Source organism: Elaeis guineensis, chromosome 14 (assembly GCF_000442705.2).
Source record: "Elaeis guineensis isolate ETL-2024a chromosome 14, EG11, whole genome shotgun sequence".
Taxonomy (NCBI): domain Eukaryota; kingdom Viridiplantae; phylum Streptophyta; class Magnoliopsida; order Arecales; family Arecaceae; genus Elaeis; species Elaeis guineensis.
In genome coordinates this window covers 27,769,122-27,841,210 of record NC_026006.2, presented here as the reverse complement: position 1 = coordinate 27,841,210, position 72,089 = coordinate 27,769,122, and positions in this window count along the sequence as shown.

The following is a 72,089-nucleotide window of genomic DNA, read 5'->3' as shown; positions in this document are numbered from 1 at the left end:
TTTTCTTGTAATCGGGTTTGATCATACCAATCCCAATCTGAGTCGAACTGAATTTAATTCAATTAGACTTATTCCAAAGCTCTTTATCCAATCAAATTGAGTCAATTAGTAATCTAATTACTAATTAATTTTTTATAAATGATAGAGTCTCAGTCCCAATGGGACTCTCTCACAGAGTCCTAGTCCAAGTAGGTGTTAGATGTGTGCCCTAGATGCCAGATCGGCTGACACATTCCTGTACAAATCTAAGGGCAAAATTATAATTTTGATTATAAATAAATAAAAGGATTATTCTTCTATCATATAATGTACATTGTGTCTGTGATACATCCTTTGAGTTAGTGGGAATGTAAATTCATATTTTCAAGAGTTGAAAATTTAAGGCATGAATTTACATAACTAACTCATAAACTGCTCCTGACCATAGGATCATCACGAGGATAATGATTGAACCGGAAGGTTAATGTACGATTGCTTCCTTAAGGTAGATGAGCCTTGAGACTACGGTGTGGAGACATCGAAGCAAGAGTACAGGTATTCATTGAGAATGAGAGTATTGAGCGTGACCACCTCGAGCAGTCATAAGGAAGTCTACCTTCTCATCGATGACTAGCTCGATGCTGCAGTTGTGTGTCTAGTTCTTTGACCTGAGGTGCATCGATGGTTCACCTTGAGTGTGTTATAGTTTGACTACACCATAACTCGATCTTCTAGCCATTCGAAATCTTGAGGTGTATATTGGCTGTAGTATATCCATTGTAGGAATCAGATCGCACCAATATGGGATCTATCAACCTCGGTAGATGTGAGGAATAGTCCTATGATGATCGAAAGATCAAGTCCTTAAGCCCATGGCCATGGTAGAGTGAAATAATGAAAAAGAGTTTTTCATTGGGGTTTCACATTGGCCTCAGATCGATCGATTGATTCATATGACTGATGTTGGGTTTGACGAGTTCACCTTAACCCTAATTCAGTCGAGACTCATGATAGAGGAACTCAATCACACAGGTAGCTGCTCCAAAAGGTTCATCTTCAATTCTGTTGGGTTGCTACCATATACTGCTAGGTGTCACTGGTGGATTTTGAGAGCAATTAGAATGATTTTGATGATCGATCATTCTAATTGTCTGAATCAGAAGAGTTCTGGTCCATCGAAAGGAGTTTCGATGATATCGATGATGAGATCACGACATATCTCATTACCATACAGAATTGAACCTAACTAGGTCACACAAACAAGGGTTAGGGTCTGGATGTCATCAATTGGGCTACCCCAATTGATTTGGATAAGATCCAATTAGGTTCAAGAAAATCGTGCTAGCACTCGATTGAGCTTAACTTTCTCCTCGTGTAATTTTTTCTATCTTTACTGAGCCAAATGAGATCTGGCTCATCTAGAGAATCTTAGAAAAGTTTCTCTCAATCTAATTGAAGCTTGTCTAGCTCAGAAAAGGCTTGTCTTAATTCATGAGATGAATTTAAGACAGCACCTGCTAATTTCTAGCACCTGCCAATTTTATTTTAGGACATCTGTCAAAAATTGACATATAGGTCTTAAACTGAAGAGGACTTATTGAAGGATTTTTGTGGAGTGTCCATATGCCTAAACCTAATCAAATTGGGTGCCATAATTAGATTATGGCATGAGCCCAATTAGATTTAAGTGGGTGCCCCAAATGGATAAGAACCAAAGAGTCCTAATAAACTTGGACTCTTTGGCACCACTCTATTTGTGCTTATCCAATGTTGGCACCACCTTTTGGAGATAAGGTGGGGTTCTTATCTGATATGATCAGATGATATCACTCCACCAATCAAAATTTTTCCAGAATTTATAGGAATTTTTTGATTGGTCGAATGATGTGGCACTGCGCAGCATACAGAAATTATATAAACCCTGCTGCACCTAGGGTTTCAAGATAGAACTTGTTTTATGCAAAAAACCTATTAGTTGCAGCCCCCTCCTCTCTTCTCTACTTCCTCCCTATTCTCCTTTCTCCCCTCTTCAGGTCCAAGAAGTTGGACGTTCATCTGGCAAAGGTACAAGGTGTGGTGACGCCTGGAACAGAAGGCTGCAGGACATCTTCGACAAGCTGCTGCTCCAACTTCAGAAGGAGTTCTGAAGTACTTCCAAATCAGATATTGATCTGATTTTTGGAGTGTAGAATCATGAGGAGAAGATATTTTATATTCTACCTAAGTGGATACTGGTAGAGGCCAGGCACTTGCGTGGATACATCAGAACCTCAGGCAGTACTGCGATCATCTACAGGGTAATTAGATTACCCTTAAGGTATGTCTATATTTCTCATACTTTTAGATTTAATTTTAGATTTTAAATATCAGATAATAAAATTAAATCTAATAGATATTAGATCTGAAATAGCATAGGATAAAAATATAAAATTTATTCCACTCCAAATTTGGTGAAATTTGGAAGATCCTACACAGAAAAAAGGCGATTTTTTCCTTCAAGTGGTATCAGAGCTAGGTTGTTGGCTCTATTTCAGATCTATTTTAGATCTGATTTTAATTTTAATTTATTTGATATTAAATAATTTTAGATATCACATCAGATGTGATAAGATCTAAAATCAAAATATTTAAAATTAAATCTAAGAAGATCTAACATGCATGAGATGCATAACTAGACTAGGATTAATTGAATCTATGAATAGTCTTAAGTTTTATATTTTAATGAGATTAAAATATAAATTAAATATAATTTATTTTCTATTTTTTTGATATTATAATTATTATAATTAGATCAAAAAATAAAAAATAAAATTTTAATTATTTCATAAAATTGATCTGTTGCATGCCTAGACTAGTTGTAGAATTGTTCTAGTAACTTATCTAGAATAGTTTTTATTTTTAGTATTTTAATTTAAATTCTATTTTTTAGATATTACATGTGATGTATCAGATCTAAAAGCATGTTAATTAGATTGATTTTTGATACATGAGATGTATGCAATGCATGAATTAGTTAGATCTTAAATTATATATATGATATGTTAATTTAGATCTAACTAGTTTTGTAGTTAAATTTATATTTTTGATTAAGGTGTTCCTCATGGCCGTTCGGTCATAAGAACAAAGTAGAATTTTAAGACCCTCTCTTTTTATTCAATGGGGTGTTCATATGACGTGTAGGGGTGCCGCGTTCATCCTTAATCAGAAATCAAAACTTACTTTTCTGCAAAACCCTAGATCCTGAAACCCTAGGATTTATTTTACATACTTTGTTTATGAATCCAAACTTAATTAATGTATTGAGCTTATGAAATTAAGTTAGGTCTAAAATTAAGAATTTCAGATCTAAGACATTTTCATAAGATTGGATTCGGGCTTGGGTAGCTCAATTAGGTCTAGCGGTTGATCAAATCGAATCAAGAGTTGGTTAGGTTGGATCATGAAAGCTAATAATTGACCAGCCTAATAGGATTAAGTTTGGGTCAAGGTCGAATCATATTTAGATGTGACTCGATCAAGTTAAGACCTAATTTGGCTCAGTGGTTAGAGCCTGGATTGTAGACTAACTCAATTAGTTCTGGTTCGACAATTTGGTGTCTAAGGTAAGTTGGGCAGATGCGACTGACTGATTTTTAATTGGAAGCTACTCGACTCGAATGCATTCTTGTCGAGTTAATGGCATATCCCTCCCACCAGTCTCACTTATCTGGCTATATGTGTCGACCCAGTTCTGATTTGAGGTGGCTAACAATTCGAGCGGACCCATGCCACTAGGTTAGTCATAATTGTTATGACTATGTCAAGCCAAGTTTAAAGAGACCTAAATCAAATCTTCCTAAAAAAATATTAAGTCTAGGTCTTCCATCATTGTGGATGTGCGGGCCCTTCCCGGGGTTGATTGTTCTCGACTGGTTACAGTGGCTCAGTTGCATCGGGAAGATGCAACTATGTTCATTAGGCATTGGATGCTACGGATTAGAGGATGGGTTGGGCTCAATATTCTGGATACGGTGAGGGACCCAATCAGGAATCTAGTTCATGCAAATGGTGGGTTTGGCTTAACTAAGGATTAGAGTAATATCCCGGATACGATGAGCTTCATGAATTAGAGACCAAGTTTTGGGTGCACCATGATTAGAGAATCATTGGACAAGAGTTGTCCACTCATCGGTTGACTCATCACCAATAACTGTTAGGTGAGGTGATGAGCCAGTCGGTGAGACTGCACCACCCACTAGAAATCACTAATCATGGAGATTTTCACATCTCTACCAAGGGAGTGTAGGGATCTGAGAAAATAATGGGAGCCTAATTTGTTTAAAAATAAAAATCCTAAACAAATTGGTTGAGTCTGATTACAAAATCTAACTAGAAACTTTTGACTCTCTATAGGAAACATGTCTGCCTCAAACCCCCTGACCAAAATTCTAGACACTCATAGACTGACTGGACCAAATTTTAAGGACTGGTTGAGGAACTACAGAATTATTTTGGGTTTTAAAAAATTGACTCATGTCTTGAACCAGGACCCACCTGCCATGCCAGCATGTCCGACTGCTGAATAGAGAGCATCTCTGGAAAAGTGGATGGATGATGATAACAAAGCCAGGTACTACATGTTGGGTGCAATGTCTGATGATTTGCAGCACCAATATGAAAATATTTTGACTACCCGTCAAATGTTGGCTCACCTACAAGAGTTGTTTGGTGAACAGAGTCGCACGGCCAAGTATCAAGTCTGTCAAAGACTTTTTAAGGCCAAGATGCGTGATGGGCAGTCAGTCTAAGATCATTGTTTGACAATGATCAAGGATCTTGAGGAGCTTAAGAAGCTCGGTATCATCTTAGACAAGGATTTTCAGGTTGATGTGATCCTTCAGTCTTTGTCCAATGCATATGGTCAGTTCATCATGAACTTCCATATGCATAAGATGCAATGTACCTTGGCCGAGTTAATGAATATGCTGGTTACGATTGAGCTTTCAATGAAAGGTTCAAAAGGCTCAGTTCTTACTGTGGAGCAGACTTCTTCCAAGAAAAAATCTTTTGGAAAGAAAAAAAAATCCGTGAAGAAGCAGAAGGTGGATAGCAAGAACAAGAAGACAGGACCGAAGAAGAAGGCTTCTGAAAAGGGAAAGTGTTTCCACTGTCAGTCAGAAGGCCATTGGAAGCGGAACTGTCCTCAGTACCTGGCCACCCTGAAGAACAAGAAGGATGGTCCTTCTGGAGGTATGCTCATTATCGAATCTAATCTTATGGTTTCTTCTACATCCAGTTGGGTGATTGACTCTGGTTCTAGTGCTCATTTGTGCACTTCTATGCAGGGCCTTGAGGAGAGCAGGAGGCTGAGGGATGGGGAGATGATCCTACGTGTCGGAAATGGAGCAAGAGTTACTGCTATGGCCGTAGGAACCTACCCTCTGCGATTATCATTAGGATTAGATTTAGTTTTAAGAGACTGTTATTATGTGCCTGCAGCAAGCAGGAATTTGATTTCTGTTTCATGTTTAGCACAAGAAAGCTATGTGATTAGCTTTCATAAGGACCATTGTAACATATTTTATGAAAATAATAAAGTTGCAAATGGTTTTGTTATTAATGGTCTCTATCAGTTACATGTTGATGTATCTGTTTTTAATATTGAGCAAAATATGAATACCGTAAAAATTAAAAGGTCTAGAGATAGTCTAAATGATAAGTATCTGTGGTACCTAAGGCTAGGTCATATAGCAGAAGACAGGGTTAACAAATTGGAGAAATCTGGGCTACTGAGTCCATTAACTTTCGAGTCATATCCAATTTGTGAATCATGTCTTCAAGGCAAAATGACCAAGCTCCCTTTTGTGAGACATGGGGAAAGGGCCACAGACCTACTTGCCCTAGTACATACGGATGTGTGCGACCCATTTGATGTGCCGGCTAGAGGCAATTTTGTCTACTTCATTACCTTTACCGATGATATGTCTAGGTACGGGTATGTGTTTCTAATGAAACACAAGTCTGAAGCCTTTGAAAGGTTCAAAGAATTCAGACATGAGGTAGAAAAATAAATAGAAAAGCCCATTAAGGTTCTTCGATCAGATCGAGGAGGTGAATACCTTGGTTGAAAATTCCTAGACTATCTTAAGGACAATGGTATAGTCTCTCAATGGACTCCACCTGGAATGCCTCAACTCAACGGGGTTTCAGAACGGAGAAATCGGACCCTATTAGATATGGTCCATTCCATGATGAGCTTCACAGACCTCTCAGAATTTCTTTGGGGATATTGTCTCATGACAGCAATTTATGTATTGAATAGGGTTTCCTCTAAAATCGTTCCTACCACACCGTATGAGATATGGCATGGTAAGAAGCCAAGTCTGAATCATCTCAGAATTTGGGGTTGTCCGGCTCATGTCAAGAGACAGCAGATGGACAAGTTAGAGTTCAGGTCTTTTAGAGCTCGATTCATAGGATATCCTAAAGAGTCATTAAGATATTATTTTTATATTCTGAAAGATCACAATGTGATTGTAAGTCGAAATGCTATTTTTTTTGAAAAATAGTTTATTCAAGATGGTGGCATCGGAAGAATAATTAAGCTCAAGGAGAATATCTCCCAAGAGCAACGAGCTAAAGAACCTGAGGAACCTAATCAATCAGAACCAGTTCTAACACAACCTCTTCCACCTCGTAGATCGACTAGGGTTTTTCGTCCTCCTGAAAGGTACTTAGGTACCATACAAGAGGATGTAGAGGAAATGTTCCTCACAGGAAATGGGGTTCATGGTGATGATCCCAAGACCTATGATGAGGCGATATCAGATATCGACTCTGAGAAATGGTTAGAGGCAATGAGATCAGAAATTGACTCAATGCACTCAAACCAAGTCTGGACCTTGGTAGATCCACCTAATGGTATTGCACCTATTGGGTGTAAATGGATCTTCAAGAGAAAGATAGGTGCAGATGGGAATGTGGAGACATTCAAGGCTAGGCTCGTAGCGAAAGGTTATAGTCAGCACGAAGGTATTGACTATCAGGATATCTTCTCGCCCGTAGCCATGCTAAAATCTATCCGCACATTGCTTGTTATTGCAGCCTATTTCAATTATGAAATATGGCAGATGGATGTGAAAACAGCATTCTTAAATGGATATCTTGAGGAAGATATCTATATGGAACAGCCGCTTGGTTTCATATCCAGTGATAATGATCACAAGGTCTGCAAACTGCAAAGGTCCATTTATGGACTTAAGCAAGCACCTCGGAGTTGAAATACTCGTTTCAATGATGTGATCAAAATATTTGGTTTCATCAAGAACGAAGAGGAACCTTGTGTGTTCAAAAAGATCAGTGGGAGCGCAGTTGTCTTCCTCATATTGTACGTGGATGACATCCTCCTAATTGGGAATGACATTCTCATGTTGACCTCAGTCAAAGTATGGTTGTCTAAGGAGTTCTCTATGAAAGATCTAGGAGAGGCATCCTTTATACTGGGTATTAAGGTCTATAGAGATAGACCAAAAAGGATGCTAGGACTTTCATAGAAGATGTACATAGAGGAGGTGCTAAAGAGGTTTAGCATGAAAAACTCCAAAAGAGGTTTATTGCCTTTTAGACATGGCATTCATCTCTCCAAGAAGATGTGCCCTAGCACACCTGAGGAGATTGAATGCATGAGCAAGATCCCTTATGCTTCGACAATAGGGAGCCTCATGTATGCCATGCTATGTACACGACCTGATATAGCCCATGCTGTGAGTGTCACAAGTAGATATCAGTCGAATCCAGGTGAAGAGTACTGGACTTCTGTGAAATGTATCCTTAAGTACTTGAGAAGGATTAAAGATATGTTTCTAGTCTTTGGGAATGGAGAACTTCAGATTCAGGGATTTACAGACTCAGACTTTATGTCTGATATAGATGATCAAAAGTCGACATCTGGGAGTCTGTTCATTTACAATGGTGGTGCAGTCAGCTGGAAGAGTTCAAGTAGATGGTGATTGCAGATTCCACCATGGAGGCAGAGTATATTGCTGCATCGAAAGCTGCAAAGGAGGTATTCTGATACAAGAAGTTTGTCGTAGAGCTTGGAGTGATGTCATCATATGTCATACCTCTTTACTGTGACAATAATGATGCCATAGCCCTAGCTAAGGAGCCAAGGTCTCATCAGAAGTCCAAGCACATCGAGCGGCAATTCCATCTGATCCGTGATTACCTCGAAAAGGATTATGTCGAGGTCAAGAGAGTCAACTTCACAGATAATGTGGCAGACCCGCTGACTAAGCCATTGGACCAACAGAAGATCGAAGCCCACCTTGAGAAGATGGGACTTAGATATGTAGCCAATTGGCATTAGGTCAAGTGAGAGTTTGTTAGATGTGTGCCCTAGATGCCAGATCGGCTGACACATTCCTGTACAAATCTAAGGGCAAAATTATAATTTTGACTATAAATAAATAAAAGAGTTATTTTTCTATCACATAATATACATTGTGTCTGTGATACATCCTTTGAGTTAGTGGGAATGTAAATTCATATTTTCAAGAGTTGAAAATTTAAGGCATGAATTTACATAACTAACTCATAAACTGCTCCTGATCATAGGATCATCATGAGGATGGTGATTGATTCGGAAGGTTAGTATACGATCACTTCTTTAGAGTAGATGAGTCTTGAGTCTACGGTGTAGAGACACCAAAGCAAGAGTATAGGTATTTGTTGAGAATGAGAGTACTGAGCGTGACCACCTCGAGCAGTCATAAAGAAGTCTACCTTCTCGTCGATGACTAGCTCGATGCTGTAGTTGTGTGTCTAGTTCTTTGACTTGAGGTGCATCGATGGTTCACCTTGAGTGTGTTATAGTTTGACTGCACCATAACTCGATCTCCTAGCCATTCGAAACCCTGAGGTGTATGTTGGCTGTAGCATATCCATTGTAGGAACCAGATCGCATCAAGATGGGATCTATCAACCTCGGTAGATGTGAGGAGTAGTCCTATGATGATCGAAAGATCGAGTCCTTAAGTCCATGACCATGGCAGAGTGAAATAATGGAAAAGAGTTTTCCATTGGGGTTTCACATCGGACTCGAATCGATCGATTGATTCATATGACTGATGTTGGGTTTGACAAGCTCACCTTAACCCTAATTCAGTCGGGACTCATAATAGAGGAACTCAATCACACAGGTAGCTGTACCAAGAGGTTCATCTTCAATTCTGATGGGTTGCCACCATATACTGCTAGGTGTCACTGGTAGATTTTGGGAGCAATTAGAATGATTTTGATGATCGATCATTCTAATTGTCTGAATCAGAAGAGTTCTGATCCATCGAAAGGAGTTTCGATGATGTCGATGATGAGCTCACGACATATCTCATTACCATACAGAATTGAACCTAACTAGGTCACACAAACAAGGGTTAGGGTCTAGATGTCATCAATTGGGCTACCCTAATTGATTTGGATAAGATCCAATTAGGTTCACGAAAATCGTGCTAGCACTCGATTTAGCCTAACTTTCTCCTCGTGTAATTTTTTCTGTCTCTACTGAGCCAAATGAGATCTGGCTCATCTAGAGAACCTTAGAAAAGTTTTTCTCAATCTAATTGAAGCTTGTCCAGCTCAGAAAAAGCTTATCTTAATTCATGAGATGAATTTAAGACAACACCTAATTTCTAGCACCTGCCAATTTCATTTTAGGACATCTGTCAAAAGTTGACATATGGATCTTAAACTGAAGAGGACTTATTGAAGGATTTTTGTGGAGTGTCCACATGTCTAAACCTAATTAAATTGAGTGCCATAATTAGATTATGGCATGAGCCCAATTGGATTTAAGTGGGTGCCCCAAATGGATAAGAACCAAAGAGTCCTGATAAACTCAGACTCTTTGGCGCCACTCTATTTGTGCTTATCCAATATTGGTGCCACCTTTTGGAGATAAGGTGGGGTTCTTATCTGATATGATCAAATAACATTACTCCACCAATCAGAATTTTTTCAAAATTTATTGAAATTTTTTGATTGGTCGAATGATGTGGCACTGCGCAGCATACAGAAATTATATAAACCCTGCTGCACCTAGGGTTTCGAGATAGAACTTGTTTTATGCAAAAAACCTATTAGTTGCAGCCCCCTCCTCTCTTCTCCACATCCTCCCTATTCTCCTTTCTCCCCTCTTCACGTCCAAGAAGTTGGACGTTCATCTGGCAAAGGTACAAGGTGTGGTGATGCCTGGAACAGAAGGCTGCAGGACATCTTCGACAAGCTGTTGCTCCAACTTCAGAAGGAGTTCTGAAGTACTTTCAAATCAGATATTGATCTGATTTTTGGAGTGTAGAATCATGAGGAGAAGACATTTTATATCATACCTAAGTGGATACTGGTAGAGGCCAGGCACTTGCGTGGCTACATCAGAACCTCAGGCAGTACTGCGATCATCTACAGGGTAATTAGATTACCCTTAAGGTATGTCTATATTTCTCATACTTTTAGATTTAATTTTAGATTTTAAATATCAGATAATAAAATTAAATCTAATAGATATTAGATCTGAAATAGCATAGGATAAAAATATAAAATTTATTCTGCCCCAAATTTGGTGAAATCTGGAAGATCCTACACAGGAAAAAGGCAGTTTTTCCCTTCAGTAGGATACTTCACTAGAGTCACAATCCAATTGGACTCTTCAACCATCAGATCTGACCAAATCTTCTAATGTATGTGACCCCATAGATTCGAACCTAAGCCGGTAATATAGAAATAACTTTCTATACCAATCGATATAACCATCTAGCAATGATGACCCGATGATCGGATGGGTCGAAGTGTTGCAAAGCAATTTTCTAGAACCTACTGGCATACCATAAAAATATAATTCATCTCTTTGACCCAAATGCTCAAGGTGACTTAGGATTTAACTGTCAATCCTAATTAAGTTGACCATATTATATTTCAACTTTTCAAATCTATCTCATAGATTACTCTAGCTAAGATTTTACTAAATTGAAATACACTGATGCATATCTCCTACCAATTCAGAGAGGTCAATTTCATCTTGACTCACACACTGACTTGATAAGTACTTGACTGCACCTAGTATCCTTCTGTCACTAAGTTAAAAACTCAGATAGTCTGGTACTAAAGTATAGTAAGTTGCTTACAAGTCACCGTAGTGATCTCAGGTCGGAGGGACACTTATACCCATACCCTTCACAAGCTACTTTTGACAGTAGAGTGCTCGGCACATGGTTACGTTCGATGCGAATATACTCCTACATTCCATCTGCATGCCATAAAAGTATCTCTACACTCCTTAGTTAAGAGAATAATTAATTCATATGGCACACAATGACCTACACTTGATATTGCTATCATCCTAGTAATAGCATATCATTTGGTCACAAACAATTTTAAGAACTTAATGGCAAATCCTCCTTTATCGATTAATATATATTATCCTAAGGACTTCATTACAATACAGGAGTTCAAAGATAGTCAATTTATAATGAAAATATCAAATAACTTTTATTAATAAAAATTCATATACAGCTTACAAAATGAGCACAATTGTCTAACGATTAACTTTGGGACACATTTTTCAACAACTCCCACTTGGACTAAAGCCAATCGATACAGTATCGTATTTCTATCTTCGATTTGTAGTAATCAAACTCCTTGATTAGGAGAGCTTTAGTAAATGGGTCGGCCAGGTTCTCCCTTCTATCGATCTTCTGAAAGTCGATGTCCTTCGATCCACAATCTCCCAGATAAGGTGATAACAGTGTACAATATGTTTGGTGCGCTGATGGGTTCTCGGCTCCTTGACTTGAGCAATGGCTCCAGTATTGTCATAGTATAACAAGATAGGGCCATCAACAGAGGGTGCCACCTCGAGCTCGTCGATGAACTTCCACAACCATATATCTTTTTTCGCAGCATCATATGCCGCAATATATCTGCTTCGCAAACAGCGTTTGCCACAGTATTTTATTTAAAACTTTTTCAGTAGATTGCTCCACCATTTAGGATAAAAATATAACCTGACACACTCTTACTATTGTCATGGTCTAACTGAAAGTTAGAGTCGGTAAACCCCACATGTTTCAAGTCAGTTTCACCATACACAAGCCACTGGTCCTTAGTATTTCTTAAATACTTAAGAATGGTCTTGACAACCTTTCAGTGATTTTTTCTTAGATGATTGGTATCTACTCACTACCCCTAATAAGTATGTCACGTCTGATCTCGTGTATATCATTGCATACATAATTGTCACGCCCCCGACCCGAGATCGCGAGCAGAAGGTCGCGGCAACCACCGCATACTTATGAAGAATTCTCTCCATAAGCATGCAAGACATCTCATCACGATATCAATGCATCACAGCGGAATAAATTCAAATAATTATTATTCAACTTTAATTCAAGTTATTAAAATAAATATCTTACATCCAATAAAATTTTACTAAAAGTAAAACAATAGATCTAAGTTCAATGAAGTTGTCAATGCTAAATCTCGCCTCTAAAAGCTCTGTCCCAATATTTCTTCCCACGCTCGTAATTAATTATCTGAATCTGAAAAATAGAAAGAAAGGTAATGAGCTAGACAGCTCAGTAAGTAACAAATATCTCAACTAAATATTTCAGATATTTTATAATTTTCAAGAACAATGTTGCAAATAAACATAAAAATATATTTCATGCTGATTTTATACAAATTCAATCTTTTCAAATATTCACATGTAATATAATCATAAATTCGATTCGATTCAAAATACTCGTAACTCAACAGCCTCGACTATGACCAATGTTTAACCCCCATTGACGGGGTCCACTGAATACCAGCGCACAACCCCCACTGACAGGGTCCACAAACATCAGCGCACAACCCCCATTGGCAGGGTCCACTAAATACCAATGTATAATCCCCATTGGCGGGGCCCACTGAAACATAGTTAGACTGAGAGCATCAATCCGGTCTGTATCAAAATATTTTTGTATCTAATATATCATAATTTTTCACTGAACATGTGCATAATCGACGTACCATAATATTTTAAAAGTACTTTTTTTTTAAAACATAATTTCATAAATCATGCATAATTTCAGAGAATAATTATTTATTTTCAGAATAAATATGAAATATCCCGAAAAGATGATCATTACTTATCTTTCACAGAGCACTGGATGAATAGATCGACTAACTTCTAGGAGATTCTTCAGTATCTATTATCCAAAATTATATTTTTACATTAATTTTAATTCAAAATTAAATCTAAACAAATCTCAAATCAAAACCTCACTTAGAATTAGACTCTTCCCTAAACTCGATCAAAATCATCAAAATGAAGCCTTTCACTATGCTAATCTTAGAAGGATAACTTTGGAGAGAGAAATCCATCAAGAGAGAGAAACAATCTAGAGAGAAAAAATTCTAGAGAGAAAAAGTAGAGAGAGAAAGTCCAATTCTAGAGAGAGAAAGTAAGGATTCAGATTGAAAGAAGAGAGAGAAACTCTCTCTCATTTTTATTTTATTATTTATTTATTTATTTTTTCTTTTTTTTTCTTTTTTTCTCTTTTTCCCTTTTTTTCTTTTTCTTTTCTTTTTCCTTTTTCCTTTTCTTTTTCTCTTCTTCTTTTTTTTTTCTTCCTTCTTCTACTTCTTCCTGTGGCCTCCCTGGGTGAAAAAAAAACTAAAACAGGGGACCGCATGGTCCCCTCATATGATTGGCCGACCGGCAATCGACCGGCACAAAAATGGCCATTGGTCGGAGAAGAGCACACCGCCATCCCAAGGGTCCCAAATTGGTGGCCGGCGACGACCACCGACGTCCGAAAACCAAAAAAAATCGAAACCTCTCCCATGATAAAATCCGACGACTCCGATCACCGGTGAGCGTGCACACCGGCACAGGAAGGAAGGGAGAGAAAAGAGGAAGAGAACCACATGCTTACCTCGAGCTCCGGCGACCTCTCCGGTGAGGAATTGCGACGGGCACAGTGATGGTTTCTGCGAGCGATTTCCGGCGATCTACGCTGTTTCGCTCCAGGATTCTTTGGTAGGAAGAAGGGAGAAGGGTCTCCCCTTTAAATAGAACCGGAGGAGAGGAGTTTGACTCCTCTCCGATGAAGTTTTCGACTCTGATTAGGAGCCGGTCGGGAGAAGAAGACTCCCTGCAGGAGTCTTCTTCATTTTTTTTTTGGGTTGGGTTTAAGGCCCAACGGGCCGGATGTTACATTCTTTCTTCCTAAAAATAAATTTCGTCCTTGAAATTTTTCTTACCTATCACTATTGTATTGGAAGCCTATGCATTCTGTTGAGTAAGCACATAAACTCTTCCCTGGGTTTTAGAAATCTATCCACCGCCCTTATGTTGTCCTTCATAAGTTCTTTGGCCAACTTGATTTTCAGTATTTAGCGGACAGCTAGCAATTTTATGATCCATCTGACCACATTTGAAACAAGCACCTGTATTCCAATGGCAATCCTTGTCTGCATGATTTTGGCCACATCTGGAGCACTGCTTACCGTCAATCTGTTGAGTCTTATTATCTATTGCCTCCTTAGCTGAACTTTTGATGTTTTTATTATTCTGCCCTTGTGTATCATTTGATTTTACTCTCTTTCTTTGCTTTCTTTCCCTTTCCATGTGTTCTTCATTGACTTCTCTTTCAATTATCAGTGCTTTGTTTAATACATCTGCATAAGTTGTCAATTCATATGGAACCACTTATTTTCGAATCTCAGTTCTCAGTCCCATCTCAAACTTGTGAACACGTTCTTGCTCACCATCCACTAATCTCGGAGCAAATTTTGCTAACTCTATAAATTTTGCTTCATATTTAGTCACACTCATATCCTTTTGCTTCAAATAAATAAACTCTTGCTCTTTCTGGATCCTTATACTCCAAGGAAAATACTGATCGTAGAATGCAATCCGAAATCTTTCCCAGGTAAGTATTTCGCCGTCTTGTTCATACTTGCATTGTAGTCGCTGACACCAGTTGTATGCTTCTCTTTGTAGTAAATAAGCTGCATATCGAATCTTTTCTTCATCAAGATACTTTTGGACAGCGAAGGCCTTTTCCATCTCCATTATCCAGTTATCAGCCTCCAAAGGTTCAGTAGTCCCCTTGAAAGCTGGAGGAGCAAGCTTTTTAAATTCTAAAATATTATTCCATTGTACTGGTTGCTCTCCATGTTGTGGTGATGGATGTTGATGTTATTGTGTATCTCGTTGTATCTGCTATTGTTCAAGCATTTGCTGCTGTATTTGTTGTTGCGTTTGTACCATTCTGGTTAGGGTCTGCATTAATTGAGCCATATCTAGTTCCTGACATGCTCTCGAAGTACTCCCATTAGGATCTACGACTCCCTCCTCCTGAGGGACGCCACTGGTCAGATGGGGAGTGCTACCATCCCGTAGTTATGATGTCTCTCTTACAATTCCTTGAGTAGTTCTTGTCATTCTACGAGGAGGTATGATAACCTTGTAGTAGTAAAACTTTATTAGATTCATTTATCTATTTGTTAGGATGGGTTTATTATGATGCTCATACTTTAACGTCCCAATATTTCTAATATTTACCCACCTGCACTCATACTATGTCTAATTCTATGTGTCATAATTTATTCACTTATGCTCTGATACCATATTAATTGTCACGCCCCCGGCCCGAGATCGCGAGCAGGAGGTCGTGGCAACCACCACATACTTATGAAGAACTCTCTCCATAAGCATGCATGGCATCTCATCACGATATCAATGCATCATAGCGGAATAAATTTAAATAATTATTATTCAACTTTAATTTAAGTAATTAAAATAAATATCTTACATCCAATAAAATTTTATTAAAAATAAAATAATAGATCTAAGTTCAATGAAGTTGTCAATGCTAAATCTCGCCTCTAAAAGCTCTATCCCAATATTTCTTCCCACGCTCGTAATTAATTATCTGAATCTGAAAAATAGAAAGAAAGGTAATGAGCTAGACAGCCCAGTAAGTAACAAATATCTCAACTAAATATTTCAGATATTATATAATTTTCAAGAACAATACTGTAAATAAAAATAAAAATATATTTCATGCTGATTTTATACAAATCCAATCTTTTCAAATATTCATATATAATATAATCATAAATCTGATTCGATTCAAAATACTCGTAACTCAACAGCCTCGACTATGACCAACGTTTAACCCCCATTGGCGGGGTCCACTGAATACCAATGCACAACCTCCACTGGCAGGGTCCACAAACACCAGCGTACAACCCCCACTGGCAGGGTCCACTAAATACCAACGTATAATCCCCATTGGCGGGGCTCACTGAAACATAGTTACACTGAGAGCATAAATTCGGTCTGTATCAAAATACTTTTGTATCTAATATATCATAATTTTTCATTGAACATGTGCATAATCGATGTACCATAATATTTCAAAAAAACTTTTCTTTCAAAACATAATTTCATAAATCATGCATAATTTTAGAGAATAATTATTTATTTTCAGAATAAATATGAAATATCTCGAGAAAATGGTTCATTACTTATCTTTCACAGAGCACTGGATGAATAGATCGACTAACTTCTAGGAGATTCTTCAGTGTCTATTATCCAAAATTATATTTTTACATTAATTTTAATTCAAAATTAAATCTAAACAAATCTCAAATCAAAACCTCACTTAGAATCAGACTCTTCCCTAAACTCGATCAAAATCATCAAAATAAAGTCTTTCACTATGCTAATCTTAGAAGGATAACTTTGGAGAGAGAAATCCATCAAGTGAGAGAAATAATCTAGAGAGAGAAAGTAGAGAGAGAAAATTTAATTCTAAAGAGAGAAAGTAAGGGTTCAGATTGAAAGAAGAGAGAGAAACTCTCTCTCATTTTTATTTTATTATTTATTTATTTCTTTCTTTCTTTTCTTTTCTTTTTCTCTTTTTTCCCTTTTTTTTGTCTTTTTCTTTTCTTTTTCCTTTTTCCTTTTCTTTTTCTCTTCTTCTTCTTTTTTTTTCCTTCCTTCTTCTACTTCTTCCCGTGGCCTCCCTGGGTGAAAAAAAAACTGAAACAGGAGACCGCATGGTCCCCTCATACGATTGGCCGACCGGCGATCGGCGGGCACAAAAATGGCCGATGGCCGGAGAAGAGCGCACCGCCATCCCAAGGGTCCCAAATCGGTGGCCGGCGATGACCACTGGCGTCCGAAAATCAAAAAAAAATTGAAACCTCTCCCATGAGAAAATCCGATGACTCCGATCACCGACGAGCGTGCACACCGGCACAGGAAGAAAGGGAGAGAAAAGAGGAAGAGAACCACATGCTTACCTCGAGCTCTGGCGACCTCTCCGATGAGGAATTGCGGCGGGCACAGTGATGGTTTCTGCGAGCGATTTCTGACGATCTACGTCGTTTCACTCCAGGATTCTTTGGTAGGAAGAAGGGAGAAGGGTCTCCCCTTTAAATAGAACCAGAGGAGAGGAGTTTGACTCCTCTCTGATGAAGTTTCCGACTCTGATTAGGAGCCAGTCGGGAGAAGAAGACTCCCGCAGACTCCCTGCGGGAGTCTTCTTCATTTTTTTTTTTTTTGGGTTGGGTTTAAGGCCCAACGGGCCGGATGTTATAATAATAGAACTCACTGTCGAAGCATATAAAACTCTGCTCATATGCTCTCTCTTGAGTTGTCGGATAATCTCCTTTTGAAAGAGAAATTTCTTGGCCTATCAGAAGATAACCTTTCTTGAAATTATTCATGCTGAATCATTTTAGCATAGTATCTATGTATGTGGATTGGGAGAGTTCGAGCAGCCTCTTAGATCTATCCCTATAGATTTTCATCTTTATGATGTAGGCTGCTTCTTCCAAATCTTTCATGGAGAATTGTGATGACAGCCACACTTTTATTCTCTGTAATGCAGGGACATCATTTCCGATTAAGAGAATATCATCCACATACAATATAAGAAATATAATTATCGAACTATTTGCCCACTTATATATGCAGGGTTCCTCTCCATTCCTAACAAAGCCATACGTTCTGATCACCTTATCAAAACGTATTTTCCAACTCTGAGATGCTTCAATTCATAAATGGATCTCTAAAGCTTGCACATCTTGGACTCATCTATGGATATGAACCTTTCAGGTTGTATCATATACACCTCTTAATTCAGCTCTTTATTTAGGAAAACGGTCTTCACATCCATTTGCCAGACTTCATAGTCCAGATATGCTGCTATCGCAAGCATAATCCGAATAGATTTGAATATTGCTATAGGAGAAAATATCTCATCATAGTCAATACCATAATGCTGACGATAACCCTTGACAACCAAATGGGCTTTATAGGTCTCCACCTTTCCATCTTCTCCCCTCTTCCTCTTGAAGACCCACTTACACCCTATAGGCTTTACCCCTTCAGGTGGGTCAACTAATGTCCATACATCGTTGACCTTCATGGACTCCATTTCAGATCTCATGGCTTCAAGCCAGTTATCAGAGTCAGATCTCTGCATTGCATCCATGTAGGTGATTGGATCCTCATCATTTTCATCGAGTTCGACAGGATCCCTGTCTCGGATCAAGAAATCTAAGTATCTGTTCGGCTGACGTGGTACTCTACTGGATCATCTTAAGGATGTTTGTTCATTGGGCTCCAGGTTTGATCTCATCAAATTTGGTTCAGATTCAATCATTGGTGTCGGTTCTTCTACTTGACGAACTTCATCAAGCTTGATTTTAGAGGCACTTATTTCTTCACTAAGAAATTTTTTTTTCAAAAAATATGCCTTTCTGCTGACAAACACTTTTTGTTCAGCAGGCAGGAAAAAGTAATATCCCTTCATTTTCTTAGAGTACCCTATGAAATTACACTTATCGGACTTAGGACTGAGCTTGTTAATTTGTAATCGTTTAACATAAGCTGGACACCCCCAGATCCTAAAGTAAGAGAGGTTCAGCCTACATCGTAATCATATCTCATATGGTGTCTTACTAACTGACTTGCTCGAAACAATATTGAGCACAAGATAGGCTGTTTCAAGTGCATACCCCCAAAAGAAGATTGGCAAAGTTGCAAACTCCATCATGGACCGAACCATGTCCAACCATGTCCTATTCTCTCCTAGATATGTCAGAAATTCACTGGAAAGATATTCACCTCCTCGATCAGACTGAAGATTTTAATATTTTTTTCAATTTATTTCTCTACTTCATTACAGAATCGTTTGAACATTTCAAACGATTCAGACTTGTCTTTCATCAAGTAGATGTACCCATACCTAGATAGATCATCTGTGAATGTGATGAAGTAGCTATACCCTCTTCTGACATATGCGCTCATGAGTCCACATATATCGGTATGTATCAGACCCAGCATATCACTGGCTCGTTCATCTTTTTCTGTAAAAGATGACTTGATCATCTTTTCAAGCAAACAAGACTCACAGGTAGGTAATGATTCATAATCGTGTTTATCAAGAATTTCTTCTTGAGCCAACCTGTTTATCCTGTTCTTATTGATATGACCTAGCCTACAATGCTAAAGATAGGCATCTATGATATTATCTATTCTAGGGTATTTATTTGAAATATACATTACATTAGGCCTAGATACAATATAGATACTATTATTCAACTGTCCACGTAAAATTATAACACCATTCAAAATGATATCATAAAAGTTTTTTTTATTGATATTTTATAATTTGAATTGGCCAAAAGGCCTATAAAATAATATTTAAAATAAAATTAGGATAGTAATGACACTCATTAAGAATAATATACTAAAACTCGAATACAAGCTTGATGATTTCTAAAGCTAGAATTGGAACTGATCTTCCATCTCCAACATTCAGGAATCTCTCATCTTCTCCAAATCTCCTAGTGACCTGAAGATCCTATAACGAATTACAAATATAAATAGAATTTCCAGTATCTAATATCCAGGTCATTGTATCTATATGAGAGAAGTTATAAGGTGTTATCACATAAGTACCTGTCCAGCAACTGATTGCTTCTTCTTCTTTGGTCTGTTCGGGTCAAGGAAAGCGATATACTAAGGATAATTTCTCTTCCAGTGATCTTGCTTCTTGCAAAAGAAGTACTCTGCCTGACTTTGATCAGCCTTGAACTTAGGTTTCTGGGACTGACTCCCAGCACCAGGCACCTTCTTATTCTTCTTCTTTTTTTCTTTCTTAAAGGGACGATGACTATCTGAAGAAGATCCTCCCATTGATTCACTGTCTCCTTGTAGAGTTGGTGATCTTTCTCAAAAGTCTATAGCAACCCCAACAGACTGTGGTAGTTGACTACAGACTTTGTCATTCTGAAATGACTAAGGATGACAGGTAGGACATGAGAAGAGAGTTTAGGATCGCATCTTTCCTCAGCTGTTCACACAAAGGGAAGTCGAGTTTGCTCAATTTTTCAATCTGCTCGATCATGTACAATACATGATCGGTAACAGATACACCCTCCCTCATCCAAGCATTGAAAATGGCACAACTAGTCTTGTGCTACTCAATGTCGTCAAGAGTACCAAAGAAATCTCTCAACACTTGAAGCATTTTCTCTGGCTGAGCCTCTTCAAACTTTTGGCTGACTCATCGTTCATGGAGGCCCGCATGATACAACGAACTGTGGTGCAGTCATTGAACTACTTCAAATAAGTGTCTTGAACCACTCCTCAGGCATTAGGAGCAGGCTCCTCAGGTGTCAGATCTGTTATCACATAAAGGATCCGCTTGTACTCCAGGATAATCTTTAATTTTTGATACTAATTATCGAAATTTGATCGATAAGCTTCTCAATATCTAACAGTAATCAGAGTGATAAGTTTGAGGCCATATCTACACACATAAAGAAAGAACAAAGCCTAATTAGTATATGAATTTATTAATTCTAAAGACTTGGACTTTAGTCAAAAGATCCTCTCACTATTTTATACAAATTGGTAGCCTCTACCTTCAATTCAAAAAATTACCTTAATTTTTTAGTGGGTACTAGAATCCACACATACTACATATAAGCCCGAGGATGGCTCGGTCAACCCATATGTACCTATGGGTAGATTCTTAACCAATTATTTCTCTAAACAATTTTTAGTATTTAATTTAGTCCTAGATTTCATTTCAGTAGGCGATGAGCCTCCACTGAAAGTTCCAATTAGATCAAACCATTAACATGAACCCACTTAGTGATTCTACCTAATGAGTGATCCAATCCGAAGATGGCTCGATCAACCCAACCATCATTAGATAGTTCATCAGAGTCATCATATGATGAATGATAATTCCATCATTCAGAGAGAACATCAAATGGATGGAGCCTGCAATGTCAATGAGAAATAATGGATCCATTATCACTCACCTTAATTGGAAGCTATGATCTAGTTATCACTATAGGTAGCTCATTTTAAGAACCTAATAATTTAAAAGATTTAATCAATTTAGAGAAGAGAGAAGAGAAGAAAAGATCAATCAGTAGACCATAATCCTTCCACTGACTTCACCAAGTCACTGAATTGGGTTAGGTCATGCTGATTGAACTGGCACCTAGATCAGTCACACTGATCAATCTTAATGGCATGGCTAACTCGAATCACTTAGCGATCTAATCAAAATCTAGTTCACCAAATTGGCCAGATAAGTGAGATTGGTGGGAGGGTCTGCTAAGCTTGCCTTAGACACCATCAAAAAGGCCAGGTAAGCCACTTCCAATTAAAAACTACCGTTCAAAATGCCAAACTTACCTTAGACATTAATTGGTTAACTAGTTTCAATTTTACCAACTTAATGATTTGGGTTCAACCACAAAGCCACAATCAAGGTCCAGTTGGTCTAATCAAAGACATGGACTTGACCATCTACAACTATTGTACTAAAAAAATCTTGATTAATTTAATTCAATATTTGGTTAGACTTAATCAATTTCTCTATATGGTCAATCAATTCTTTGATTCTAACCTTAGGTCTAATCCAATTAAAGAGAAAGACATGATTTGAGCTAACCCATGCCTCATATTTTATGCAATGTCATTAGATCTAAATCACAATTCTAGATCCAATCAGCTTGATACTTAATTCTTAATTAAGTTTTGCATCGACATAGTTAAGGTTTCAAAAATAATTTTCTATGTAAACTTTTCACATCAAGTCATAAAATCTTTTATATCAAATCTAAATTTTTTATGATTTTAGATCAAAATAATTTTGATTAGACAAGATTAGATATAACTAACTATCTTCACAACTTGCATCACATACAATAACACCTAGGATTTCAAGATCTAGGATTTTGCATGAAAGTAAGTTTTCTCTTTTCATTTTTTTCTTCATGGGACCTCACAATGGCACCCCTACACGCCATGAAGAGCACCCCATTGAATGGGAGGAGAGGTTCATGAAACCCTACTTGCTCCTATGATCGGACGACCTGGTGATTACCCAATCTGAGTACTTTGCTACTCAGAACATCTAATTTAAATAAATAATAATCAGATCTAAAAATAAACTAATTTAGATCTAATCTAAATCATAAATAATCAGATCTAATAATAAAAAGTCAGATCTAAAGTTGTATTAATTCATATCAAAGCAACCTGGCTCTGATACCAGTTGAAGAAAAACTTGTGGTAGTGCAGTACATGCAATTAAAAATTTTATGCAGCAGAAATAATAGATTAAATAATTTAATCCTAATCATATGTATAAGATCTAATCTTATACAAATCATATTAGGATCTTTGATTTGAAAAATATGTACTTTAGATTTAAAAATTAAAAATTACATCGATCTTATCGATGCTGAAATTCTAGATCTAACTATTAAATCTACCATAGGAATCAAAATAAGTTAGAGATCATTATCAAACAAATTTTGATCTTGATTTTCTTTGATCCAATGGTTGGAGAGGGTGCTCCTCAGGTCACTCATAGCCACACAAAGTCATCTGGCCTCTATAGAAAAATCCACGTGAAGACTGGCATAGATCAGGGACTCAGAGATACTAGTCTATGAATAACTTCGCCAGCTGACCTCTTTCTTCTTCTACAAGCACTTTAGACACTCTAAAGTGATAAGAGATCTGGAGGAGGAAGATAGGAGGAGGAGAAAATACTCTAAAAATAAAAAATCTACAAGAGAATTGATCATGGGACGTCCAAGAGAGGGGTCCCTTTTTTATAGACTAAAAATTAGGACTTTCCAAGAAAGGATGCCATGAATCAATACCAAAACCCCTTTTTGGCATCCCCAAAAATTCTAAAAAAATTATTAAGATGTGAAGAAAAAATCTAGTCTCACATGTCAAAATATTTTTTAATAGAAATAAAAAAAAAATAATATGGCTCCAACAATATACCATATACAAAAAATCTCTTTCCTAGTCTACACTTATCTCTAATTCGGATTGCATTCGAATTAAGCAAGAGATAATATTATGACTCATCAGCTATAGCCAACCATCCTTTTTGGATCTTCTCTCATGATACTAAAAATTATAATCCAAATCTAATTAGGCATCAAGAATTGACATGGATCCAAACGTGGCGCAAAAGATAAGGATAGAGTCTTAGTCTGACTTGGACTCTTCATTTCTAATTCAATTCTAATCTAAATCAAACTTAGATTGAAACCACTGATAGAAATGAACCTAATCTAATTAGAAATCTAAATATCTTATCAAATTCTTAATCCAATTAAAAATTAGTCGAGTCCAAATCCTGATCGAATCAGGATCAGATTTCTCTTGTAATCGGGTTTGATCATAACAATCCCAATCTGAGTCGAACTGAATCTAATTCAATTAGACTTATTCCAAAACTCATTACTCAATCAAATTAAGTTAATTAGTAATTTAATTATTAATTAATTTTTTATAAATAGTAGAATCTCAGTCCCAGTGGGACTCTCCCACAGAGTCCTAGTCCAAGTAGGACTCTTCACCAGAGTCACAATCCAATTGGACTCTTTAGCCATCAGATCTGACCAAATCTTCTAATGCGTGTGACCCCATAGGTTCGAACCTAAGCTGATAGTATTGAAATAACTTTCTATATCAATCGATATAACCATCTAGCAATAATGACCAGACGATCGGATGGATCGAAGTGTTACAAAGTAACCTTCTAGAATCTACTGGCGTATGGTTATTGTATAATTTATCTCTTTGAACCAAATACTCAAGATGACTTAGTTTTAACTGTCAACCCTAATTAAGTCAATCATAATATATTTCAACCTTTGAAATCTATCTCATGGATTATCCTGATCAAAGTTTTGCTAAATTAAAATACACTAATGCATATCTCCTACCAATTCAGAGGGATCAATTCCATCTTGACTCACACACCGACTTGATAAGTACTTGACTGCACCTGGTATCCTTCCATAACTAAGTTAGAAACTCAGAGTCTAATACTAAAGTACAGTGAGTTGCTTATAAATCACCATGGTGATCTTAGGTCAGAGGGATACTTATACCCATACCCTTCACAAGCTACTCTTGACAGCAGAGTGCTTGGCACATAGTCATGTTCGATGTGAATATACTCCTACATTCCATCTGCATGCCATAACAGTATCTCCACACTCTTTGGTTAAGAGAACAACCAACTCATATGGCACACAATGACCTACATTCGATATTGCTATCGTCCTAGTAATAGCATATCATTTGGTCACGAATAATTTTAAGGACTTAACGATAAATTCTCCTTTGTCAATTAATATATATAGTCCTAATGACTTCATTACAACACAGGAGTTCAAAGATGATCAATTTATAATAAAAATATCAAATAATTTTTATTAATAAAAATTCATATACAATTTACAAGATGAAAACCATCGTCTAACGATTGGCTTTGGGACATATTTTCCAACAGGTGATCCCATCGAACTTGATGAGAATGATGAGGATCCGATCACTTATATGGAGGGCATGCAAGGCCTAACTCTGAAAAATGGCTTGAGGTCATAAAATCTGAGATAGAGTCCATGGAGATCAATGGTGTATGGACACTAGTTGATCCATCTGAAGGAATAAAATCCATAGGGTGTAAATGAATTTTTAAGAGGAAAAGAAGAGTGGATGGGAAGGTAGAGATCTATAAAGCTCATCTAATTACTAAAGGATGCTATCAACATTATGGTATTGACTATGATGACACATTTTCTCCTATGGCAATGCTTAAGTCCATCCAGATTATGCTTGCTATCGCTGCACACTTAGATTATGAGATCTGACAGATGGATGTCAAAACAACTTTTCTTAATGGAAAGCTAGAAGAAGAGGTGTATATGATATAACCTGAAGGGTTCACATCTATAGATGAGTCAAAAGTGTGCAAGCTAAAAAGATCTATTTATAGACTTAAGCAGGCATCTAGGAGTTGGAACATACATTTTGATAAGATGATCAAAATGTATGGTTTCATTAAGAATGGAGAAGAGCTTTTCATCTACAAGTGGACTTCTGATTCTGTAGTCATATTCCTTATACTGTATGTGGATAACATACTATTACTAGAAAATGACATCCCGATTTTGCAGAGTGTGAAGCTATGGTTATCATCACAGTTCTCCATGAAGGACTTGGGAGAAGTATCCTACATCGTTGGGATGAAGATCTATAGGGATAGATCTAAAAGGTTGCTTGGATTGTCTCAAACCACGTACATCGATACCTTGTTGGAGCAGTTCAACATGGATAATTCTAAGAAAGGCTATCTTTCGATAGACCATGAGATTACTCTTTTTAAGAAGAATTATTCGACAACTCCTGAGGAGAGAGAGTGCATAAGTAGAATACCATATGCCTCGATAGTAGGATCTATCATGTACGCTATGACATATACGAGATCGGATGTGGCCTATTCACTAGAGGTAGTGAGTAGGTACCAATCTGATCTGGATGAGAATCATTGAAAGATTGTGAAAGCAATTCTTAAGTATTTGAGAAATACTAAAGACCAATGGCTTATCTATGGAGACACTGATCTAAAATTTATGGGATATACTGATTTCAATTTTTAGTCAGATTGTGATGACAACAAAGTATGTCGGGCTACGTATTTACTCTGAATGAAAAAGCTATTTGTTGGAAGAGTTTCAAGTAATATACTGTGAACAATTCTGTATGCAAAATGAAATACATTGCTGCATCAGATGCTGCAAAGGAGACTGTGTGGTTGCAGAAGTTCATCAGTGAGTTGGGAGTTATACCTTCTATTGATGGTCCTATTCTGCTGTACTGTGATAGCTTCAATGCCAAAGCTCAGACAAAAGAATCCAAGTTGCACCATCGCACCAAGCATGTTCTGCACCGCTATCACCTGGTGTGAGAGATTGTGAACCAAAATGATGTCGAACTTCAAAAGATCAATGGAAAGGAGAACTTAGCCGACCCCTTCACTAAAACTCTCGAGATCAAAGAGTTTGATGACTTCAAATAGAAGATGGGTATAGATACTGCTCTGATTGGCTTTAGACTAAGTGGGAGTTATTGAGAATTGTATCCTAAAACAAATCATTTGATGATTGAGTTCATCTTAAAATATGAATTATTGATCATTGAATAAAAATTATTCGGACATTTTTCATCACAAAGTAACATCTTCTTTGAACTCTTGTGCTATGATGAAGTCCTTAGAACTATGCTAGTGAACGATAAAGAGAGGATTTATCATATAGTTCTTAAACATGTTCGCGATCAAATGATACATTATTATAGGATGATGATATTTATCGAGTAGAGGTCATTGTATACCATATAGATTGGTTGTCCTCTTAACCAAAGAGTATGGTGACACTGGTATGGCATACAGGTGAGATATAGAAGTACATCATTACTGAACAAGTGACTCACCTACTGAGCATTCTACTTTCAAGAGATACTCGCAAAACACATGGGTATAAGTGTCTTTCAAATCTGAGATCATCATAGTGATTTGCAAGCAATTCACTATGCTTTGGTATCGGACTATCTGAATTTCTAATGTAATGACGGAAGGCTACTGGGTACAGTCAAGTACTTGCGAAGTCTATGTGTAGATCAAGATAGGATTGACCCCTTCAGATTATTGAAGTTGATGTATCACTGTATTTTAATTTAGCAAAGCTTTGGTCAGGATAATCCATGAGATGAATTTGAAAGGTTGAAATATAATGCGGATGAAGCAATCTCAGTTGACAGTTAACTTGAGACTATCCTAGAGCATTTAGGGTCAAAAGGATAAATTATGCGGTAACCATGTGTATGGATTCTAAAATATTTATTTACGATAATTCGACCTATCTAAACATCGAAAACCATTGATAGATGGTATCTCGATTAGTGCAGGAATTGGTTCCTGTGCTACCGGCTTAGTGTTTGAACCTATGGAGTCATGCACATAAGTCAGACAAAGTAGGAAGGAATTGATCTATGTTTATATATCCAATTTGAAAATACTTGATTTGATTGAATATATAAGCTAATTTAATTGAGAATTAAGTTATGAGTCAAACAGGATTGAAGAGTTAACTATATCTAGCTAACACTACACATGAGGTCTGGTTTGATCCTAGGGATGAATAGTTTCTGATCTATGATCTATGGAGCATATGAAAGATTAGATTTAAGTGCTAATTAATTTTAGATTAGATTTGAATTAATTGGACTTAATTGGATCCAAAATTTAAGTTAAACTTGGTACAAAAATCTTAAAGAGTTTGGGATTGACAGCCTTTCGAAATTTCAAACTAGCTTCGAATTGGATTCGAATCGGATCTGTTTTGATGAGATATGAGAATTTCTACTTGTACTAGGATTCTCCTCTGATGTGGGCCGACCAACACCTGAAATGGTGCTAGTTTGGGGCACCCATGTGGGTGAAGGAGTGGGTGCAAATTGGTTGTCATATGTGATGGCAATTCGATCTCATGTAGGAATCCTTCTTTTATGGGTATTGGACTAATTCAAATCAAATTTGAGTTAGAACTCTTATACTTATTGGGTCATAAAAATTATCTATAAATAGAGAGGGTCTCTACCTATGGATGCATAGCAAACAAATCAGATTGAGAGAAGAGAGAAAGAGAGAGAGAGGCATGAGAAGAGAAAAAGGTCCCTTCTTCTCCTTGAATCTCTCCTCTTATAGCCACCCCTCTTCCCTTGGGCGTGGATCCATCTTAGGCATCCCTCCTACTGGTGTGAGGTGTCACACCATCACATCTCCTCTCTCATTTGATTGGATTGTGAAGGCAATTGGATTGGAGTTCATCCTGCTTTCCTACGGCATCTGACGTGCATGCAAAGTAGAGAGTCTGCACATCCAGGCCTCTACAAAAGTTTATATTAGATTATTTGAGATTTGATCTTTGGTTCCACTGCCAATCAGGTAAGGATTTAATCCTTAATCATGTAGATGAATAGAAAAATTTTCAGATGCAACTTGGGCCTTCTGAAGAGAAATAGTTTTTCTTTCCTTCAGACCTCCCCTAAAGTCCCTAGAGCATCCTGTTGGATTCTGATGACATAGTGGAATATAGATTTCAAAATTTTTTTAACATGCTTACAATAATGAAAATAAATTTTAACATTTAAACACAACCATCGGAACTCAAAAATCCTAGGAACCTCTTGACGATTACAATCAAATCATAAAATCAAGTATATGAGAAAAAGATCAAAAGTCATATACCATCATGAAGCCACAAACTGGTAATTTTGAGATCTTCATGAGACTCCAAAGCAGAAGCCCTCCAATGGTGATCCACACAGGATTGATCAGGGTCCTTCCTAACTCGTCATGGTGCAGCAGCCTTCTTCACAAGTGCGCTGCCGACCATCCTTCGCAAGAGCGGGTTGCACCATTGCTTGTATGCCTTCATGACCTTCAAAAGAACTACTCTAAGAATCCTTTTCCAAAATTTCACACCACACAAAAGCAAGTCAAATGTTTAACACTTGAACAACCTAATTTTTGGACAAGCATCACATGCTTTCCAATTTCCTTCTCCCTTTCTTACCATTTTCTCTCCCTCTTTTCTTACATTTTTTTCATACTTTTTTTGGTCTTTTTCTCTTTCATTCTCACACCAAAAAACCCAAAATATATTACATGGAATAAGGTGTAGCACCCCCTTTTTATAGGTTACAAAGGAGCCCCATCTAATTCCATGGGACGCCAACTTTTGGCATCCCAACTTCTCCACACGGTGAAATAAATCACCACCATCATAAGTGGCATGGAGAAGTCAAGGAGTAGAAGGACTCTTCCTTCTAATATCCCAAAAAAATTGGTGTGTAAGAATTATGAGGTAATTGGGGAGATGAAACAATATTTGGTGCAACAATATCCCAAGCGATGTCTCACTACTTCCCATAAAGATAAAATTCTTTATATAAAAGTTGTGGGTGTGGAAGAGCCTTTAAGCAAAAGGACTCCTCCATTTCTATGCCAACAATTTTTTAGAAGCCATCATATGGCCGGTGGAGGGAAGAAAATGCATGGAAATAAAGGAGAATTAAGAGTCCCAAGTGATGTGGACTCTTCCACTTCAATGCCCATAATAAAGGATGCATCCCAAAATTATTTGGCATGGAGTCCCTTCCAAGAGAAAGACTCCACCTCATCTCCCACATCCACATTATCCCAAGGCATCATCACATGCCGCACAAAATTAAGAGACAAGTGGAACATGTAATAAAATTAAGAGGAGTAGGTGAGAAGGACTCATCCTTCTCATCACAATTTATTTTGGGTGTGACACTTAAATTATGCATGGCTTTTGGTGTGGAGGAGGTAGGTTTCATGTGGAACTCTTCCACAAAACTAGATAAAATCAATTAATAAATTAATTGATTCAATCCTAATCAGATTAGGTCAAGGCAACAAGACTAGGTTAGCACAAACACCTTTGCACTAAACCCAATTGGGAACTTGGGTTAATTCATATGCTAGCAATTTAATTAACCCATTGAATTTATAATAAATTTAAATTGATTAGACTAAGACTAAATTCTTATTATGTGTGATCCATTGGATTTCAAATCTAGCCAGCAATGGACCCAAACTCTCGATAAAATCCTAATTCGATTGGATTAGGTCAACTCAAGAATCCCAATCAACTAGGACTCTTCCTAATTGATTTTAGAATTAAACTCTTTTAATTCTATCAAGTTCATAAGTCCAGATTGATATCTAGCAATGTGTCATGACTACCCAAAAGATTTAAAATTTGATAAAAATACCAAAATTATCCTTCCGTGTTGAGTTACCGTGCAATTCAATCCTTCGATCACACAACATCCCGAAAAGGCTATGCATATAAAAAAATATCAAATCCAAATACCTAACTATATGTATCTCGATCAGATGATGATGACTTGATTGATGAACCAGTAAAAACTATTTCTACTATTCATCTCTGCTCTAGTCAGAGACTTCTAGAGTCACTATCCCATGAGATCACATAGGATGTTCTCTCCTCTTACAAGGAGTGATCGATTCTTTGTTGACCACTCATAACCTCTATGCATACTTTGCCATATCCAGAATATCCCATGCACATGTCAAAGTGGTGTGCTAGGAAATAAACCAAAGTAAGGGTCCATGCATATAAGGTACAATGGTGATCTCAGGTCAAAGGATCACATGCACCACTCTCATTAAAGAACCATCTGTTGACAAGCTGTAAGGCTCCATTAGATGTTCTTTCTGTAGGTCTGTTCAGTGAACTCATTCTCTATTGAGTACCTACATCCTTGTATTAGTGTTACCACATAAGTGGTTGTGAGATCAACCCCCTCTCCATCGAGCATACATAGGATGTACCAGTCTTATCGGAGTCATCAATCTCCGACTCGATGATCCAATGATTGAAAATATTTTAGATTGGGGCTATCAAGATTTTAGATCTTACTAGCATGATCTCATCATGGCCCTAAAATCATTGCTCTAATCAATGGGGTTTATCATAATCATATTAAAATAATGCAGTAAATGATAAAACATAATATCTCATATAAATAAAATAACTCATATCATGCAATTGAGCAAGAAGATAAACCAAAGTGGTGTGCTAGGGAATAAACCAAAGTAAGGATCCGTGTACATAAGGTACCATGATGATCTCAGATCAAAGGATCATATGCACCACCCCCACTAAAGAACCATTTGTTGACAAGCTGTAAGGCTCCATCAGATGTTCTTTCTATGGATCTGTTCAGTGAACTCATTCTCTAATGAGCATCTACATCCTTGTATTAGTGTCACTATATAAGTGGTTATGAGATCAACCACCCTCTCCGTCGAGCATACATAGGATGTACCAATCTTATCGGAGTCATCGATCACCAACTTGATGATCCAACGATTGAAAATATTTTAGATTGAGGTTATCAAGATTTTAGGTCTCACTAGTATGATCTCATCATGATCCTAAAAATTATTGTCCTAGTCTATGGGGTTTATTATAATCATATAAAAATGATGCAGTAAATGATAAAACATAATACCTCATATAAATAAAATAACTCATGTCATGCAAATGAGCAAGAAGATAATAGAGAAAAGTCTCATTATATCTTCATGCGATTGACTTGTAGGATACTATTCTTTCAATCTCCCACTTGCACTAAAGCCAATCACACCAGTACCTGATGCCTATGCAATCAAGATGGTGATTACACTGCTGCTGTGTATGGCTTAGTGAGCTGGTCCTATTGTATTGTTCTTTAAAATTAGCTCATTTTATGATCATATCATGAATAAGGCAAAAGTGCCTAGGATATGCATGGATACTTGGTGAAACCAGACCCAACTTAATGATGAACCCTTCATCAGGCATCTTTCTTAAGCAATCTTTACTAATAACATTTAACTGAAACAAATACAGTATGCTATTTGAAACTTTTTTAATTCACTGCTCCTCTAATACTTCTCAAGTACTTTGAGTATGCTTTTCATAATTTTGATAAGATCCTATCATGGATCTACCTGAAATCAATGATTATGCACAAGGCATAATTCATATCAGGCTTGGTACATTGAATGTATGGATAAGTAAACACCTTTACACCCATTCATGTTGAACCCTTTCAACAATAAATTCTATATACCGAGACTGGGATAAGCCCTGCATCCACTTACACCTATCCCTATGGATGCCAAGTATATTGGATGCTTAACCCAAGTCTATTTCCATGAAAATTTTTGTGATAAGCAAATTATTGATCGAGTGTAATATTGGGACTACCTTCTCAATATGCTGTATGTCCCCATATACATAACCAAGAAGTTAGTAGAACTCCCACTTATCTTTCTGCACAAACACATGGTTCATCTATTTTTGATAAAATCAAATATTTTGACTGTCCCATCAAAAATAGAAGTACCCACTCCTCATAAACTACTTGAATTCATAAAAGCATTTGCCCTCCCACTGGAGACAACTTCTCTAGATGGTGTGTGGCAATACCAAGAATTCGAACAGATATTTCTGATAGCAACCTATTGGGTCATACTCATAGGTGCTTCAACCATTGTCCACACTTAGTTGATGTATAGGGAGTCCATTTTAGATGTCAAGATTTCAGGCCAACTGTTAGATTCTCTACTCATAACAATCTCCAAATGGGTCAAGTAAAACATCATTCACAATGATGTATGGTGTACTGCCATTCACAATGACAAATCTATATTTTGAGTGGTATATTACATACTCAAAATGACCTTTCGGTGAGGAGGTGTGTATCATGGTTGTGCCTTGTCAATGGGCACATCTGATTGAGGATTGACTTGTAGACACTCCATAGGTTAAGATAGGATAGTTTATAGGTCTTAAACTTCTTAAGTTCAATTATCCTGCCATTTTTCTCTTTTAGAAAAATTTTTTTTCCTAAAAGGTGGCATACCCATTGACAAAATATCTTTTGTCAAGTAGGGTGGTAGAAATAGTATCACATACTTTTCTTTTAGGATAATCTATAAACTAATAAAAATCTGTTCTAGCATAAACTTATGTACATCAACTCTTTTCACATAAGTTGGACAACCTGTCTTTTACCTTTTTCATATCTCATATGGAGTGCTTGTAACAGATTTTTGTAGTGTCTAATTTATACAACAATTTCTAAAATATTTCTCAGAAAGAGACAATAATATTTGTGAAGTATTTTAGAAAATACATCATATCACATATGAAGTGTCAATCTCTGGGTTGAAATATTATTAACCTTCGAATATCCATATGTTCAAGACTTAATATCTTGCTTGTCTTGAGATATGTGACCATCACATATCTGTTTCTTGCTCTCATCAACAAGAAGAACAACATTATTGAGTGATAGAAATATAAGACCATAACCATAGCTATAATGTTTACCAAATGCAGAGTAACTTTTACTCTTAACATTAATTTTAAAACTATGCTACAATAGCAAAAGATTTAAAATAATATTTTTGATAAATTTAAGCTCATTATCAATGGTCTATTAGTCTCTAAATCTTGCTAGAAAGTTATATAGATTCCTACAGCCTCAGCATGAATGGACTATCCATTAGTGCCAAAGGGCAAGTAGTCATCTCACTTCAGCTTTATAGGTCTAGCAACACTTTGCATGTGAGGGAACCTATATTAGGTATCACATATCTAAAATTCTAAAGTTAAAATACTCAATGATAATTATTAATTTGTATTACATACAATCCATTAGCAGATGCAACTTTTGTATCCTGCTATTGCTTCACACTTGTAAGATAGTTCTTGCAATTTATTGCTCATCAATCCTGTATCGATATTAGATATCTATAGTGAAGACATTCTTCACCTTCTATTCCTCAACCATTCTATGATATTCGATCAATTTAAAAAATATCCCAAGCAGTGAAAATAAAGATGCAAATTTGTATATTAGAACATAATAGGACTACTCATGATGACATGCACAAGTTAGATGAAGATTTTTATCTAATTGTGTCTCCCACTATTTTTAACAAATTTGATAGCCCTCAAGTATGAAATTGAGAAATCTTATCATGAAATTTTTTAATAGGGTTGAGATCTTAATTCCTCATAAAAAGTCTTGTGGATATCACAATAAGCTCCTATGAGTTCAAAGGTAAGTAACTCTTTACTAATTGCATCCCATGCAACTCTCAACAAACTTTTGCCTTTAAAATACTTATAGCCTTGTGGATAGCACAACAAACTATAATATTTTAGTTAAGTCATACTCTTTAATCCTATATAATCATATCTGAATAATACTATCCTTATAGATAGCACAACAAGACAGCACTACCAAATATGCCATAAGCATCACTCGATCAACATCATACTAATCACTATAGCAAACCTTATGGATAGCACAATAAACTCACTACAGTTTTTGATTACTCTATTGACTTAGTATGAGCTAAATATAATTAGCTTCATTATGCACCAAGACAGTATTAAGTCAGTCCACACAACAAGCCTTATGGATAGCACAACAAGCCTACTATGGTTCTTGACATAATAGCGACTTAGCATGAAGGAAGGCATGGATAGTGTTCTTAACCCTTCGCCATTAAGACTTAACATAATTTAACTAAGGGACTTAGGTCTTATGCACATCTTAAACATTTACAACATGCATCATATGCTATGAAAATTAAAAACTAACCACCAGCATATAAGAGCATATATCAAGGAATACAAATAGTTGTGGACTATAAAAATCATTCGAGCTATAGGATGATCTAAGGGTCTAACCCTAGGTGCATTATAGATTGAATCATCTCATGGTCAATCTTAATGTACCTCTGCTCTCCAAAAGCCTGGTAGTATAATCTTCATCACCATGAAGATAATCATGAATGCTTGATCTTATATTTGAAAATAGAATGAAACAATTTCAATTTGTTCTCAATTTTTTTTTATAATTTTACATCATTATGTAAAAATCTCAATCAATAATTGAAAATAAAAAAAAGAAAGGTACAATTGATAATATAATGCATCAAGGACACCCAGTCCCTATTGCAACTCTTGCAAATATATTATATAATCAACTAGCAAGTAAGCATTCATGCATATGTCCATAACAAATCAACATAATATTTCATAACAATTATAAAATATTATAACAAACAACCCATGTTATTACAATTGCGATATCATTCAAACATATGTCAATAAAGATGTTTAAATATATGGGTATTGGACCCATCTAGGGTTTCCGATTCGGGTTCAATACTTGATGCAAAGTTCAATATTAGGTCAATCATTTATCATCCATATGAGTTAGGTTGACCAATTCTTAAGTTAAACCTAATTTAATTAGGTTAACTTAGATTCAGTCACCCATAACTCAAACCCTAATCCAATTAGGTAAATGATAAAATTTGATTAACCAAAATTAAACATGGCTTCTAATCATATTAGAACAAAGATTTTGATTTAATCTATAATCATTAAACTCTAATCATATTAGAACAATGAATTATAGTAAAATCAATCCATCAGCGAAAATCCTAATTGATGTCTGATACATCCTTCTTCATGATCAAAATTTTTCGGCCCCACGCATACCTCAGACAACAACCAATATGGTTGACCCACTATGGTAAGTGCCCGATAACATTGTGGTCGGCCCTTGGATTTTATGTAAATGCATCAAATGCAAAAAAACCTAAAGTCTTGGCAATGTACATCCATATGTAGCATTCCAAGATCCCTGTGCATCACATGTACTGGATTTCAATTCCATAAAAAATAGACCATAGGATCTAAATTAAACTTGTCACACAAGTTTACAAACCATAAAATTTCATATCCAAGGTTTGATCATGGATCGATAACACTTTATTATTAATAAAATATGCATCAAAATCTTCAAATAAACATCAATCAGAAAAATCGATTTTGACATAATTCGAGCCGGATCTAATCCATATCACAAGAATAACATGCTATTTTCCTGAATCTATCAAGGGTGGCTCTGATACCACTATTGAGTTTCAGTGAAATAGTAAAATATATATTTTAAAATTTTTTTAACATGCATACAATAATGAAAACAAAATTTAACATTTAAACACAACTATCGAAACTCAAAAATCCTAGGAACCCCTTGATGATTACAATCAAATCATAAAATCAAGCATATAAGGTGAAGATCAGAAGTCATATACCACCATGAAGACTATGAACTAGTGATTTGGAGATCTCCACGAGACTCCAAAGTAGAAGCCCTTCAACAGTGATCTACACAAGATTGATCAAGGCCCTTTCCAACTCATCATGGTGCTGTAGTCTTCTTCACAAGTGCACTGCCGACCATCCTTCGCAAGAGTGGATTGCACCATTGCTTGTATGCCTTCATAACCTCTAATAGAACCACTCTAAGAACCCTTTCTCAAAGTTTCACACCACATAAAAACAAGTCAGATGTTCAACAATTGAACAACCTGATTTTTGGACAAGCATCACATGCTTTCCAATTTTCTTCTCCCTTTCTTTCTATTTTCTCTCCCTCTTTTCTTATATTTTTTTCAGAATTTTTCTGATCTTTTTCCCTTTCATTCTTTCACCAAAAAACCCTAAATATATTACTTGGAATAAGGTGTAGTGCCCCCTTTTTATAGGTTACAAAGGGGCACCATCTAATTCCATGGGATGCCAACTTTTGGCATCCCAACTTCTCCACACGGTGAAATAAATCACCACCATCATAAGTGGCATGGAGAAGTCAAGGAGCAAAAGGACTCTTCCTTTTGATGTCCCATAAAAATTGGCATGTAAGAATTATGAGGTAATTGGGGAGATGAAACAATATTTGGCGCAACAATATCCCAAGCGACGTCCCATTACTTTCCATAAAGATAAAATTCTTTATATAGAAGTTTTGGGTGTGGAAGAGCCTTCAAGCAGAAGGACTCCTCCACTTTTATGCCAATAATTTTTTAGAAGCCATTATATGGCCGGTGGAGGGAAGAAAACACATGAAAATAAAGGAGAATTAAGAGTCCCAAGTGAAGTGGACTCTTCCACTTCAACGCCCATAATAAAGGAGGCATCCCAAAATTATATGGTGTGGAGTCCCTTCCAAGAGAAGGACTCCACCTCATCTCCCACATCCACATTATCCCAAGGCATCATCACATGGCACACAAAATTAAGGGACAAGTGGAACATGTAATAAAATTAAGAGGAGTAGGTGAGAAGGACTCTTCCTTCTCATCACAATTTATTTTGGGCGTGACACTTAAATTATGCGTGGCTTTTGGCATGGAGGAGGTAGGTTCCACGTGAAACTCTTTCATAAAATTAGATAAAATTAATTAATAAATTAATTAGTTCAAACCAAATCACATTAGGTCAAGGCAACAAGACTAAGTTAGCACAAATACCTTTGCACTGAATCCAATTGAGAACTTGGGTTAATTCATATGCTAGCAATTTAATTACCCATTGAATTTATAATAAATTCAAATTGATTAGATCAAGACCAAATTTCTATTGTGTGTGATCCATTGGGTTCTAAATCTAGCCAGCAGTAGATCCAAACTCTCGATAAAATCCTAATCCGATTGGATTAGGTGAGCTCAAGAGTCCCAATCAATTAATACTCTTCCTAATTGATTCTAGAATTAAACTCTTTTAACTTTGTCAAGTCCACAAGTCAAGATTGACATCTAGCAATATTTCATGACTATACAAAAAATTTAAAATTTGGTAAAAATATCAAAATTATCCTTCCATGATGAGTTACCATGCAATTCAATTCTTCGATCACACAACATCTTGGAAAGGCTATGGGTATGAAAATATATCAAACCCAAATACCTAACTATATGTATCTTGATCAGATGATGATGATGACTCGATTGATGAACCAGTAGAAACTATTTTTACTATTCATCGCTGCTCTTGCCAGAGACTTCTAGAGTCACCATCCCATGAGATCACATAGGATGTTCTCTCCTCTTATAAGGAGTGATCGATTCTTTGTTGACTACTCATAACCTCTATACATATTTTGCCATATCCAGAATATTCCACACACATCTCAAAGTGGTGTGCTAGAGAATAAACCAAAGTAAGGGTCCATACACACAAGGTACCATGATGATCTCAAGTTAAAGGATCACAGCACCACTCCCACTAAAGAACCATCCATTGACAAGCTGTAAGGCTCCATCAGATGTTCTTTCTATGGATCTGTTTAGTGAACTCATTTTCTAATAAGCACCTACATCCTTGTATTAGGGTCACTACACAAGTGGTTATGAGATCAACCACCCTCTCCATCGAGCATACATAGGATGTACCAATCTTATTAGAGTCATCGATCACCGACTCGATGATCCAACGACTGAAAATATTTTAGATTGAGGTTATCAACATTTTATGTCTCACTAGTATGATCTCATCATAGTCCTAAAATCATTGTCCTAATCTATGGAGTTTATTATAATCATATAAAAATGATGTAGCAAATGATAAAACATAATACCTCATATAAATAAAATAACTCATGTCATGCAATTGAGCAAGAAGATAATAAAGAAAAGTCCCATCGCATCCCCATGCGATTGGCTTGTAGAGCACTATTCTTTCACATCCAACCAGCAAGCTCCATGCCACAAAAGAGAAACCTCACACCCTCTCTTCCTCTCCCTTTCTCTTCTCCCTTGGCATCCCACACGCCCCACCTCTTGGGGCATCCCAAGTTCTTCCGCACCCAAGCTATTGGGCATCCCCTCCTTTGTTAGTTCCTAGTATTTGGTAGCAGCACAAAGCAAGGGAGAAAGGCAAGAGAGAAAGAGAAGAAAAAGATCAAAGAAAGAGATCAAGAGTTGATCGTGATTTAGACTTCATTCAGATTCAATAGGCTGAATTTTTTTAGAGAAAAAAATTTAACTTTAAGAGAGCTATTCCAGGCTGATCTCGAGTGGATACCCATAGAGGTCGGATACTTGTACGGCTAGAAGAAGATCTCTTCTCTTTCAAATCTAGATTTGAAGAAAAGGATTGCGAAATAGGTATGTGATTTGATCACAATCTGAATTTCAACATATATCAGTTTCAGCACATGAACTAGATCTTTGTGATTTTATATTTTTATACATGCATGATTCAGATTAAAAATATTTTAATCTTATATTCTACTATGGTGTTTAGAAAAATAAAATTTTGAAACACACATGCACGCCCCTACAGACGAATTCCAACAATAAAGTCTGAGTCTGTATATCCTTGTACCTATAAGTCTCCTCCTCCAAAGATCAAGAAGAAATCCTTAGTCCTTCTCAAGTACTTAAGGATATTCTTCATAGCAATCTAGTATTTCTCATCTAGATTCAACTGATATCTACTCATGACACTCACAACAAAAGCAATATCAGGTCAAGTACATAGTATTGCATACATGAGGCTTCTATTGTTGAAGCATAAGGGATCTTGCTCATACATTGAATCTCCTCAAGTGTGCTAGGGCATATTTTCTTAGAGAGATGAACTCCATGCGTGAAGGGCAACAGACCTTTCTTGAAGTTTTCTATGATGAACCACATTAACATTTTCTCTATATATAGTTACTGTGACAAACCTAATATCCTCTTAGATCTATCTCTTTAGACTTTTATCCTCAAAATATAGGATGCTTCTCCAAGGTTTTTCATGGAGAATTCTTTGGACAACCAAAGTTTCACAGAAGTCATCATGAGAATATCATTCCCAATTTGAAAGATATTATCCACATACAATACGAGAAATGTGATAGCCCTCCCACTGATCTTCTTGAACACGCATGATTTCTCCTTATTTTTGATGAAACCAAATGATTTGATTGAATCATTGAATCAAGTATTCTAACTCTGAGACACTTGTTTTAATCTATAGATGGACCTTTGTAGCTTGTAGAACTTGTGATCTTCATTACTGGATGTAAAATTCAAAGGCTGCTTCATGTAGATATCTTCTTCAAGATATCCATTTAGGAAGGCAATCTTCATTCCATCTACCATATCTCATAGTCATGAGCTGCTACAACAATAAGCAATATTCAAATGAACTTCAACATGGCAATTGGCGAGAAGGTCTCCTAATAGTCAACGCCTTCATGCTGACTATAACCTTTAGCCACAAGCCTCACTTTAAAGGTCTCTATCTTTCCATCTGAACCGATCTTTCTCTTAAAGATCCATTTACATCCAAATAGAAACTATTCCTTCTGGTGGATCTACTAAGGTCCAGACTTGGTTGGTACATATTGAGTCAATTTCTAACCTTATTGCTTCCAACCATTTCTCAAAGTCGATATTTTTAGATGTATGTCCTAGAAGCCAATATGGCTGACACATTGTAATAAATTTAGGATACAATTTTATACTTAATGAAAGAAGAGTGCCCTATAAGCCAATCGTAAGTGTGTTGCGATGGGACTTTCTTTAAAATTTTTCAACTCATGAAATGATATTTATTATTTGAGGTATTGATTCATCATATTAGCTGCATCTTAATATATCTAAGATTATGATGAACCCCAAAGATTAGGATAATGGTTTTAGAAAACATGAATGGGTCATGCTAGTGAGACCTAAAATCTTAAAATCCTAATCTTAAATATTCCTGATCATTGGAGTATTGAGTCGGAGATTAATATTCTAGATAGACTGGCACATCCTATGTATGCTCAATGAAAAGGGTGGCAGTCTCACTAGTCACTTGTGTGAGACACTAATACAAGGATGTAGGTGCTCATTTGAAAAATGAGTCCACTGAATTAACTCGATGAAAGAGAACATCTAATGGAAGCTTTATTTGCATGTCAAAGATGGTTCTCTAAGTGGGAGTTATGCAAGTGATCTTTAGACCTAAAACCACCATGGAATCTTATGTACATGAACCCATATTTTGGTTCATACCCAGACATGGCATTAAGACATGTACGGGGTGTTCTAGATATGGTGGAGTGTGTATGAAGGTTATGAATAGGTCAACATAGAATCGATCACTCCTAGTAAGAGGAGATCGCATCCTGTGTATTCTCAATCCTAGATGACTCAGAAAAGTCTTTTGGCCAAAAGCAAGAAGGAGATTAGAAAGAGTTTCTAATGCTTCTTCATTGGAGTCATTATTGGTTAATTGAGAATCGATATAAATATGTATTTGTGTTTGACATGATTCTATACTCATGAATATATTCAGGGTGCAAGGATGATCGAAGGATTGAATTGCACGGTAATTTACCACTGAAAGATATATTTGATATTTCTATCAAATTTTATATCTTCTGAGTAGTCATGATATATTGTTAGATATCAATCTTGACTTATAGATTTTTGATCGAATTAAAGAGTTTAATTCAATCGTCAATTAGAAAAGATTCTAATTGTTGAACTCGGATTAGCTCGATTGGACTTAAATCGATTAGATTGAAATCTAATCAAATTTGGTCAACTTATATCTGGACCTACTACCATCTAGATATGGAATCCAATAGATCACACACATATAGAAATTGGCCAAGGATCCTTTTGAAAAAGGTTGATTGAAATTTTGGATTCAATCAGGGTTCCGATAAGCATGCTAGCACATGTGGAAATCCTTGCTCCTTTGGAGACCAATTTGGTCCCATCCCTTACTAATTAGCTAGCCCAATTTGTTAGACATTTGGGTCAGGTCATATCATCTAGAAGCAGCCCAAATTGGGGCACCATATTCCATGTTAACACCAATTATGAAGAGTCCAAGTTGTGGTGGACTCTTGGTGCAAAACAGGTTCTGCATATAAGTGTTGGCATAGGTAGAAGAAAAAAATTATTTTTTTACAGGATTAAATTATATGTTATAGCTCAAATCACCCTCCATCCTCTGGTTCACATCTTAAAGTATGAGATATATTTTTTCTAAAATTTTTGGAGAAGAAAAAAAATTAGAAAAAGAAGGATGTCTCGCGCATGCGTGCAGAAGTGTCGCATCTCTCTGTGATTTGGAGAGTCCTTTTCCCTATCAAATACTTTTATATTAGAATAACTTTTGGTGACAACGTTCTACATTTTATAATCTATGTTTGATAATTTTTTTGGAATTTTTCCAGACTTATTTGGATGCCACACGAATGCCATAAGTCGATCCTAATGCCTACATGCATGGTGATCAGCACTCACATGAAGAGGTGGAAGCATAGCATCCTTTCATAAGAATTTTATCACTATTTTTAATTTTTTAGAATTTAGATTGAATCTCCAATCCATGTGAATTTTTAATGATTTTTTTGATTTGAGAAGGGACATGAAAATATCCCTTCTTTGGTTGCACATGCAGACCAGGGTGCTGATCGACGTATCATGGATAAGAGTCCTTCTACTTGAAGGAACTCTTATCTCTGATAATCAGATCAGATATGCCTTTTAGATAAGGCATGTCCCTCTCTTTTGGCATCCCTCTGGTGGCTATAAATAGACTGGGGCACTGGGTATCCGATGAATCAAAGAGGGTTTCCAATTTCTCTCCTATTGCTCTCCTTTCTTTCTTACAACCTATCTTAGTTTTAGGACAAGGCTTTGGGATTTAAGACAAAGCCTTATCTGGTCCTAACAAGGATTGTAAGGGTCCTAAAGAAGAAGAATCAAAAGTTCAGAGGAGGTTCTAATAGGGTGAGGTCAGGTTCTTGAAGAAACTTGACTGGTACGAGGCTAGTCGAGTTCTAGGGGCTAGAACTCTTGAAGCAAGGTGAAGAAGGAGCGCTGTCTTTGGTTCAATTTTTGTGTGGATCATCATTGGAGGATGAACACTTGGATGCCTTATAAAAATTGAGATTAGCACTATAGATATTCTTCTTATCCTAATTTATATTTATTATGTATTGATTATTATAGTCAAGAGTTTCTTGGCATTAGGGCTTCCAGTGCATTGGGTGTTTTGAATGAAAATTTTAAATACCTAACCCTTCCACTGTACCATCAAAATTCAACAGTGGTATCAGAGCTTATTTTAATTTATGTAATCAAATATTAAATTATTATCTTGATTGTGATCAAGCATGAGTTTTTGGTTTGGCTCAAGTCGGGTCAAGGGTTGAACCCGATTGAACATCCAAACCCTATCATGTCTTAGAGATATGTTTTAAATATAAAATACATGATGTATATGTAGAATTTTTTTAGTAGCTTAGTACTCTAATTGCAGTTCATCATCAGACCATCCGGTCATAAGAGCAAGTAGGGTTCAGAGATCCTCTCTTTCTATTCAATAGGGTACTCTTATGGCATGTAGGAATGCCACTGTGATGTTCCAAGAAGAAGAACTATGAAAAGAGTGTTTTATATTCATGCATGTTATTAGAACTTCATGCATATATGATATGCTTGAGATGTTTAGTTATAATCATATTGTATGATTCTGCTTCCATATCTTAGAGATATGATAAGATGCCATAATTAGTTGTTATGATTATTAAGATACAACTATTATAGTGCATTCTTGTGATAGATTGAATTAAGATGTGTTTGAGACCATTAAAGCCCTCATAAAAATTATATTAAGTCATAGTGTTATGAACCAGAAGTTGACCTATTTTCTTGAATCGATTAATTAATTGGTGTCTAAGGAGTGTTTCAAGTGTAGTGGTTATTTAATTGGTTTCGTTGCTGATCTAGCCAATTTTATTGGTGTCTAAGAAAAGCAATAGGGGGACTCCCACCAATCTTAACACTTTCCTGATCAATTAGATTAGTTCGAATCTTGAATGAAGATAGCTTAATATTTTAAACACTACTAAGGGCCTTCCTTCATGCTAGGTTAATGTTACATCATGAACTATGGCTAGTTTGTTATGTTACCATAAGGTTTGTCATAAGGATTGATATAATATAATCCTGGTGCATAAAAGATGCTTACGGTAATTTTGGATATACTGCTTTATTGTGCTAACGCAAGGATAATTATATTTGATTTTGACTGTATTGAAATGAAGGGTCTTACTTAACTAAAATATTATAGCTTGTTGTGTTAACACAAGGCTAATAATATTTTAGAGGTCTAGATAAAATATTAAGAATTGCATGAGATGTAATTAGAAAGAGTTTCCTACCTATAAACTCATAAGGGTTTGTTGTGTTAACACAAGATCGTTATGAGGAATTAAGGTCTCAATTTCATTAAGATAAATATAAAATATATCTCGTTTACCATAGGGGAGGGCTATGGTATCTGATAAAATAGTGGGAGACATAACTAATTTTAAAAATCCTCATCTAGTTATACATGTCAAACATGAGTGGTCTGCTTATACTATTATTTTATATAGATTTAAGTCTATATTATGGTTTCTTTATTTTTACCCCATGATATAATAAATAAAACTATGTTGATCGATACAACTATGTGGATTGATTGAGGAACTTACAAATTAGGTTTATATTAGAAAAGAACTCTGATATTCTGGATATTTTTTATCCTAGATTGGTCAGTAATAATGAGAAGATAATGATGTCCGTATGGATATTATTTATAGCAAATTTAAAAATTAAGAGTATAATTGCAAGAATAATCTTGTAAGATTGAAGTAGGATGCAAGTGTGACACCGAAAGGTATGTATATGATACAGACCTATTTTTCAATTGAGTGATTCAAACTCTGATATTTGGATATTGGATACCACCTGTGGATCATACTTTTGTAGTTCGTTACTATAACTACAGAATATCAAAGATCTGAAAAGAGGTAACCTCGAGCTTTATGGCGCAAGTGGAGAGTCCATTAGCATAGAGGCTGTGGGAACCTGTATGCTTGATTTATCTTTGGACAAAATTTTAGAATTAAAAGACTGTTATTCATGTCAAAGGTCATTAGAAATATTATTTCTATACCTTTGTTATTAAAACAAGGTTATGAAATAAAGCTAATGGAAAATGGATACTCTATTTTTTTTTCTAATGAATTTTATGGTAGTGGTTATATTGATAACAATCTTTTAATTCTTGTACTCAATAAAATATTTTTCATATTGAAAAAAATATGAAAAAAAAGAGAAAAAATGTGAATGTCACATATCTATGGCATTGTCGCCTTGGTCATATTAGTGAGTCAAGGATAAACAAGTTATACAAAAAAAAAATTCTTTGACCCAAATGATTATGAATCATTGAAAACTTATAAATCTTGTCTCATGGGTAAGATGATCAAGACTCCATTTTCTGGATATGGAGAGAGGACAAGTGAGTTGTTAGCTCTAGTACATATAGAAGTATATGGACTGATAACAACTCAGGCTAGAAGAAGATACTCTGATCTTTATAGATGATTTATTAAGGTTCGAATATGTGTATCTTATGAAACATAAATTTAAAATTTTTTATAAGTTCAAGGAGTACCAAGGTATGGTCGAGAAATAAACTGAAAAAAAAGTATCAAGCTTCTTCGATCTGATCGAGGAGGAGAATACTTATCCATTGAATTTCTTGATCATCTTAAAAGTAAAGGTATTCTCTCTGAATGGATCTCTCCTAATACGCCTCAGTTAAATGATGTAGTAGAAAAGAGAAATCATACTATGATGGATATGATGTGGTCCATAATATGCTTCATTGATCTCCCAATATCTTTCTAGGGATAATGCCCTAGAGAATGCCACATATATATTAAATAGAATGCCTTCAAAGTCTATTGCAAGTACTCCATATGAGTTATAGAATGGAAGGAAGTCTAATCTTAAACATCTTAAGACTTTGGATTGTCCCACTTATGTCAAAAATATTTTTGGACATAAGCTTAATGCTAGATCAGACAAGTGTAGGTTTGTAGAGTATCTTAATGAAATTAATAGATATTATTTCAACCATCCTACTGAACAAAAGGTGTTTGTTAGTAGGCACGCCACTTTTTTGAAACATGAATTTATCCAAGAAGGAGGCAGTGGGAGGAATATTAAATTTATGAAAGTTCATGATCTATAAATCGATCCAGAAATATCAGTGGTTGGACCATAAGAAGATCCTCAATCAAAAGTACCCAAGGATGAGGTATATCCACTATACACACCTCCTCTCCGAAGGTCAGATAGAGTACGTCAAGCATCTCTGAGATATAATTTTATCATTGAGAATAACAATTCTATTAACATAATTTAGAATGTTGATCCACTGACCTATTCAGAAGCTGTCATGAATAGAGACTCAAACAGATAACTGAAAGCTATGAAATCTGAGATGGACTCGATGAATACCAACCAACTATAGACCTTGATTGATGCACCTGAGGGTGTGACCCCAATAGGGTGCAAGTGGATCTTCAAAAGGAAGATCAGAGTAGATGGCCAAGTAGAAACCTACAAATCTAGGTTAGTGACGAAGGGTTTCAGTCAAAGGCAAGGAATTGACTATGATGAAATCTTCTTACTAGTGGCTATGCTCAAGTTCGTATGGATTTTGCTTGCTATAGCAGCATACTACGATTATGAAATCTGATAGATGGATGTCAAGATCGATTTTCAATAGTAATCTAGAGGAATAGGTCTATATGACTCAGCCAGAGAGATTTATCTCAAGTGGGAGAACAAATCAAGTATGCAGGCTAATGAGATCCATCTATAGATCGAAGCAGATTTTGAGGAGCTGAAACATCCGATTTGATATGACAATCAAAGAGTTTGGCTTTATTAAAAATATGGATGAATCATGTGTATATAAGAAGACAAGTGGGAGTGTTATTGTCTTCTTGGTTCTGTATGTCGGTGACATACTGCTCATTGGGAATGATATCCCAATGATACAATCGATCAAAACTTGGCTATCAAATAATTTTTTTATAAAAGACTAAGGTGAAGCATCCTATATATTGGGTATAAAGATCTATAGATATAGATCTAAAAGGATGTTAGGCTTATCCCAGTCACGGTACATAGACCTCATATTAAAGAGATTTAATATGGAGGCAAGTAAGAAAGATTACTTGTCTGTAAGTTATGGTATACGTATCTCTAAGAAAATATGTCTTAAAGACATCAGAAGAGAGAAAAAGGATGAATGAAACTCTTATGCTTCAGTTGTGGGATCAATTATGTATGCCATGCTATGTATCAAGCCTGATGTAGCTTATGCTTTGGGCATAGCTAGTAGATTTCAGGCTGATTTAAGAAAGGATCATTAGAAAGCAGATGATAGTAAGTCAATATCAGGGTATGTGTTTATCCTAATTAATGGGACAGTGAGTTGGAAGAGTTTCAAACAGCAGATAGTAGCTGACTCAACTACTGAGCCAGAGTATATTGCTGCTAGTGATGTCATTAAGGAATCTGTCTGGATGAAGAAACTCATCATAGATTTAAGAGTCATTCCTAAGATTGAAGGACCGGTGTCACTCTATTTTCATAACACTGGGATCATTATTCAAAATAAGGAACCTAGGTCTCATTATATATCCAAGCACATCCCCAGATATTTTTATCTCGTTAAAGATAAGATGTTGTCTTTGAACGATTAGACAGAAAGAATAATATAGCAGATGTATTCATTAAGGCCATACCACAGTAGCTATATGATTGCCATCTTAATTGTATGAGATACAAAAGCGATTGGCTTTAGTGCAAGTGGGAGATTGAAAAAAGAGTGCCCTATAAGCCAATCGTAAGTGTGTTGCAATGGGACTTTCTTTAAAATTTTTCAACTCATGAAATGATATTTATTATTTGTGGCATTGATTCATCATATTAGCTGCATCTTAATATATCTAAGATTATGATGAACCCCAAAGATTAGGATAATGATTTTAGGAAACATGAATGGGTCATGCTAGTGAGACCTAAAATCCTAATCTTAAATATTCCTGATCGTAGGAGCATTGAGTTGGAGATCAATGTTCCAGATAGACTGGCACATCCTATGTATGCTCAATGGAGAGGGTGGCAGATCTCACTAGCCACTTGTGTGAGACACTAATACAAGGATGTGGGTGCTCATTTGAAAAATGAGTCCACTGAATTGACTCAATGAAAGAGAACATCTAATGGAAGCTTTATTTGCATGTCAAAGATGGTTCTCTAAGTGGAAGTTGTGCAAGTGATCCTTAGACCTGAAACCATTATGAAATCTTATGCACATGAATCCATATTTTGGTTCATACCCAGGCATGGCATTAAGATATGTACGGGATATTCTGGATATGGTGGAGTGTGTATGAAGGTTGTGAGTAGGTCAACATGAAATCGAACACTCGTAGTAAGAGGAGATCGCATCCTATGTTTTTTTAATCCTAGATGACTCAGAAAAGTCTTTTGGCCAAAAGCAAGAAGGAGATTAGAAAGAATTTCTAATGCTTCTTCATTAGAGTCATTATTGGTTAATTGAGAATCGATATGAATATGTATTTGAGTTTGATATGATTCCATACTCATGAACATATTCAGGGTGCAAGGATGATCGAAGGATTGAATTGCACAGTAATTGCCACTAAAGGGTATATTTGGTATTTCTATCAAATTCTACATCTTCTGGATAGTCATGATATATTGCTAGATATCAATCTTGACTTGTAAGTTTTTGATCAAATTGAAGAGTTTAATTCGATCGCCAATTAGAAAGGATTCTAATTGTTGAACTCGAATTAGCTCGATTGGACTTAAATTGATTAGATTGAAATCTAATCAAAATTAGTCAACTTATATCTGGACCTACTACCAGCTAGATATGAAACCCAATGGGTCACACACATATAAAAATTGAACAAGAACCCTTTTGAAAAAGGTTGATTGGAATTTTGGATTCAATCAGAGTTCCGGTAAGCATGCTAGCACGTGTGGAAACCCTTGCTCCTTTGGAGACCAATTTTGTTCCATCCCTTGCTAATTAGCTAGCCAAATTTGGTAGACATTTGGGTCAGGTCATATCACCTGGAAGCAGTCCAAATTGGGGCACCACATCCCATGTTAACACCAATTAAGGAGAGTCCAATTTGTGGTGGACTCTTGGTGCAAAACAGGTTCTGCGTATAAGTGTTGGCGTAGGTAGAAGAAAAATTTTATTTTCTTATGGGATTAAATTATATGTGTAGCTCAAATCACCCTCCATCATTTGATGCACATCTCAAAGTATGAGATATATTTTTTCTAGAGTTTTTGAGGAAGAGAAAAAATTAGAAAAAGAAGGATGTCTCATGCATGCGTGCAAAAGCATTGCATCTATCTGTGATTTGGAGAGTCCTTCTCCCTATCAAATGCTTTTAGATTAGAATAATTTTTGGTGATAATGTTATATATTTGATAATCTATGTTTGATAGTTTTTTTGGAATTTTTCCAGACTTATCTGGATACCACACGGATGCCATAAGTCAGTCCTAATGCCTGCACGCATGGTGATCAGCACTCGCATGAAGAGGTGGAAGCATAGCATCCTTTCATTAGAATTTTATTATTATTTTTCATTTTTTGGAATCTATATTGAATCTCCAATTTACATAGATTTTTGAGGATTTTTTTGATTTGAGAAGGGATGTAAAAACATCCCTTCTTTGGTTGCATGCACAGACTAGGGTGCTGATCGATGTATCATGGATAAGAGTCCTTCTGCTTGAAGAACTCTTATCTCTGATAATCAGATCAGATATGCCTTTTGGATAAGGAATGTCCTTCTCTTTTGTCATCCCTCTGGTGGCTATAAATAGGTCGGGGCACTGGGTATCCGATGAATCGAAGAGAGATTTTCAATTTCTCTCCTGTTGCTCTCCTTTCTTTCTTACAACCTATCTTAGTTTTAGGACAAGGCTTTGGGATTTAAGACAAAGCCTTATCTGGTCCTAACAAGGGTTGTAAGGGTCCTAAAGAAAGAGAATCAAAAGTCCAGTGGAGGTTCTAATAGGGTGAGATCAGGTTCTTGAAGAAACTTGATCGGTACAAGGCTAGTCGAGTTCTAGGGACTAGAACTCTTGAAGCAAGGTGAAGAAGGAGCGCTGTCTTTGGTTCAATTTCCGTGTAGATCACCATTGGAGGGTGGAGCACTTGGATGCCTTGTAAAAATTGAGATTAGTGCTATAGATATTCTTCTTATCCTAATTTATATTTATTATGCATTGATTATTATAGTCAAGAGTTTTTGAGTGTTGGTGCAGAATTCTGCCGACGTCGGAGAAGCTGGAGTCGAGGGGATTGCATCCACCATCGAAACCTGCAAGGGAAGTCTAAATCAGAGTTGGGGTTGCTCTGACAAGACCCTCTGATGCTCAAGTCAGTACTCTACCTCAACAGAATGGACCACTCGAATGGGATTTTAGCAGAGTTTTGAGATAGAGTTTAGAGCTTAGAGAAGAACATATCTGGGGGTCCCTTTTTATAAATGGAGAGCGTAACTGATTGATAGCGATGTCTGTAACCACCTGATAGTGGGCCGTTTGAGGCTACACAGAGTTTGTTACGAAGAGTAGTGATGTCAGGGGGCCGTTCAGAGCCACGTGGAGTTTGTTATGGAGAGTGGAGTGGTGTCCATTGTCGTGACTTGCCAAAGAGCGATGGGGCCACATGGAATCTGCTACAGAGAGTGGAGTGGTATCCGTTGTCGTGACTTCTCGAAGAGTTCAGGCCTGACGGTCGAAGCTCGACTAGGATGTCTGATGGAGCAGAATGGCTCTCTATCTTAGTAATCTAAGAAAAGCTCGGATGTTTTCGAGGTTGCAGATGAGTCCACTGTTGTCGGGTGCCTTGGGTGCTGATGCTGCAGGCGGCAGTCATCTACTGTAGAAGCTCGAATGGAGACTTTCTGTTGGAGAAGTCCGGTAAGAGTCCAATTGCTAGAAGAGTCCATCTAAAATTTGCCTGATATGGAAGCTTGTTTGAAGATTGTCCGCCAAAGAGGTCCGATTTCATGAGGAATCTGGCAAAGGGTCATCCGACAATGGAGTTCGGATGGCACTGTGGAGATTCATCTACTGGAGGAGTCTCGAGGACACTGGAGAAGGTCGAACGTTGGAGGAGTTCAGGATTCAATTCTATTGTAGAATTTCGGACGGAGTTCGACTCTTGTAGGAGTCCGGATGAAGTCCGCTTATTATAGAAGCTTGGACGAAGATCAGTTGTCGTGGAAGCTCGAATGGAGACTTCTTATTGTAGATGTCCCACGACTGGAGAAGCTCGATCATTGACGAGGTCCGAAAGAAGTTCGGAGTAGAGATCCGACTGGTGGAACCTGTCCGTCGTAGAAGTTCGTCTAGAATCCATCCACTGTAGAAGTTTGACTGGGATCCGGCTCTTATAGGAGCTCGGATGAAATCTGAAAGGTGGTCGACCACCGTAGAAACTTGGATGGAGTCTGGTTACTATAGAAGTCCTATTGTTGGAGAAGCTCGAACATTGACAAAGTCCAGAAGAAGTTTGGAGTAAAGAGATTCAGAGAATAGTCGATCACTGTAGAAAATCGGCTGATAGTGAAGCTCAGAAAGCATTTGGAGTAGCCCGGTAGATGAATGGAGGAGCTCATTATCGGAGAAGTCCAGATGGTATTATGGAAGCTTGAACGATCGGGGGAGTTCAGAAAGACGTCACACAAGGTCGGAAGCCGAAAGAGCCCTGAAAGGGTCGGCCTTTTACGAACTTTGGTTGGGGTTATTTTATACCCAACACCAGTCCCCTACTTTCGAGTTTGGGTTCCAAATGAAGTATAGAGAAAATTTCACTATCGAAGTTGCCTCCCTTGATTTTCGCACTCAGTTGTTTCCAGATATTTTGGCATTTGGCATGCTGGTGCTGGAGCCTTTTCAAATCAAGGTGATCCAAAAGGATTTTTTCAGAATTTTCACTGGAGCATTGCTCTAGGTATGATGCAATAATAGTTCTGTCAGTTGTCAGCCACTTTTAGCCACCTGCCATGATGAGTGGGCCACGCGGCGGTTATAGATCGGCCAGAAAAAATCTGTGGTCATTATTGCACTGGACCCTGTCGCCTATTTAAACCCGCCTCCCTCCTTCAGGGGTCTCACTTCGCCTAGAAGTTTCTTCGGTCCCTCCTTTCTGAGAGTTCCGTTCTTCCCCAGCATCCTTCTTGGCCATAGGTGTTCTTCGAGTCGTCCCCATCTCTGCATCTCTGCATCCTTCAGACCAGCCTAGGTTAGTTCCAAAACTCTCCCCCTATATATATATATTTTTTCTTGCTATTCTTCTTTCATTTTTCCTCCTTTACATTCTGCCTGTTCGATTTTCCATGAGTATCCCGTTTCTTATTTTTTTCAATTTTTTTGGGATTTTTAGGGTTTTCACTTGATTCAAAATATCCTCCAACACTTCCTCCTCTGGCAGTTCTAGGAGTTCGTCCATTCCAGCCCTCCAAAATCTCAGTTCTGTTGATGAACCTTGTCCGATCTTTGTACCAGACACCATCCTAGCTCTCTAACTCCGGAGGAACTCTCATTGATTAGGATTCAGTACGGGGTTCCTCCAGAGTACGAGCTGGAGCTTTCTGGGCCGATTGGTCGGGTTAGTGCTCCCCCCCGGCTGCTTCTGTTTATACCAAGAGGCTTTTCGCATCGGGCTTCGACTTTCGCTTCCACCTTTTGTTATTGCTCTCTTTCACTTCTTAAACATTTCTTTAGTTTTTGTAGCGCCGAACTCCTTTAGATTTCTGATAGGATTTTTTTCCCTCTGTAGTTTAGATGAAGTTCGGCCAACCCTTTCTTTGTTTAGAAATTTTTATACCTTCAAGCATCATCCCTCGGCAAAGGATTGGTGGTACTTCTCCCCTCAGTTCAGTAGAAAGGGGTTGCTGAAAGGTGCCCCCTCTTCTATCCACAACTAGAAGGAGAGGTACTTTTACGTCTGATGCCCGACCTTGGAGTTGGGGTTGCCTCCCTGGGGCTCCCTGAGGGATTCCATCCGCCAGGCTTCTAGCCTGGGATAGGACAACCTTAAAGCCTCCAATAAACTCGAGGCTTATCCAGCTCCTCTTCTCTCCAACCTCCTGAAAGAACAACTCTTGCTCAACGTCGGCCTAAGCCCTCTCAACCCCATCGGTATTGTTATATATATATATATATTGTCATTCGCTGCTTCTCCTTTCTTCTTGTTCTTTTGCTAAGCTGTGCCGACCTTCTTTCATTGCAGATATGGATGCTGATGCAGCTCGAATGCTAGCCCAGGGTCTTAAGACCCACAAAAGGAAAGGTGCAGCATCCTCAAGGGTGGTGAAGAGGGCAAGAGCAGAAGAGACCAGCTCGATCGTGCCTGCCCAAGCGACCATTGTCATCGATGCTCCCTCCAACGATGAGCTCGCAGTCCCTCGGACCTCTTCAAGGAGCCCCCCGACTGAGGTTCCCGCTCCAGAGGCCCAGCCCGAGGAGGCACCGGGGGCTGAACGGAGAAGGCAAAAGAAGACATTGGCCCGCAAGAGCCGCAGCAGCAGGGCTGCCATCGAGGGGGCCGATGGCTCCGAAGAAGATCCGGGAGAGAATCCCTTCAACAATAGGGATCTAATAAAGAGATTGGTCGATGGGTGCATCCTGCCTGAGGTCGTCCATAGGATCGTTCACGTCGATCCTAAGCAGCGGGTCTGGGACTCTCTGGGGTCCTTTCTCGAGATAGGTCAATTTACTCCTTTCTTCTTCTCACCTCTTTACTTAGCTTATTCCTCAGCTTTTATATTGACTCCCTGGCCGTTCTTGCAGATTGGACACCAGCTCATCACCAACATCGAGGTGATGAACAATGCTAGGAAGGAGGCCACCCAAGCGGAGGAAGGTCGTCTGGTCGAGGCCGCCCGCCTCAAGGAGAAGATCGTCGAAGTCGCGAGTCTCCAAGAGGCACTGCAGAAGGAGGGGCAGACCTCGACAGACTTGAGGGCTACCTTGGAGGAGGAAAGAAAGAAAGCAGAGGCTGAGGTCTCCGAGTTGAAGGCGCAGATCCCGACCCTGGTCTCGGAGGCAATGGTCTAGGTAGTGGAGGAGTTCAAAACCTCCTCCGAGATGAGGGATCTGAAGGTCGAGTTCGGCCAGGCCGCCTTCATCAAGAGCTTCGAGCTTTGCCAAAAGAAGGTGGTCGAGAAGTTTCCCAAGCTGGACCTCAGCTTCCTGGATGAGGCATCCGATGATGAAGTCAGATCTTCTGAAGCTATTGCCAGTCTTCCTCCAGTCGAGACTTCCTCGACTGCCACGGCTGCCGCGGTCGACCTTCCGGAGGCACCGAGCTCCCCCACTTCTGCCCCAGAGGTCCGAAACCTCTAATTTTATATTCTTTTTTTTCTCTTTGTTGCAACTTTTTCTTATTCTCTTGTACTTAAGAACTATTTAATCAATGAAATCGGATTCTTCTTTATAGAAAGCTCCTCTTTCTTACTCTACATTCTTTTTCTTCTCTTTTATTTTCTTGCACTGATTTGTGTTGTGGCACTCTTGTCTTCCAACGATAGTACCCTGTCGAAGCTCTTCCCCTACCACAGGGGATTCTTCTGAAGTCGATGATTTAAGATCTCAGAAGGAAAGTTTGTCACTTGATAAAGAAATCAAAGAAGCTGGATGACGAACTTCACTGACTGAGGGAGAGCCATTCGAAAGTCATTATGGAGGCTATTCGCTTTCGGGACCTTCACAAAAAGGGCTTCATGGACTACACCCAGAGGAAGGCTAACTTCGTGAAGGAGCTTGAAGAACTCTAAAAACGTGCCAGCGACCGATCTTGGACTCAAGCTTCCAAGATCAGCTCCCTTGAGATAGAGCTAGCGGCTGCACAGGAGAAGATCGGCTAGTTGGAAGGGAGCTCGTCCTGGCTCACAACTCAGGCCGACCACGATCAAGACTGGACGAAGAAATTCTTTGACCTTTAGAAGTAGCTGCAGGATGTTGAGGCGAACTACAATGCCTACCGAGTCGGCTGGTGCGAGCAAGTAGACGACTACCGAAGGAAGCTCAAGACGGCGATCGACGAGGTTGCTCGCCTTCAGAGGCAGTTGTCTGAGAGAGTCTAGGCCGTCTCTGCACAAGGCTCCGACGAGCTCCGCTCCTTGAGGGGGACCATAGAAGAACTGTCCGTGGTGCTTGGACAGGAGAAGGCCGAACTCCAGCGGCTGAAGATTTAGCTGGCCTACGAGTAGCAGGCGGTCAAGGATGTCGAGGCAGAGTCCGAGGTTCTAAGGAAGAGGCTTCGGGACTCGGAGGGTGAAAGCTGGCGGTTCCACCAGATGTATCGAGAGATATTTTTAAGAAAGAAGGAATTGAAAGAAGAAATCAAAAACTTAAAGCAATCCCTGACAATGACTGGAACCGAGAGTTTGAAGTCAGAAGAAGCCGAGCTTCCTTAGAGCTTCTTTTACCTTTTGTTCTTCCATGTATTCTTTTTCTTTCTTGTTGTTTTTCTTTTTTGGCCTTCAAAGGCTTTGTAATGCACACTTTACTAATGAAATGAAAAGGAATTTTTTCATTACCTTGTCTATTCTTGCTTTGAGTTATTGTTTATCGAGCTTCTTTTATCTTTTGTCTTGTTCGATGTCGACGTTGTTTGAAGGTTCCTGATCATCGTCGTGTTGATTTACCCTTTTTGTTCATGATTGAAGGTCTTTTCAAGGCCACTCAAGTTTGACGCTTCCTTTCGGTGCTCGAGGTTGGGGGCCCGAACTTCTCGTTACCTTGAGGAAGTCGATTTTCTCCTACTAGTGTTGGGTTCTCTCTTAGAGACTGAGGGTTTTTGACAAGAGTCTCCTTCCTCATTGAGACGAGGTTCTTTGTGTCTTTGATATAGTTTGTTTTTTCCTTATCACTAGCGTGGCTCATTGCTTTCCCTTTTTCTCTCCTCTTTTTTTTTTGTGTTTGAGTGAGGATTTTTCTTCTGCTCTTAATGGGGTTGTAGGGGTGTAGAGGAGCCGTTGAGGAGGCTTTCTCCCTCATTCGATCTTGAACGACCGGGTCTTCATTTGTGTCAGGACGAGGTTCTCCTCCTGTTCCTGACACACTCAATTTCAGCTCATGTTAGGATGAGATTTTCTTCCTATTCCTAATAGGATTGTGGGGGCACGTAAGGGCCGTTGCAAGGGCCTCTCCCCCCATTCGGTATCTAAATAATTGGGCCTTCGATCTTGCTCATGTTAGGACGAGGTTCTCCTCCTGTTTCTAACATGACTGTGGGGGCACATAAGGGCCGTTGTAAGGGCCTCTCCGCCCATCCGATCTCTAAATAACTAGGCCTTTGACCTTGCTCGTGTTAGGACGAGGTTCTCCTCCTGTCCCTAACATGGCTGTGGGGGTGCATAAGGACCATTGCAAGGGCCTCTCCTCCCATCCGGTCTCTAAATAACCGACCCTTCGACCTTGCTCACGTTAGGACGAGGTTCTCCTCTTGTTCCTAACATGGCTGTGGGGGCACATAAGGGTTGCAAGGGCCTCTCCCCCCATCCGATCTCTAAATAATCGGGCCTTTGACTTTGCTCATGTTAGGATGAGGTTCTCCTCCTGTTCCTAACATGACTGTAGGGGTGCATAAGGGCCATTGCAAGGGCCTCTCCACCCATCCGATCTCTAAATAATCAGGCCTTCGTTTGTGTCAGGACGAGGTCCTCCTCTTGTTCCTGACATGCTTAGTTTCGATTGTCTGAAGGAGATACTCTCTGTCGTTACAAACTCATGCCAAAAGAGAAGATATACAAATATGAAAGAAACTTTAATTTAAAGCAAAGTTATTGATAATACATTCATAGATTTTTCGAATCCCATAGTCGTGAAAGGTCTGCTCCCCATCAGGATCCTCCAGAGATGGTGTTAATGATCCTGATTGGAGGTCGATCTTCAAGCTGTTCCTCCCTCCTTGGCGGCTCTGGTTGTGGTAGGGCCCTCGACTGATCTTTTCTACCTTCAGGTCGACGTTGAATGAATCTGTCGAGCTGACCTCATCTGATGAGCTCCTCGATCTCATCTCGGAGCTGAATACACTCCTCTGTGTCATGGCTGTGGTCACGATGATAGAGGCAGAACTTGTTAGGATTGCACTTCTCGGGGTGTGTGTGCATCTTTTCTGGCCTTGGCAGCTGCTCCCTGACCTCCATCAGCACTTGAGCTTTTGGAGCATTGAGGGGGGCATAGCTGTGGAATCTTCCTGGGGGAGAGCTCCATCGAACCCTGCAGTCCGGGCTCCTCTGCCTACGAGCCCGGGGAGGAGTGCGGATGTGCTTGTGTCCGGGGGGAGTTCAAGAACATGGCCGAGCTTCACTCGACCCTTTTTCGACTGTGAGCTTGCTAGAGTCACCCGCCTATCGCTCCTTCGTAGCCTCCTCGTCCTTCAGCTTGAAGGCTTCTTCTGCTCAGGCATATCCTTCGGTCCGAGCCAGCAGATCAGTGAAGTCCTTGGGATACTTCTTTTCCAGAAAAAATAGAAGATCGTTCTTTTAAAGACCGCTCTTCAGGACGGCCATTGCAACTGACTGGTCCAAGTTTCGGACCTCCAACACGGTGGTATTAAAATGGTTAACATAAGTTCGGATGGATTCTTCTTCCTTCTGCTTGATGTTAATGAGAGACTCCAAACCTCTCCGAAGATGCCGGCTACTGACGAAATGAGCAACAAACTGGTGGCTCATCTGATCAAAGGAGAAGATAGTACCCAACTTCAGTGTCGAGTACTAATTTCTTGCTGCTCCCTTCAAGGTGGATGGAAAAGCTCGGCACAGGATGGCATCTGGCGCGTCATGGAGCAGCATCATTGTCCGGAAGGCCTCCAGGTGGTCAACCGGATCCGAGGTCCCGTCGTAGCTCTCGAATTGGGAGAGCTTGAAGTTTGGCAAGATTGGTTCCTGCATAATCATTTGAGAGAAAGGAGGGTCAGTACAGATGTCCTCACTGTAAGTAGTGGGAGCATGACAGAGCTCTTTGATCCACCAGTTCATCTCCTGAAATCTTTGATCCAGGAGGTCCTCTCGACTGCGAGTCTTGAGGGTCTTTTGGTAGAACGAAGGTAGGGACCCTCCGGGGGTGGAATCATGATCAGACAGAGGGCTCTCCGCCTTCTGCTTCCCCTTTCCATGAAAGACAGGGTGACTGGCCCAAGTGGCCCGTCCGATCGTCGGATTCTGGAACTCCAGCGATGCTCTTTTCAGTCGCACAGATGCCTGCGACTGTTGCTGCTGCTGCTGCTGCATAGCCTGTACTGCTTCGGTGAGGCCTCTGACCTGCTGAACCAGTAGGTCGAACTGCTCCATGCCGACTGTCGTTGCCGGAGGAGGAGTCTGGAAAACTAGAGACGAGGCCGGAGCTTGCGGATCTCATTGAGATCTGGCCATGGAGGCCATGGATCGCCTAGTGGATGCCTTTTGGGGAGGCATCAGGTAGAGATCTGACAGGAGAAGAAGAAGAAAATATCGAAGAAAATGACCAAAGACAATCCTATTGAATACTCCTTTAAGAACAAGGGTACTGTGTGAAGTGAAATTCAGTGCAGGGGTAAAATGGTAATTTTAAAACTTTTCAAAATTATGATTTTATAGTGAAAAATATTAATTAATTTAATTAATTAACATATGTTGACCTTACACTAGGATTTAAATATGATATACAGCATGCATGTATTTAAATTTGAAATTCAAATTTGAACAGTAAACACTTTACCGTAATGTGTTCAGAACACAATACCTATATGTGGGTAGTCGATCTCCATAATCTAATTACCGTCGAGAGGCTCTGGTCATTGCAATGCAACCACACAGGGTGTCTAGCCTCTGCAGATCGTCCACACGAGGCTCCCGATCTGATCGGCTCTTCACGAGTGCTAGCTCATTGTAGAGCCCTTTTGACGACTGATGCTGATCAAACTCCTTTGATCGATGTCTGTCGATTCTTTGAATACTCTGGATTATCAACAAACATGCTTGAGAAGATGTTGAAGATCTCCCTGAAATTTGGTGGGCTCATGACACTTGTAGCTCACCTTTTCACTTCCCGAACCCCAGGTTGAAACCTTAGGGTACACTAAGAAAAACTTTGCGCCCTTTTTTCTTTCTTTTCTTTCTTTTTCTCTTGGAAGGTTTTAGACCTTCACCTCATGCAGAAAGGTTTCTCACACCCCAAACTTTCTCTCCAAAAAATTCTTACGCACTCCTCACCTTTTTCTCCTTTTCAAAACAACGTCGAACGTGTCTTATCCGCGTGAGAGGATAAAGATAAGTGGTTGCACATTTGAATTCAAATCGAGTTTGAATTCAAATGCAAACCAACTCATCCCTATCCACTTATGGTGTGAGAAGAGAAGGGCGTGGACTCTTTATGCATGGAAAGGTTTCATGAGAAACCTTTTCTCGTGTAAGTTATGTGGTGCACAAGATGGATAAGCATGAAGGCACAAGAGATAAGTTATCCATTCAAATTCAAACACGCTTTGAATTTGAATGGTTAACTAATCAGCTTTATCCATCCATATGGTGCACAAAAGTGGGCATGGGGAGAGCTTTGTGTGAGAAAAAATTCATGAGAAATTCCTTCTCATGAATTCAAATGGGCGTAGTGGATGTGAGGTGGCGCAGGGAGTTTGGGTCAAGGTGGTTTCATTATTTAAACCAACCTAATTGAACCAAATAAGTTAGGCCAAATTAGACTAATTTAAACCCAACTTAGTTAGGCTTAATTAGGCTCAATAAAATCCTAACCAAATTAGGAATTGACTAAGCCCAACCCCTGATCAAATCAGGGACCAAACCACTTCGACGATTAGGTCAATACTTAACCTAATCGGGTCAAACCCAACTGAATCCAATTCAATTGGACTTGATCCAAAATTAATTACTCAATCAAATTGATTTAATTAGTGATTAAATCACTAATTAAACCTCTCATAAATATTGAGTCCAAATCCGATGGGCAATCGGGTATCAAAGTTCATCAATATGAAACCTTGATCGAAGAGTCCCAAACCAGTAGGACTCTTGACCCCGGTACCCAAAATGCGTGAGACTCATGATCAGAGAATCCTGATTCTCGATCATAGAGTCTCAGACATGTAGGACTCATAGTCCATAAACATTAGGACTCTTCATCAGCCATCAGATCAGATAGGAACCTCTAATGTGTGTGACCCCGCAGGTTCGAACCTAAGCCGGTAGCACAGGAACCAATTCCTGTACTAATCGAAATGACCATCTAGCAATGGTACCCGATATTCGGATATATCGAATAGTCACAATTGCAACACTCAGAACCTACGTGAATATGGTTACTATATAATTCATCCCTTTTGACCCCTATGTTTAGGATGACTCAGGGTTAAATTGTCAACCCTCATTAGATCATCCGAGTCGTGTTCAACTCAAACAGTCCTGTGACTCCTCACTAGGATTATCCTGGCCAAGATTTTGCTAAATTGAAACACGACTGTACACAGCTCCTGAACTGGAGTGGTCAATCCCATCTTGACACACGCACCGACAAGTCAAGTACTTGACTACACCCAGCATCCTTCCGTCACTGAATTAGAAATTCAGGTAGTCTAGTGCCTAAGTGCAGTGAGTTGCTTGCAAGTCACCATGGCGGTCTCAAGTCGGAGAGACATTTATACCCATATCCCATCGGAGCAATTCTTGACAGCAGAGATAGCTCCAGAGTCGGTCACGTTCAGTGCAGATGTACCCTTACATCTCACCTGTATGCCATACTAGTGTCTCCACACTCCTTGGTTAAGAGGATAACCAACCTATATGGCACACAACGACCTATGCTCGATAAATATTGTTGTCCTTGATAACAACGTATCATTTGGTCACGAACTAGTTTAAGGACTAAACGACAAATCCTCCTTTGTCGAGTCTAAATAGTCCTAAGGACTTCACTACAACACAGGAGTTCATTAAAAGATGAAATAATTTGTGATGAAAAATATCAAAATAATTTTTATTTATTTATGATTTATGTATTAATACAACAAAGAGCACAACCGTCAACAGGCTGACGATTGGCTTTGGGACACTATTCTCAACAATCTTCCACTTGGTCTAAAGCCAATCGGTGCAGTATCTAATACCCATCTTCGACTTGAAGTCATCAAACTCCTTCACCATAATGGCTTTAATGAATGGATCAGCCAGGTTCTTCTTCCCATCAATCTTTTGAAGGTCGACGTCACCTCGATCCATGATTTCTCGGATGAGATGGTAGCAGCGCAGAATATGCTTCGTCCACTGGTGTGCCTTCGGTTCCTTCGCCTAAGCAATGGCTTTAGAGTTGTCATAGTAGAGTAGAATTGGACCAACAAGGGAGGCTGCTACTTTGAGCTCGATGATGAATTTTCTCAGCCACATCGCTTCTTTGGCAGCATCTGATGCAGTGACATACTCCACCTCGCAAACTGAATCAGCCACTATGTGCTGCTTGGAACTCTTCCAGCAGACAGCCCCACCATTAAGGATAAAAATAAATCCCGACACACTCTTGCTGTCATCGTGATCAGACTGGAAACTAGAGTCTGTAAACCCTATAAGTCTCAAGTCTGATTCACCATAAACAAGCCACTAGTCCTTAGTATTTCTTAAATACTTCAGGATGGTTTTAACAACCTTCCAGTGATTCTCCCCTGGATCAGATTGGTATCTACTCACTACTCCTAGTGAGTACGCCACATCTGGTCGTGTCCATGTCATGGCGTACATGATAGATCCTACTGCTGAAGTATATAAAATTCTACCCATACGCTCTCTCTCTTGAGGTGTTGTCGGACAATCCCTCTTCGAGAGAGAAATTCCATGGCCTATCGGTAGATAGCCTTTTTTGGAATTCTATGGCCTTCAGCATAGTATCAATGTACGTGGACTGGGATAAGCCAAGCAACCTTTTAGATCTATCCCTATAGATCCTCATCCCTAGGATGTGGGAAGCTTCTTCCAGATCCTTCATGGAGAATTGTGATGATAGTCAAATCTTTATTCTCTGTAATACAGAAATATCATTTCCGATTAAGAGAATGTCATCCATATATAATACAAGAAATACCACTACTGGATCATTAGCCCACTTATAAATATAGGGCTCTTCTCCGTTCTTAATGAAGCCATATGTCTTGATCGTCCTATCAAAATGTATGTTCCAACTCTAGGATGCCTACTTAAGTCCATAAATGGACCTCTGTAGCCTGCACACCTTAGACTCATCTGTGGATGTGAACCCTTCAGGTTGTATCATATATACCTCTTCGTCCAGCTCTCCATTTTGGAAAGCTGTTTTCACATCCATCTGGCAGATTTCATAGTCCAAATGGGCAGCTATTGCAAGCATAATCCGAATGGATTTGAGCATTGCCACAGGAGAAAACTTCTTGTCATAGTCTATACCATAACGTTGACAATATCCCTTGGCAACCAGATGGGCTTTATAGGTTTCCACCTTTCCGTCTGTGCCCCTCTTCCTCTTGAAGACCCACTTACACCCTATGGGTTTTATTCCTTCGAGTGGGTCAACCAATGTCCACACATCGTTGACCTTCATGGACTCCATTTCGGATTTCATGGCCATTTCTCAGAGTCAGGTCTCTGCATTGCATCCATGTAGGTGATTGGATCCTCATCATTTTCATCAAGTTCGATGGATCTCCATCTCGGATCAAGAAACCATAGTATCTGTCCGGTTGACATGGTACTCTACCAGATCGCCTTAAGGGTATAGGAACAATGGGCTCCGAATCTGATGTAATCAAATCCGATTCAGGTTCAGCTACTTGTGTCAGTTTTTTCATCTGTCGAACTTCCTCAAGTTCGATCTTAGAGGCAACAGTCCCTTCACCAAGGAACTCCTTTTCTAAAAAGATTGCCTTAAGACTGATAAACACCTTTTGCTCATCAGCTAGATAGAAATAATACCCTTTAGTCTCTTTTGGGTACCCTATGAAATTACACTTGTCAAACCTAGGTCCAAGCTTGTCCGTAATTAAACGTTTAACATAAGCTGGAGACCCCCAAACCCTAAGGTGCGAGAGTACTGGCTTCCGTCCTATCCATAACTCATATGGTGTATTGGTTACAGACTTACTCGAAACCCTATTTAGAAGGTAACAAGCCGATTCAAGCTTATATCCCCAAAGAGAGATCGGCAGACCAACAAACCCCATCATGGATCAGACCATGTCCAATAAGATCCGATTCCTCCTTTCAGACACACCATTATGCTATGGTGTTCTAGGAGGAGTCCACTAAGAGAAAATCCCATTCTCCCCTAAATATGTCAAAAACTTATTGGAAAGGTATTCACCTCCTCGATCAGATCGAAGAGTTTTAATACACTTCCCAGTTTATTTTTCTACCTCATTTCGAAATAGTTTGAGTATTTCAAACGACTCCGACTTATGCTTCATTAAATAGACATACCCATACCTCGATAGGTCGTCTGTGAAGGTTATGAAGTAGAAATATCCACCTCTTGCACTTGAGCTCATGGGTCCACATACATCAGAATGTACCAGACCCAAGAGTTCACTGGCTCGCTCACCTTTTCCAGTAAAAGGTGACTTGATCATCTTCCCAAGAAGACAGGACTCACAGGTTAGAAGTGATTCACAATCAGCAACTTCAAGAATTCTTTCTTGAGCCAACCTGTTTATCCTGTTCTTATTGATATGACCTAGCCTACAGTACCAAAGGTAGACTTCTGACACATTATCTATTCTAGAGCATTTACCGGAGGTTTGAACCACATTAATAGGTTGTGATAGTAAGTAAATTCTATTATTTAGTTGTCCAACAAACATTGTAACACCATTCAAAATGATATTGCAAACATTTTTTTTTATTAAAAATTGATAACCGTACATGGCCAAAAGGCCTACAGAAATAATATTTAATAAAAAGCTTGGACAATAGTGACATTCACTTAGAATTACATTATGAGAATTGATTACAAGGTTCATGATTCCTAAAGCTAGAACTGAAACTTTGCTTCCATCTCCAACGTTCAGGAATCTCTCGCCGTCATCAAATCTCCTACTGACCTGTAGATCCTGCATCAAATTGCAAATATGATAAGGGCTTTCGGTATCCAATACCCAGGTAGTAGTATCACATATAGAAAAGTTGTAAGGTGTTATCATATAATTATCTTGCTTCTTTTTCGGCCTGTTTGGGTCCAGGGAGGCAATGTATAGAGGACAGTTCCTCTTCCAGTGCCTTTGCTTCTTACAAAAGAAGAACTCCGCCTGGCTCTGGTCGGGCTTGTGCTTCTTGGTTTGACCCTGTGCAGACATCCCAGCATGCGGCTGCACCTTCTTGTTCTTCTTCTTCTTGTTCTTCTTCCCTTTCTTAAAGGATCAACGACCAGAAGAAGACCCTCCCACAATATTCACCGACTCCTTATGGAGCTAGTGGTCCTTCTCAAAGTTCTGCAGCAACCCCAACAAGCCATGGTAGTTAATTGCAGGCTTTGTCATTCAAAAATGAGTAAGGAAGGGGAGGAAGGACTTGGGCAATGAATTAAGGATCGCATCCTTACCGAGCTGCTCATGCAGAAAAAAGCCCAGTTTATTTAGGCGCTCAATCATTTCGATCATGTACAGTACATGATCAGTGACTGAGGCCCCTCCCTCATTTGAGTATTGAAAATGGCACAACTAGTTTTGTGCCTTTCAACATCGTCAGGCGTGCCAAAGGAGTCATTCAACATTTGAAGCATCTCCTACGGCTGGGCATTCTCGAACCTGCGGCTAAACTCATCATTCATTGCCGCCAGCATTATGCATCGAACGATGGCCGATCGTTAAGCCACTTCTGGTAAGTGTCTCGAACCATCCCTCTTGCGTTCGGGGCTGACTCCTCGGGTGCAGGATCCGTTACTACATAAAGGATCTGCTCATGCTCAAGGACAATTTTTAATTTTTGATACCAGCTATCGAAATTCAATCCCATGAGCTTGTCATTATCTAATAATGACCGAAGTGACAGGATAGTGGCCATAGCTGCATAAAAGAAAACCAGACCTCTATTAGTACACAAATTATTAATACTAAAGACTTGGACTTTAGTCTAAAGTTTCTCTCAATATTTTTACAAACTAGTAGCCTCAACCTCTAATTCGAGAAATTACTTTAATTCCTTAGTGGGTACTAGAATCCACACAGACTATACACGAGCCCAACTTTGGTTGGTCAACCCATGTGCATCTATGGGTAGGTTCATAACCAGTTGTTTCTCTAAACAACTTCTAGTAATCAATTTTGCCCCAGAACCTAATCAGTAGGCTTTGGCCTCCACTGAAAAGATCTGGTTAGGTCCAACCATTAACATGACTTGATTTGGTGAATCGGACCAATAAATGATCAGGCCCGACTTTGGCCGGCCAACCTGACCACCATCAGAAAGACTCAAACCAAATTATCATACTATGAATGATAATTCTATTAGTCAATAAGCACCAGGCCTTTGGGCCTCCAATGATTATTAAACTAATGAACTCATTATCACTCACTTAATGGGAGGCTATGACTTAGTTATCACTATAACTTAATCATTTTTAGGACCTAATAATTTTTGAGGATTTTATTAAAGGATAGAAGAGAATAAATTTTCATCCAATTTCAATCCTCCCACTGACTTCACCAAGTCAGATTAAAAAGAGATTTAATTAAAGCCGGCATTAGGAGCACCTAAATCAGTCACACTGATTTACCTAATGACATGGGTGAGCCCTAATCACCAAGCGATCTAATCAAAATCTAACTCACCAGGTTGGCCAAGTAAGTGAGATCAGTGGTGGGGATATGTCATTAACTCGTCAGAGATCGAATCAATGCGAGTAGCTCCCACTTAAGAACCACTGGTCAAACTGCCGAACTTACCTTAGACACCAACCGGTTCATTAATTTTAATTTGATCAACTTAGTAAATAGGGTTCCACCGTATAGTCATGAATTAAGTCCATCTTGGTCTAGTTAAAGACATGGACCCATTCAACTACAACTATTGGAGTTGAGTCTAGAGTGTCCTTGACCTAATCTAATTCAACTTTTGATTAGATTTGACCAATTACTCTAATTTAGTCCATTTCTTTAAGCTAACCTTAGGTCTAACCCAATTATGGACCTAATCCATCTAACCCATTGATCCACAAGTTTATGGAATTATCTTAGGTCTTAATTCACAATTCTAGACCAACTTGACAACACTTAATTCTTTTAATTAAGTATTTGGGCTGATGGGTCAGGGTTTGACTTTTCGAAAATAATTTTCAAATTTGAAAGGTTTTATTTTCTGTTCACCAAACATGTTGACTCATTTCACAAATAGATCAGCACATTTCATAAATAGCAATCCTATTGCTAATTACATAATAGAAAATAATTCAATCAAAATAAATTATGAATATTTCTTTAGATCTAATCTAACACATTCATGATAAATTTTATAATTGAACCTTTATAATTAAGTCCTTTCGCTGCTTCATCTGTATGAGATATAATTATAGCGGCACCCCTACCGCCATAGGAGACCCCATCGAATGGGAGGAGAGGACCTTTAAACCCTACTTTTCTCCTATGACCAGACGGCCATGGCAACCAACCCAATTCGATTACTTGCTACTTGGATCATGTATATCTAAATATATCAATTTTAAATTTTAAATTTCAAATTTCAAATTTTAAAATTTTGAATTTTAAATTTCAAACAAATTTCAAATTTCAAAATTTTGAATTTCAAATTTTGAATTTTAAATTTTGAATTTTAAATTTGAAATTTCAACCAAATTTCAAATTTTAAATTTCAAATTTTGAATTTCAAATTTTCAAATTTTAAATTTCAAATTTTAAAATTCAAATTTTGAATTTTGAATTTCAAACTTTTGAATTTTGAATTTTGAACAATTTTCAAAATTTAAATTTTAAATTTTAAATTTTAAATTTTAAATTTAAACTTTTAGATTACAACTTAATCTACGCATGCAAATTCATATATCATATCTTAGAACCCGCTCTGATACCATTTGAAGTGAAATTCAGTACAGGGGTAAAATGATAATTTTAAAACTTTTTAAAATTATGATTTTACAGTGAAAAATATTAATTAATCTAATTAATTAACATGTGTTTACCTTACACTAGGATCTAAATATGATATACAGCATGCATGCATTTCAATTTGAAATTCGAATTTGAACAGTAAACACTTTACTGTAATGTGTTCAGTGTTGGAGCACGATCCCGGCTCCTCCCATGGACCTTTGGTACAGCGGAACCAGCAATGAATAGATCTGGAGACTTCTGGACACGATCCAAGGCCCTTGACAAAATCAGTCTGGTTGCTGTCTTCTTCATTAGCCTTTCGTTCCAGATGAAGAACACCTTTGAAACCACCTCTAAAAAATTCAAGATCTGGTATCCAAATAGATCAGACCGGGATCGAGGTCCTTCAATTTGTAGATCTCGAATTGGGATATTCTAGATGGGGAAGAAGATAGATGGAGACAGACCTCACAGATCTGTCCTACTGCAGTCTTTTTGTAGATCTGTTGATAGAGATCTCACCCGCACCTCAAACGACCTCAGATCAACTCCAGATCTGAGAGGGACTTGTACCAACCTCTTCTCAAGAGATTTCAGGTCCTAGACCTAGTGTTTGGGTGCCTGCAAGAGAGGGGAGAGAAGAAATGGCTGGCGACTGCAAAGGGGGGAAGGGGCTAGCGCCTCCCTTCCTTTCTTTCTTTTTATGGACTGGCGGCAAGAAACCCTAGGGTTTCTTGCTCTTGGTGCATGGAAGATTATTGGAGAGAGAGGGAGAAGAGAGAGAGAGATTTGGGGGAAAGAGTTATCTATTTTCTTGGCTTAATCAAACCTATACAAGTACATGTATATATAAACACCGGATCAAGGGACCCAAACCCAAAACTCCCTTGACCAACTCTATGGGAGATTAGGTTAACCCAAGCCCATGTACACCCATGACTCAACCTAATCTCACCTATCCTAGGCCCAGATCTGGCCCATAAAGAGTTGGTCCCTTGAGGCCCACATAACCTAGACCTCAAGTACCCGAAAGGCCCACAGCCTTTCAACCTAGGGCCCAACTAGCCCTAGAGTCTCCATGAAGCCCTCATGAATGATGGACCTTGGCCTTAGCCTTGGTCCCCTGGGCCTTGGACACACCACCTGGATCATAACAATCTCCACCTTAGTGTCCCAAGGCCTCAACCAGCTCCACTCTGTCCATCAGCCGAATCAGCTCAACACATCTCTGAAAGTTGTCCCATGAAAGTACCTTCGTAAGTGCATCAGCTGGGTTCTCCTTGGTGTGTACCTTTACTAGCTCCACCTCGCCATTCTCCACAAGCTCCCTGATCTGATGATACCGAATGTCGATTTGTCCTTGCATGATAGACTGAGTTCTGTGCTAATAGAAGAGCACTGAGGCTGTCACAGTGCACTCTAATGGCCTCCTAAGTAAGGCCCATCTCCGTCAACAAACCCTTCAACCAAATTGCCTCCTTAGCTGCTTCTGTCAGCCCGATGTACTCCACCTCTGTAGTGGATAGGGCCGTGATAGGCTGCAGACTTGATCTCTAAGAAATAAGACCTCCATACAGGCTAAAGATGAAGCCTGTCGTAGACCTCCGGGTATCCACATCTCCACCGAAGTCTGCATCTACATAACCACCAATCAGCCCCTGAGCCTCCTTGGACATGTCAGAGTATCCCACTGCACCTCCTCGCTATCCGTAGCAGATGCCAACTCCAACTAAACCCGCCAGGTATCTGAATATCCACTTCAGAGCTCTCCAGTGCTCCCTGCCAGGCTGCGCCATGAACCTGCTAACCTGACTCACTACATGAGCGATGTCTGGCCTACAACAGACCATCGCATACATCAAGCTCCCAACTCTTGAAGCATAAGGAACCTTCTCCATCTCCTGAGCCTCCACCTCAGTCTGTGGCACCATGGTCTTCGAGAGTCTGAAGTGACTGGCAAGTGGCAGCTCCGCCGGCTTTGCTCCCTTCATCCCGAACCTCTCTAAGACCTTCTGTATGTAGCCTCCCTAAGATAAATGTAGCACCCTCGGGACTCGGTCTCTGAAAATCTCCATGCATAGGATCTTTCTTGCAGGGCCCAAATCCTTCATCTCAAACTCCCGAGATAAGGATGCCTTTAGATCCTGCACAACCTTCCTACTTTTGCATGCTATAAGCATGTCATCCACATACAAGAGTAGGAACAACCTAGAACCATCCTCAAGAGACTGAACATAAACACAGGGATCAAACTCGCATCTGAAAAGTCCAATGCTGCGTACATAGGAGTCGAACCGCTTGTACCATTGTCTCGGTGACTGCTTCAGCTCGTACAGCGACTTCTGCAACAGACAGACCTTTCCCTCTGATCTCAGATCCCTGAAATCGGGTGGCTGCTCCATGTAAATCCTCTCCTCCAAATGCCCATGGAGGAATGCCGTCTTGACATCCATCTGCTCCAGCTCTAAATCCTGAGCTGCTACGATGCTCAGCAACACTCTGATGGAAGTGTGTCTGACGATGGGAGAGAAGACCTCGCTGAAGTCGATGCCTTCCTTCTGAGAGTATCCCTTGGCCACTAACCTCACCTTGAATCTGATACCTCCCTGCTCTGAAGGCCCTACCTTGCGACTGTAGATCCATTTGCAACCAATGGGCCTCTTCCCCTGTGGCAACTGCACCAATCACCACGTCTGGTTCTTGTGGAGAGACTGCATCTCCTCGGACATCGTCTGGACCCACTGCTCTCTGTCCTGGCTCTCAATAACCTCCTGATATGTATATGGGTCTCCATTCGCTGTCACCAAGGCATATGACAGCATCTCCTCGAAGTCATATCGGTCTGATTGCCTGATGGTCCTCTTGGGCTTGTGTAGGGCAACACCAATATTAGTCCTCGATCCAGCTCGCTCCTGCTGGACCTCTCCACCTCGATCATCCATCCGAGTCCTCTCCACCTATGGAGACACCTTAGGTAGGTTCTCCACCTGAATGTCATGTCCTCCCGTAGTACCTGCAAGAGGCAAAATCAAAGAGGTAAGCTGTCCAGCAGTGCCCTGCTGGACCTCCTCCTGTTCTTGCTGCTCCTCCATGCCTGCTCACCTCCATTGGACTGACTCCTCATCAAAAGTCACATCCCAACTAATGATTACCTTCTTTTCTAAGAGATCCCATAGCCTATATCCCTTGACTCCTCGGGATAGCCTAGAAACACCATCTTACGTGATCTGGTGTCTAGCTTGCTCTGCTCACCAGCTCCAATGTGCACATAGGCCGTGCACCCAAATACTCGTAGATGGCCCAGCCCAACTGTCCTCCTAGACCACACCTCCTCTGGAAGCCTGCCATCCAACCTGGTGTGAGGTGACCGATTGACCAAGTAACCGCTGCGTCAACTGTGTCAACCCAGAACTCCTTTGGAAGCCCTGCTTGCAACCTCATGCATCGTGCCTTTTCCAAAAGTGTTCTGTTCATCCTCTCGACCACCCCATTCTGCTGTGGAGTCCCCTAATTGAGAAGTATCTCCTGATCCCACACTCCTCACAGTAGTCCTGGAACTCTCTACTGGTGTACTCCCGCCATTGTCTGACCTCAGACACTTCACGCTCCTCCCCTGCTCCTTCTCCACCTCAGCTCTCCAGATCTTGAACTTGGTGAAGACCTCTGACTTCTCTCTCATGAAGTAAATCCAAAGCTTTCTTGAGAAATCATCAATCAGGGTCATGAAGTATCTTGCCCCATTCCTAGCTAAAATTGGGGCTGGTCCCCACACATCCGTGTGTACTAACTCTAGAGGGGCTGCACTACGGGCTGTACTGATGTTGAACTGAACTCTCCTCTACTTTCTCATCTGGCAAGGCTCACAGATCTCCCCTGTAGCACCATCCTCCAGATCAGAGATGAGTCCTCTCCTGCTCAACTCCCTCAGCCCCTATCACCCATGTGCCTAGGCGGTAGTGCCACATCCTGTAAGTCCCCTCCTGGTCCTGTGCTGCAGCTGCTGCATCAGACTCTCCGATCACCACAGATCCCTCCATGCGATAGAGGTTATTGTCCAACCTCCTGCCTCTCATCACTACCATAGCTCCATTGGAGATGTTCAGTACTCCGCTTCTAGCCCTACTGCTGAAGCTGTATCCACTGCGCTCCAAATAGCCTAGTAACACCAGATTCTTTTCCAGCTCCGGGATGTGCTTTACATTTATCAACGTCCTCACAATCCATCAAACATCCTCACCCTGACTGTCCCTATCCCAGCCACTCGCAAGGATGATTGTCGCCTAGAGTCACTGATCCCTCATCTGTCTTGGTGTATGTCGCAAACCAAGACCTGTGTGGTGTGTAGTGATGTGAGCACACAGAGTCTAGTGTCCACTCCTCTGTGTAATGCCTGTGACCATCTGATACCACAAGTAGATCATCCTCCACTACTGCCCAGCAACTGCACTCACTGATTCTGAGCCACTTCTTTCTCCCTTCTTGCTCTTCCATAGTGGACATTCTCGCTTGAAGTGCCCGAACTCGTTGCACTTGAAGCATTTCATCTCTTTCTTTCCCTTCCTGGACTTGGACCACCCCCTGGACTTGCTTCTGCCTCTACCTCTACCTGTCCTCTCCCCTACTACCAAACCCTCTGGGGAGCCCGATCTCTGGTCAACTTTTTCCTCTGCTCATTCGACCTCAGCACCGAGATCATGTCCTCATACTCCAGAGTCTCCTTGCCGTAGAGCAGTGTAGTCACCAAAGAATCATATGATCCTGGTAGGAACAAAAAGCAATAGAGACTTGTCCTCCTCATCCAGCTTCACCCCGATATTCACCAACTCCGTGCATAACTGGTCGAACCTCTGAATGTGGCCAATCACATCAGATCCTCTGCATCCGAAGACTGTACAACCTCTTCTTCAGCATCAGCTTGTTGCACATTTCTTCCCCATATACATGGTGTGCAACTTCGACCAAAGGCCCTTCGAGGTCTTTTCTTTCAGCACTGAATACAACGCCGCATCCGCCAAACATCCTCTGATCATCGAGCATGCTTTCTTCTCCAACGATGCCCATGTCTATCTGTCATTCCTCAGGCTTCTCATCCAAGCCTGATCCAGATCTGCTGCACCAGAAGATCCTCCACCAGATTTTCACATGAAAAAATTCTCTTGCCATCAAACTTCTCGAACTCGACCTTCATATTGCTGCCCATGACTGGATCCAAGCCAAAC